This window comes from Aphelocoma coerulescens, chromosome 2 (assembly GCF_041296385.1).
Source record: "Aphelocoma coerulescens isolate FSJ_1873_10779 chromosome 2, UR_Acoe_1.0, whole genome shotgun sequence".
NCBI lineage: Eukaryota > Metazoa > Chordata > Aves > Passeriformes > Corvidae > Aphelocoma > Aphelocoma coerulescens.
This window is the reverse complement of record NC_091015.1, coordinates 166617576-166689016: the sequence shown is the minus strand read 5'-3', so window position 1 is coordinate 166689016 and position 71441 is coordinate 166617576. Positions and strand designations below refer to the sequence as shown.

Here is a 71441-nt window from a genome sequence, read left to right as displayed (position 1 = left end):
AAGAAACCTGCAGTGGAATGACATTCCTGAGACTGGTGTGTGCCCAGTGAGATTTACAGAGCTCTTGGAAGCCCATCCAAGAGAGGAGGGATCAGCACTCGTTGTGGTTTCCTGCTTCAACCAGATGTCCAAAAAGCTGGAAAAAATATGAGTGGAGAAAATTGGTTTTTAACTCGATTCCTTACATTCCCATGTGGCTGTTGCACATGAACATGGCCAGAAAATAATGGAATCATAGAATGGTTTGGGTTGGGAAGGACGTTAAAGAAGACTCCATCCACCCTGCCATGGGACACCTTCCACTATCCCAGGTTGCTCCAAGACATATCCAGCCTGGTCTTGGACACATCCAGGGATGGGGCAGCCACAGCTTCTCTGGGACACCTGTGCCAGGGCCTCACCACCTTCACAGGGAAGAATTTCTTCCCATTATCCCATCTACATTTACTTTCTTTCATTTTGAACCCGCTTCCCCTTGTCCTGTCACTCCAGGTCCTTGTAAATAGTCTCTCTCCATCTTTCTTGTTGCCTCCTTCAGGTGCCGGAAGGCCACAGTTAGATCATCCCAAAGCTTCTCTTTTCCAGGCTGAACATTCCCAACACTCCCAATTTTTCCTCAAAGGAAAGGTGCTCCATCCCTCTAATCTTGATTGGTGGCACTGTGCCATTGCTGAGCTTCCCAGCACATGAATTCCCTCAACAACTTGCGAAGAGCTTGATGCCACTAGAAATTATAAAGCAAAAACTGAGTTCAGTTCTTCATCATTCTTTTTAACATCCCAAAGTCTCTGTCACATTTTTTTTCTGTGGGCCTGAGGGGTGGTTTTAACTCATGAAAAATTCTTACAGCTCATCAAAAACATTCTGGGCCATCACAGGCATTATGCTGCAGTTGAAAAAGTACTTATTTATGAGCCTCGCATGTTGTTAACAAAATAACATCTTTCATTTTGCTTTCATATCCCATAATTCAGGGTGTTTACAGAATAAGCTGAATCTCATTAAATTTCTAACCAAGAGCTGGCAAAAACCCAGCTTGGCTGAGGTTCCACTCTGTACAAAAGCTGGAAATGCACCTCAGAGGTGAACAACAGGCCTTGACTTCAGAAAAAGAATGGAAAAATTGAATGGTCGTTGCTTTTAGGGGTTACAGATTTCAGCTGAACTCAACAAAGTTCAGTTTTACCCATTTGTGATGTTTTTTAATGACTGCTACAACAGACACAGATTCAGGAGATCTGGATTTTATTCCTAAACTTGTTTGAGATACCCTGCACTTCCTCTCAGTTTGCCCAGCCATTAACTGGGGGTAACAACCCTGATTTTAATAAGGCCTTCAAAAAACTGCTGCCAGGCAGCCTGGCACTGGGATCCTCCCTGCTGGAATAACTGCTTGGAAAAATAACAGCACCAGGCTCATTTGCATAAAACAGGCTGAAAGCTTTTATCCCAGTGCCTGAGCCAGGAAATCAATCAGGAACTGATTTCCATCGGGCTGCACTGAACAGGGGAGTTTACAGATCTGCCACCTGTATGGAAAAGTCCCAGGGATAAAGCTATTCACAACTCTTAGAATCATGGAATTATTTATGTTGGAAAAGGCCTTTAGGATCATTAAGTCCTGCTGTTAGCCCTGCATTACTGAGTCCAGCACTAAACCACATCCCTAAGTGCCAAGTTTTTGACACCTCCAAAGGTTGTGACTCCACCACACCCCTGGGGAGTCTGTGCCGGGGCTTAACAAGCATTTGAGGTCAAGAAATTTTTCCTAATATTTGACTTAAACTTCCCCTGGTGCAACTTGAGGCCATTTCCTCTCGTCCAAATGCTTGTTACTTGGGAAAAGAGCCTGACCCCACCTGGCTGCACCCTCCTGTCAGGGAATTGTGGAGACCCAGAAGGTTCCCCCTGAGACTCCTTTTCTCCCAGCTCCCTCATCCTCTCCTGGTGCTCCAGACCCCTCCCCAACTCTGTTTCCTTCCCAGGATGTGCTCCAGCCCCTCAATGTCTTTCTTTTCTTGAGGAACCCAGAACTGATCCCAGGATTTGAGGTGTGGCCTCACCAGTGTCAAGTACAGAGGGACAATCCCTGCCCTGGTCCTGCTGGCCACACTTTTTCTGTCACAGGCCAGGATGTCATTGGTGTTTTGGATGTCTCCTTCATGTCTGGGTTATCCAGTGCTCAGTCCTCAGGTGTCTCTACCTGAGCCAATGGATTGGAATCACAGCACAAGGGGTCTGAAATTTGCACACCTCGTTCACCCCAGGTTGAAAAGGAGATCTGACTGCCTCAACATGATCAGGATCAGTTTGGAAATGGACTTTGGAAAGGGCTGGAGAGAAAATGAAGTGGGTGGGATGTACAAGGAAGAAAGAGGAGGAAAAGGAGGAGAAAGAGAAGAAGATGGAAGAGAAGAAGTAGGCAAAGAAGAAGAAGGAGAAGAAGAAGAAGAAGGATTAGCAGTGACAAAATAGGGAAATGGAAAAAAATGAAAAATAGCAGTGAAGGAAAGAAAACACCGGGGGATCAAAAGGATTTGCAGAGCAAAGTGGAACAGATCAAAGGAAAGAAAAGGTTTGAGTGAAGTTATGAGAAAAAGTGGAGACCAATGGGTACAGGTGAAAGCAAACCAAAACCAAGCAGAGCAACCTTGACCAAATGAGGGGGGAAAAAAGGCTGGTGTCAGTCTAAAGGACTTTATTTCATCCCCAAATTATTGCTGTGCTTTAATTAGGGCTTTTTATCCCCTCTCTTTAACCTCTCCACCTTTTTCTTCACAGTAACATTTAAAGGACCAGTATAATCAGAAATCAAAAATGCACTGAAAGTTCAAACACATTGAAAGGATCCAAGTGAAATTTTTCAGCATTTCTGAACCTGAAGTTTTCATCTGCAATATATTGCAATTGAATACATTGAAACTGAAACACTTTATTCATTGCTCCAACATTCACCCATCTGCATTTTCTTACGTTGCTTTGTGGAGGAAACCATTGATCCATGAAGGCTTTATTACTCATTTAATTACGTCCATCCTGAGCATCCTGTTTTAAACCAAATTTCTATAAATTTATTATAAATTTATTTATTTAAAATAGAAATATTGATGTCTTTACAGACACCCTCCATCCAAAGGGTTGGACTGGTCCTGTTTTAAGAGGGAGAAATGGGATGTTTCCAAACGGCTCTGTCAGGACCGTGCTGTGGGATGCAGGGATTGATGGGTGTTACCTTGGCTGGTGTTAATTGCAGGGCAGAGCAAAATCCAGGCTTAGTAAAATCCCCTGAACAGTGGATAAATGGGATGTAACTGGATTAAACGTCTGTATTGACACAGCCAAGTAAACAGGACCATGGAATGGGATAAAAAAACCAAACCAACAAAACCAGCTGTAGCTTGGGCGTTAAAACCAGTTGTAAACCTTTTGTGAAAGATGGTTGGGATTAATCCACTCTGCTTTATGGGGAAAGGTTAGGATTAAGCCACTCTGCTTTATGGGGAAGGGTTAGGATTAAGCCACTCTGCTTTATGGGAACATGGAGCCCGACTGTGTCATCCCAGTTGGAGTTTGCGCTGGAGAAGAGCTCCAGTCCTTTAAATTTTCTTGTGCTGAATAATTCACAGAGCACAGCTAAGAACAGGAATCCTTCAGTGGGGAGGATGTGCCTTTTTTTTAACCTGAGGACTTTTTGTTCTAAGTTTCTACTGCAGTCCTAGCCCAGACTGGGCATTTTGACCACATCCTGATACCGTTTCCGAAAAAAACTGAGGGGAATGCGCCCCCTCCCTAATATCCTATGCCCTGCTTTGCTTAGGCAGGGAAATACGGATATACACCCTGGAAATCCTGGTGTGGACAACTGCAAGTGAGGCTGGGCTACCCTGTGGAATAATCTGATGCTGCTGATGTTGAAACAGAACCCCTGGAGATGCTCTTAACGTGAGAACAGCAAAATACTTTGGGAAGAAGTCTTGGTGGAGAGCCAGGATCCGGACTCCAAACTCTGAGTGTTGCTCTTGCAGGAGGAGATGTACAACAAAAAGCCTTCCTTGAGGAATCGCTGCCTGTTTTCCTGTGGGTTTTAGTTTGATATTTACTTTTAGTCCTTTGTTTTCAATCCTCACTTGTCCAAGCAAGTGCTGGCTTCGCTGGTCCCTAGGATTTCTGGGGAAGATGAATTTCACCAGGATCACGTTTTCTATCTCTTCAGGGAGCATTGAGTGCAGGCCAGCAATGGGAGGCTAAATTCCTGGTGGTAGTGAAGAAGTGACCTCAATTATGCCAATTTATAGCCTTGGAAAAGCTACTTCAGGATATGTGGCCCCATCTGGGCTGTGCAAGGTTTGCAGAGTTAGGAGGCTGCACAATTGATTCTCCTCCATCCAAACCCACACCCAGATTCCACACACTTCCCAGGCACAATAAAATCAAAGCATGAATGTTCTGCTCTACTCAATCACTGTGTTTTAATTCTTTTTCAGTGCTTTATGGGTTTCAGATATAATTCTGTGCAAGAACTTGTTTAGGAGGCATCATCAGAAACTGAACTCACATGGAATTGTGACTTGGAAGTTTATAAACATATTAAACAAGCAAATGGAGACGTCCTTATTCGGACGGAATTCTGACCTGATTTATTTTAATTCTCTTTCAGATTGAATTAATCAGGCTTGAGTTGAACTCACTAAACTTGTGAACATGAGCTGGTAGTCACAAAAACAATAAAAATAGTCATAGGTCCAGACCTAAGATCTGAGCTGTGCAGCCTATGGAAGGTATTCCCAAGGTCTGGACTCCAGTGGGTTAATGTATCCATTGTTTCCCACATTTAAGCACCCAAAATACAAAATCCATGCAGAGAGACTGAAATCTGGGTCATTTATTCTGGGTGCTTATTCAAATTTTACCTAGAAGTAATAATGATTAATAGATTGTTTAATACATATTTCACCAGTGGTTCCTGAATTAAATCAACTTCTTATAACCACAGAGAATAATTGAATACCCTTGTTACTCATGTGTTCACAATCCCCCCGTTGTTGTAATTGGGTCACTCCAGTGCTCAGATGAAATCAGGTTTTAAAATAAGCTGTATTCAAATGGGTAAAAGGGAAATCGTGACATCAAACCTCAGCAGAAAGTGCTTGTTAACAATTCAATAAAAAGCCTACGTGTCATGCTGTTACTCAGTACTTGGATAAGGGTGTAAGAAATTAATTTTGGGGTCAGAATTCTGTTCTTTCAGCACAAGATTCCCTGTCCAGCATGGAAATCTAGAATTAGGGGGGCAAAAAATATCATCCCCTCTCTGCAGTTTATTCCCATGCACCTACAGCTGTTGTATGAGAGGAGGTAGAGGGAACAGTTCTGCCAATTCCACTTTGTGTCTCTTTTGAGTAACTTTTGTCCTTAAATTTTGTTGTCGGACTCCAGTGCCATGGACAGCAGTGAGTCCCATGTTCTGTCTGTTGGATTAAGAAGTAATTTGGTCTTTTTTTCTGCTCTTAATCTTGTTGAAAACAAGTCCCCATTTGGTTATCCCACCCTCTTAATGATTTTGTAATCCTCAGCCTCATCCTCCTCTTCCCCAGATTTCTTCTCTCCAGACTGAAGAGTCTCCGCAGCCTCTTCAGTCTCTCCTGTAAAGGCAGATGCTCCATATTCCTGATTATTTTACTTTATCTGGACTTTCTCTTGTCTCAACTGGGTCTGTTTTGAGAGAGAAAAAAACCGCACAAACAACTCAGTATGAGAGGGCATCAAAATTCCGTGTAACAACAAAATCCCTCCCTCTGTTTGGTGTCCAAAAACATCCATGGTGATTCCCAGCTTTTTGCCAGCATTTTTGGCTGTAGGGGCACACAAAGCCAGGGATTTCAGGGTATTCCCAGTGGTAAGTCCAGGATGTCTTTCCTGAGTTTTCACTTTGGAGCACAGCAGAGTGCAGGAGTGGTTTAGATTGCATTTCCATAGACAAATAAATTTATTTTTCCTCATCTAGACCAGGTTATTTAGGGATCCATCTAATCTGGGCTCAAGCAGACACTTTCCTGTTCACTTAATTCAAATCCTTGTGAGGTTCCTCTGGAGCTCCAGTTGGAATTTCATCCCTTTCTTCTGTACCTGACAAGTGACCATTCAGTCCTAGTTTTCCTTTTAACTTCTCTGGAGAAGGACTGGAATCTCTTCTCCAATCCTGTAGCATATTATATTTTTAAATGTTCCTTTTTGAAGGAATTTTTGAAGGGATTTTGGCTTTTTGAAAGTCCAGACGTACTTTTCCACTGGATTTCCAGCAGAGTCTTGCACTTCCTGGACTGCTGCTCATCTGCCTTTACAGAGCCACGTTGGCTCTTTACCGACAATCCATATTTGCCATAAACTCATTCTTTCCTATAGAATACTGATTTTCCAGGGAGCTATGCAGTATTTCCAAGACATAAAGAGTGTTATCCTTATTATCCCATCTTTTTTAGATGGGAATTAGATCAGTTGTTTCAACCTCTGGCAACTGTGGCCATTTGTAATGTGAGGCTTTATATCTCGGACAAAATTTTATGTGTGAGTTCCTTTAAGATTCTAGTCCAGGAGATTTGTTTAATTTGGTGTATCAGGAATTAACAGGTAATTATAGAGGAGAGAGTGGGATTGATACAGATATTTTTGGTGTGAAGGCAAGAAGTTATTTAAGGGCAGGTTTAGGTTGGATATTAGGAAAAGGTTTTTCAGCCAGAGGGTGACTGGGCACTGGAACAGGATCCCAGGGAATGGTCACAGCACCACACCAGAGCTCCAGGAGAATTTGGACAATGCTCTCAGGCAGAAGGTGGGATAGTTAGGATGTCCTGTACAGGGCCAGGAGTCGGACTCTGATCTTTGTGAGTCCCTTCCAACTCAGGATATTCCATTTTTCCATGATTTTTCAATATTCCATGATTCTACGTTTTTTAATACTTTCTGGCTGCTCAGCCAGCTTGAATGCAGCAGGGCCCTCTGTTCTTAAACTGAGTTTCAGTGCATCAAACCTTTGGTAGAAAATCATAAAGCTAATTATAAATACATTTAGAGCAAATTTCTATTTTTCATTTCAGCACCCAGCTCTTCCAAATAAAAATAAATTCTTACAGGCATGAAAATCTTTACAGAATTAGGCTGAATTTAGCTTGTGTTTCTACCCCAAATTGCAAACCATTAATGTGGGAATATGTTTTAAATGTCAGGGTATTTCCCCTTTATATTTTCTAAATGAAAAGTTTCACTTTGGAAATGCCAAATCCCTTTGTTTTGACATTTTTCTGAGTTAAACCTTTTCACCCTTAATTTCAAAATAGTAGTTTTTAATTTTGAAAAACTGACTTCAGTATAAAATAAATGGTTGATATTTTTATAGGCGGACTAACTTGAAGAAATCACTTCTGCATCAAAAGAAAGATTTTAGCTCAATCTCAGGTGCTGTTTTACCATATTTTTCCCCCTTGGGAGGGAGCAGATGGGGAATTTTTTTTCCACACTGATTTTTGTTTCTGTTGTCAGCTGCATCTGTTCTATCTGCAACATCCAGGTAGCAGATTTTGAGAGAAATCCCTCTGGAAAACTCATGTAATGTAATAATCACGGAATCCCAGAATAGTTTGTGCTTGAAGGGACCTAAAAACCATCCAGTTCCACGCCCCTGCCATGGGCAGGCACACCTTCCACTACTCCAGGTTACTCCAAGCCCCGTCCAACCTGGCCTTGGACACTTCCAGGGATGGGGCAGCCACAGCTTCTCTGGACAGCCTGGGTCAGAGGTGACCTAATTCTGCTTAATGTAACTCTTGCTCCTCTCCAAGAGGACAATTATACCTAAAAGCCTAATTAGTGTCTCATTATGGCTCCAGGCTTTAGACAACAATTAGCAGGGCCGGAGGAGCTGCCAGAATCTTCCCTCCTCACCTACACCCATTTCTGGTCCTCTGTCAGTGCAGAGGAACTGCTGGAGCTGAGCAGTTCCCATTGTGAAGCTGGATGACCCTCTCAGTTTCCTCCTTCTGAATCATTCGTCTGATGATTGTTAATTACCAGCTTAATTGCCTGTTGAAGTGCACAGGTAGCAACAACAGCTCCTGTTACATCATCCGTCAAAACCGTTTCCTGCTTCTCTGCTCCCGTCAGCTCCTGGCAGAGTGGGGCACCTACTAATTGGCAGCGTCTCTCTAATTGTATTTTAACAATCACATGCCTTTTGCTCCCACCTCACTTCCAAAGGCATCCTCCATCTGCTCCACCTCCATTTCCGAGGGGATGGATCCTGATTCCAAACCTTCTCCATGGTGGTGAGTCAGAGAACAAGAAGGGCGGGAAGAAGAAAGGGCTGATTTGCTTCTCTTTGCCTTCAGTGAAGGGATGAAACAGTAAAGGAATTGCTGAAAGATGTAATTACAGGAATGTGTTCGGCAGGGAGAGGTGGTTTTGTTTGGATGTTTTGCTGGAAAGCACAGGCTTTGGAAGTACAAACCTCTGGTAATCCCTGAGGGAATAAACTTCCTGTGATGCCTTCAAAAGGGAAGCAACAAAACAGTTGGAAAGGCAGGCAAACGAGCCCAGGGCTGGGTTTCTGTTGCCTGATTTCAGATCTCAGCTCGCTACACTGATCTCCTTTATTTTAATAATTAAAGAGAGCTGGTCTGTTCAGCCTGGAGAAGAAAAGGCTCCAGGGAGAACTTAAAGCCCCCTCCAATGTCTAAAGGGGCTCCAAGAGAGCTGGAGAGGGAGTTTGGGCAACGATCTGGAGTGCCAGGACACAGGGAATGGTTTCCCACTGCCAGAGGTCAGGGTTAGAGGAGATATGAAGGATAAATCCTTCTCTGTGACAGGAATTGGACACTGGCACGGGTTTCCCAGAAAAGCTGTGGCTGTCCCTGGAAGTGTCCAAGGTCAGGTTGGATGGAGCTTGGAGCAACCTGGAATAGTGGAAGGTGTCCCTGGCCATGGAACTGGATGAGCTTTAAGGTTCCTTTCAATCCAAAGCATTCTGGGATTAAATGAAGAACCTCCAGAGAGCCTCATCTGAGTGTAGGACATTGTTTGTCTCACCTTGTGCAGGTGTAGAGTGCAGATTACATCCCAAATGCCAACAATCCCATTGCCTTGCTCTCCAGAGGTGGAGCAAGGAGACTCCAGTGGTTTTTCCCAGCTGGAATCATGTTAGTCAGAAACACCCACCCGAAATCAGACAATCATAGAAACACAGAATCACAGAATTACGGAATATCCTGAGCTGAGAGGGACCCACAAGGATCATCAAATTCCCATTCCTTTTTCTGAGCAGCACCAGACAAACCCACTGTTGGTTTCCTGGGAAAATCTACCTGGACCTCAGGACCAATGTGGATCATCTGACATCAAATCGGGGTTGTGAAGGCATTTCTCACCATCTCACACCTCTTTCTATTCTCCTTTCAAGCCACAGGTTTCACTGAAATTAGGAGTATTTGAATAAATCTTCCTCCTGACAAATGATATTGAAATCATCTGCTGGCTGTATAATTAATTAAGGAAGAACACAGGAAAAGGAAGAAAGAACAAATGGAATACGAGGCAGTAAAACCACGTCAGGTGATAATGAATAGTTTAGGTTTAGTTTTGTTTGGATTTCATAAAGAAAAAGCAAACAGAGAAAGGTTTTCTTTGAAGTGCCTGATAATTCTGCTTTTTCAGAGGGATTTAATTCAAAGTTAGGCCATTAATGTTGTCTTAATTTTTAAATTAGCCCATGTCCTTTCCCTTGAAAAATGAATGGAACCGAAAGGAGTAGCATTGGCGAAGCGTCATGAAAATCACTTCCATTCCACTTCTTTTCTCTTGTGTTTCCACAGTAAAAAGACGGGAAGTGTGAAGTTAAAATGTGAGAAATTCAACCTCTCAAAGAGAAGTGAAAATGTTCATCTTTTTAAAAAGTCAAAACAAGCTGCAAAACTCTTCATTAAATTGCTGGTTGGAATGTTTTTCATAACAATATCGAAAATGTCACTGAAACGGGTGTGATTTGTCTGAATGTTTACATTTTAGTGGAATTTGCTTTTTTTTACAGTGAAAAAATTCATTCTTTTGGTTTTCCATTAGCAAGTGTAATAATAAAGACTAAACTCTCCTGAAATCCAGGAGTGGGAGTGGGACAGTCTGCTCTGGAGAAGATTTTACACTTTGAAGGGGGAATTATGAGGCATTCCTCAATTTACACCATCTGTAGAATGTGGTTGCTTCTCATACTTTGCTGACAAAATAAGACTTGTTATAAATCTGGAAGAAGATAAAATGGTATATAAAAAAAATTACCTTTTTTATTTTTTTTTTGTCCTACGGGAAATTGGAAGGCAGAAACGCAGCCAAAACCAGACATGTGTTAGACAAAAAATAGTTATTTCACTCAGAAGATGTTGAGGAAAAACAAGTCTGTCAGCAGGGTTATGTCACCTCAACGTTGTGTGATACCAAATACCTGAACCTGGATTTAGTCTAAGGTTCTCAAAGAGGCCAAAGTAAATAAGAGTCTAAACATTTTTTTAAAATATTTTTTAATTATTTGTTCTTTTCATTTTGTTGCTGAGATAGAAATGAAGATGGAGTGAAGAGAGAAGTAACATTCGTGTTACCCACCCAAGCTCCATCTGACAGTAACTGAAAGGATTTCAGCTACTGGAAATCAGGAGGAATTTCTTCATTCGGAGGAATTTCTCTGTGGAAAGGGTTATCAAGCATTGGAATGGGCTGCCCAGGGAGGTGGTGGAGTCCCCATCCCTGGAGGTTTCCAAGGAACCGCTGGACATAGCACTCAGTGCTCTGGGCTGGTGACAAGGTGGGCACTGGGCACAGGTTGGACTTGATGGTCTTGGAGGCATTTCCAAACCTAAATGGTTCCTAATTCTGTGCATTTCCACGTTATCCAAAGAAAGAGGTGTTTAGCAGGGAGGTTAATTCAGCTGAGGAGGCAGTTTAGCATTAAATGCATCATTAATAATTTAGTTTTGTGTTCTACATTTTTTGTAACACGTCCCCATGATGCGAACCATTGACTCCCTGAGAAACAACTGTGAGACTTGGAAATCACTCTCCAAGGGGCTGGAGTGATGGGAAAAGGGGGAATAGCTTCTCACTGACAGTAGGTTTAGATTGGATATTGGGAAGAAATTCTTCCCTGTGAGGGTAGGGAGGCCCTGGAATGGAATTCCCAGAGAAGCTGTGGCTGCCCATCCCTGGCAGTGTTCCAGGCCAGGCTGGACAGGGCTTGGAGCAACCTGGGGTAGTGGAAAGTGTCCCTGCTCCTGTTAGGGGTTGGAACTGGATGATCTTTAAGGTTTCTTCCAACCATTTTAGGATTCTACATCTCCCGAGTGCTAAAGCTGGTTTGAGTCACCTGACACACAAGGAATCCCTCACGAAAGTTTGTGGGTGATCACAAACACAGTCCAGAGGTGCTGCCTTTCCCCTCCTGATTCTTGAGGTCTCCTCCTTCAGTTCTCTGCTCCAGTTCTAAAGGCTGAAAAGCAGCATAATTGTGATTTTTCTTTCTTCCTCTCTGGGAAAACTCCAGCTTCCAGACCTGCTCCAGATTGCCACTGTAATGTTAATGCTGAAAAAAACCTATTTGGCATTTTTAATTGATAAGAGCTTATCTGACAGAGCCTTTTGGGTGGAATATTTATTAGAGACACGGACTGTCCATGCTGCAAATTATCAACTGTCGCTCCACAGGGATAAATTGGGATAAACAGGGATAAACTGGGATAAGCAGGGATAAACCGGGCATCTGAGCCAAGGGATTTGCTGGGGTAGAGAATCACAGAATCATGGAGTTGTTTAGGTTGGGAAAGGCCTCCAAGATCATCAAGCCCAACCATTCCCCAGCCCCGCTAGCTCCACCACTTAATCCATGTCCCGAGGTGTCACATCGACACTGCTGTAAACACATCCAGGACGATGATTTTCCCTGGGCTCAATCCCAATCCGTTCAAATCCAAGCATTACTAGCAGACCTGGGATTGAACTGGTGTCCCTGGAAGCTGTTTGGGACATCCTTTTCCTACAAACCCTGAGGGCAGAAAATGCTCAATTCCAGTACCTTTGGAACACAAAAATGGAATTCTGCTGCTCTCTGTGCTTTGATTTCTTCTTGGCATTAAGTTCCTGGAGTCTTCAGCTCAAACCTCCACAGAAATGGAAACGAAGGGAAGGGAAAAGGGAAAAGGTTTTTTTTCCCCTTCTCTCTCATGTTTCAGAAGCTGCTAAGGGTACCTGTTTCTTCAAAACATCGAACCACATTTTGGTGTTTTATGGAAACGTGTTGGCTGGAGCTGTAATGCATTCAGAGAAATCCGTTTGCAATGGAAAATAAGATCCATAAGTGACAAAAAAATTCTCCTGCTTTATCCTGGTTGTTAGGAAATTTCAGGAGAGTTGCTGTGTTCTTTATTGACTGTCAGGGCATAACCTTGGAAAAAATCACAAAATAGTTCTGCATCTTTGCTGCCTATTACTAAAATAGGGATAAAAACCTTCTTTTTCTCATATGTTTTATCTGACTTCTTTTCCTCATTTGTAAATGCTTGGACATGCTGGAAGTCTTTGATTAAATATATATAAATAAATGGACAGTGTTCATAATTTTTAATTTTCCTTGCAGTGTTCCAGCTGGTTTTTAATTTTGTTTTGGTCAATTATCAGCACTGCAGCGATTTCCAGTTCAGTTTTGAATCAACACAAAGGATTGTGATGATCACTGATCTCTAAGAAGGGTGGTGAACACTCAGAAACAACTTTTACAGTGGAAGAAATCAATATAACGTGGAAATTTTGCCTCCTCGACAGATGCAGGTGACAACTGAGCAAACGGAAATTCGTATCTTTGCTCACATGTGCAAAAAACTTGCCCAAGTTCATTTCCTGAGGAAATCAGGTTGGAAGAGCATCTCTGGAAGTTTCATTTAGCCTTCAGTCACTGACCTTGAGATTTCAGGAGACAGGAGTTTAACTGGAGAATCACTGAGATGATGCTGCCTAAAGTTCATTATTGGGGATTTTTTTGTCGTTGACCAGGTTGTAGAAAGAGGTCTTGTATATATTGGTATTGATGGTGGGGATTAGAAATAAGCTAAAGTTAAAAGAAAGAAAGAACTAATCCAAAGAAACCTGTGCTGGATATGAAATATCCCATCAGCTCTGTAAATGAGATCCATTAAAACAATAAAAATACCAAATCTTTATATTCTGAGGGGCCCAGAGCAATCAGGAAATCCATCAGAGAAGCTGCTCCCTCATCTCCTGCTGTCTTTTTCCACATAAAAACTCATATTTCTCTTGGCTGGGGTTGCATCCTGCCCAGCTGCCCTATGCCAGGAATGAAAGTTCCGAATATTTTCTCTTCTCTCTGCTAATGAATTGCAGTTTGGCTAATTGGTCTTGTTTGTTGGATGGTATGGGTTGGTTGTTTGAAGATTTTGTTGGATAGATCCTTTTAAATAGTTGTTTTCCAGGGTTTTGGATGTGATTCTGTGTCTAGTTCTTTTTTTTTTTTTGGCTATTATTCAGGCTCTGGCATTTCCTTCTCACGTGGATTTAGTGTCTGCCATCAATAAACTCACCCTCTCATGAGATATTTTCCAGTTATATTGCTTAGGAAACCAAGGACTGGGGGATAGAATGTAGGAAAATACATAAAAAAAAATTCAGAATTTTACATGAATAAACATAACTCCACAGCTACAGCTGAGAAAAAGAAATTCAAGTACAACTGCAGCCTCAGTTGGGAGAAAGCAGAAATATCACCCTGTGACTAAGGAAACCCTTGGATGTCCAGACAATTTGAACATTTATATTGGATATTGGGAAGAAATTCTTCTCTGGGAGGGTGGGGAGGCCCTGGAATGGAATTCCCAGAGAAGTTGTGGCTGCACTTAGCATATATTTCTACTAAAAGTAAAAAATCTGTGTTTCTGTTTCACTTTGGTGTGGCTTCATGTGTCTCAGCTTATCCAAAGGTTTTAATTCAACCCCTGTGCTTTGGCTTTCCTCTGGGCCTGGGTCCAGAGAAGCTTTCACTCCAACACCAGCATAAGAAGGGAGGGGGGAATAAATGGGGAATTAATTCTGGATGGGGAATTTCACTGTCCACTCCCATCTCAAGTCAGGAAATATTCAGTCCATAACAATCCCAGCCCAGCATTTTAAGTAACACTTATTTACTTTCAAAAGGATTTGTGCATTTGTTGCCTTATCACTGACGTTAACACCCAACCTGATGTGATCCATGGAAATCTGCAGGCAGAGGGATCCTTCCACAAGGCTGCCATTGCTGGAAGGTTTTTTCCCTTCAGCGCTGATTTTCTTCATCCCAATCCAGTGCCAGAGCTTTGCCAGGCATCTTCAGAACACCTCAGAACAGTTGTTTACTGCTGAAATGAAAGTTCCTGTCATGGCATTTTTCCTGGGAGCACCCTGGGAGGCAGCTGGCTGCCCACAGTAACAAAACAACAACAAAAAACCTTCTACTAAGAACCAAATGAGTGAAAAACCTTGAGCCTGTTCTCCAGGAGCTGAGATTGTTCTCTGTTAGTAAAAGGAGCTGATGTTGTCCTCAGGAAAGTTTTGTCACATTGTCCTCAGGATAAGGAAGTGTGGTAGAAAATTATCTGAGCTGGCTTTAATAGCAGGCCTCATCAGCTCAGCAAGTGGGACCTGGTTCAGGATGCAGCTGAACTTGAACTGGTGACAAAGAAAATCCCTCTTTTTTCCTCATCCTAAAGTAAAGGTGTGAATTGTGTGAATTTAATGTAAACACATTAAAGTAATCCAAACCTCCACTTATACACAGACATTGCGTCTTAATTCCTCTTGGCTTTTGTCCTTGGAATTCAGCAATAACTTGGGAATGAGTCAGAACTCTCAGGAGGCTTCAGTGAGGAGAATTCACCTGACATCTCTCTGTATCAACCCTTCTTTGTGGGTGTGTGGGAACATTTCACACAATCCCCTGACCTTCAGGGCATGCTGAAAAGGGCAACGAGGAAGGGTCCCCAGCACAGGAAGGACATGGAGCTGCTGGAGCGAGTCCAGAGGAGGCCACCAGGATGACCAGAGGGATGGAGCAGCTCTGCCATGAGGAAAGGCTGAGAGAGCTGGGATTGTTCAGCCTAGAAGAAGAAAAGGTTTTGGGGTGACCCAATTGTGGCCTTCCAGTGCCTGAAGGCAGCCTGCAAGAAACAAGGAGAGAAATGTTTGGCAAAGGCCTGGAGTGACAGAACAAGGGGGAATGGGCTCAAACTGACAGAGGGCAGGGCTAGATTGAATATTAGGCAGGAATTCTTTACTGTGAAGGTGGTAAGGCTCTGGCACAGGTTGCCCAGAGAAGCTGTGGCTGCCCCATCCCTGGAAATGTTCCAGGCCAGGCTCGATGGGGTTTGGAACAACCTCATCCAGTGGAAGGTATCCCTGCCCATGGCAAGGGGGTGGAACAAGATGAGCTTTAAAGTCCCACCCAGCTCAAACCATTCTGTGATTTTATGGAACTAGGGAGGAAGAGATTAATTAGAAGGAACACAGACCACAGAATAATGGAAAGGCTTGGTTGAAAGGGACCTTAAAAATGATCTAATTCCAACACCCCCACCATGAGCAGATCCACCCACTAGACCTGGATATTCGTGCTCTGACCACTGGGCTTCAGCAAAATGCTGTTTTTACGAGGCAGTTCATTCTTTAGGAACTATTTCCAGTCCTTTAAACTTCAGATCAGAAATCTGGTTCAAGTCGCCACAGAGAAAAAGAGGACGTGGATGGCTGGATGCAATAAATTCATCAATTCCTGAGGGGTTTTTTGCCAAGGTTTTGTGTTACTGCCAGAACAGGTGAGTTGTAAATTGATGTTCAGGGAAACTTTCTTTGCTGCTACTTGAAACCAATATGGGATGTTGATAATAAGAACCATCACTTGATGGTGTTGGGTGTCTCTCAGCTGTTTTCCTCCAAGGAAAAAGAGGAGGTTGAGATATAGGATGAATTTAAGGCCAGAGTCTCCACAGAGATCTGTAACAGGCCACTCTGGGGACAGAGTCTCCTTGCTGATGGTGTATTCTCACCCCTCATCATAAATTCCAGCTGCTTTAGAGGATGATATTTTCCTTTCTCTGGCTCACCTCACTTTCTCTCATCCCTGATGTGTTTACAATCAGCTTTAAATCCTCCTGGAGTTCATCAAAGGACACTTGCCTCACATGGATCCTCCACGAGAGGGAACTCTCAGATGGTTTTGTAGACATTCTTGCTAAGAAACAACCTCTCCCTACCCTTCCCGTGGTGCTTCTGTTCACATTTGAGCATTCCCAGGAGTGGATTGATTCATAAAAGTGTACTGGGAGGGAACAAAGGAGGGACCGAGGCCTGTTGCTGAGGAGTGGGACCCATTGTGTTTTTCCTGGGGTTTTAGAGGTTGAGCATAAGATTATTCCTGGAAATTGTTCTGTACTGAGGGATCGAGTTGTTGTGTAGAAGTTAAAAGAAGACTTATTGGCTGTTAGGATCAAAATTCAGAGGATTTTTTACCTCAGGAGAGTGCTACACCCTTCACTTGTGCTGGCTCTAGGACGTCTCCAGAACACACTTTCACCATCCTTTGTGTGACAGACTAAAACCTGATACTGCCTGGGCATGGGAACTGTGCAGGGATAAAAACTAGCCAATTCAGTAATTTTTAAAGAATCCAGAGGTAAGTTTTGCAACTCAAAATGTGCATTAATATGCAGACTTTTTGTGCATAGTAATACGTGCAAGCAAGGCCTCTTGGAAACATCATCAGCAGAGCCATCACCTTTGTGCTCCACAGTGCAAGAAACTCCCAGATCTAATCAGTGTTCATCTCCTTGGGAAGCAAAGAGAAGGAAGAGAAAAGGATGGATTAATGTGACAAAGATTTGTCCAGTGTCTCAGACAGCAGCTTGAGCTTTAAACCAGCCAAACTCAATTTCTTGCTGGAAGAAGTTTGTGTAGGCAGAACCAATATGTATTAATTCAGGGTTCACCATACAATCCCAATCCATTGATCAGACACATTTTTACAACTCTAATGAGTTGAAGTGGTCTGCTGGCACTGGGCCTGAGCAGGGCTTGACTTGGGGCCAACCTCCCTACTTGCTTTGGAATATTTTCTATTTACTGGACCACATGAGTAAAACTCTGGTTTTTTGGAAGCAAGATGAGTTAACTCTGCCATTCAAGCTAGAAATAAACCAACAAGTTTGGGTTTCTTGTGTTTTGCTTTTTTAATTTTTTTTTTTAATCAGTGAAGGAACCGTGAGCATGGTAATTATTACCAGAAATCCTGTGTGGAATGACACGAAACCCATCTGGTCAGCTTTATGGATTAACCAATTCACCTAATCTTGTACAACATTCCTGTTAGAGAAGCATGGATGGGAGGGCAAAATACATTGGCAATTCTCTGTCAAAATTGCTCCAAAGGCATTTCTGCAGAAGGCACTGAAGTCTTTTAAAAATCCTGAGTGTCACAGTCAGATTTTGTCCCATGGATTTATTAGACAAGGGGAAAAAATGGGAACAAGTTAATTCATAATTAAACACATAAATCCCTAGGATGATTCCAAAGCCTAAACAAACAGTCAATGTTTTTATCTTGCTACATCATCCTTACCAAGTGTTTCCATGGGATACTGCCAAGGACAAAACAAAAGGAAAAAAGGAATGGACTGGGTGGAATAAAATGGGTGATTGACACTGGAAAATCTTGCAGAATTAATAATACTTCCCCTCAGCTCCTGAAAAACAGAGGAAAACACAAGCAGACATCAGCTAAAGTTAGCTGGTCTTCCTTCCTCTGGTCAGGAACTGGTACTCAGCACATCCATCTGCTTCGGTGGTCGTGGTATTCCTGATATTCCTAAACTTTCCTGATATTTTTCCACAATAAGTCCTACAGGTTTAATAATTCCTCATTATTTTTGCATTGAGCTGTCACGTTGTGGAATTGCTGCTGAGAAATTCCAGGTTTCAAGCCAAAAGGAACTCCAGTCTCAAACTTCTGTCCCGACACAGGTCTCAGGTCTATCCCTGCTCTCCTGGATTCGTCACAAATTACTGTAAATCAACTATTTCTTTCTATCAATCAACTATTTAATTACTATAAATCAACTATATAAATCAACCCTTGGCAATGGACGCAAGGGTAAGAGCAATGCTTTCCTAAGTAATTCAGGAGACCACTCAGATGTTAACAGTGATGTTCATTAGCATAGGACTAACGAGTAGGACTTATTTAATTGCTTTGCAGCACTTTTGGAATAAAGAAAGGAGAAATCTAAGACTGAATTCCCAACCTCATTTAATTTCCTGCTCCTCTTCCCAAAAGAGTTCTATGAGATCCAAGCTGCTCAGGGTGGAGTAACTGCTTGCAAACAAATGTTGGGAATTACTTGAAAGATCCCACAGCCATCCCTCTAGGCTGCTCTTCCTCTGGGAAGGACCCATGCACTGAAGGAGTTGAAGGATGCCTTAAATCTGGACAGATTTTTCAGGATCTGATGTTTTCCTCAGGCCGTCTTAAATGACAATTCAGTAAGATTTCATTTCATTCTGTACAAAAAGCAGAGCAAGAGGAGGAGATTCCTTTTCAAGCAAACACGGATAAAAGTACAACAACCCTCCAACACTGTAGATATTCCATGACCATCATGATGCTAAGGAATAAACTCCGGTGGTGCTTTGAAAAGATCTGGGTTAAGATAACACCATTTCGGGCAATGCATTTATGCTGGAGGCAACTCTCACATAAAGGAGTGGAATTCTGAACTGGAGAGAGCTGCACAAAGATTCATCTCAGCTCCCAAAGAGGAGCTTTTCAGACACTTCCACACAAGCAAAAAAAATATCTTGGAAACTTCTTCAAATTTTGTGTAGTGGCACAGGACGATCCCGAGGGATGTCACAGATGTATGGCTGAAAGGTGATGTCAACAATCTGCCTTCTCACATTTTCTTTCCTCGGATATCTGGGGATAAATTTCCATTGTTTTTGCCTTTGCTGTTACAGCCATGTATCAACTGTGGTCAAAATAATTGGGATAAGGATGTCTTCAAAATGCCTCACTTTATTAGAATATTTAATCACTTAAATTCATATGTTTGAAATGACCATGTTTATGGCAGAATTCCCTAAAGCATTGTGCACCTGTGAGTGTGGGATGTAGGGAAAATCAGGAAGGATCTTGCTGTTAGGTACAGTGGGACCCAGGAGAGTGAAAAGAAATGGCCTGAAATTAAAAATATGCTCACTTGAATAATTTTCTAACAAACTACTTATGCTGTTAAGTCCTTATCCAATCAATACATCACTGACTTCACTTTAAATGATGACATTTTTTTTCTTATATGTTGTTAAGTCTAATTAAAAGGAATTAGTCACGAGAGTGACAAATTGAAGCTCGCTACAAAATTGCTTTATGTGGCATTTATTAGATGTCAAACACGGGAAGAATTTGAACCAAACTGGCAAATTCAGCAAAAGTTGTGTCTTGGCATCAAAATTCTTTCTTAAAATTAAGTTATTTGTTATTAAGGGGACCCTTTTTTTTTTTCCTCAAATAACTTCTTTTTCTGTACTTTCTTTTTGTTAGGACTGGAGAACGCAGAAATTGTATAATAGTGAGTAATAAAATCCGTCATTCTCGTGAGTAATGCTTTGTAATTAGATGAAATAAAAGTAAAGTAAGTTGAATTGTGTGGAGCGCAGGGCTGGGGGTGGAGTGCTGCACTCAAAGGGTTTTGTATTGATAATGATGCTGAACTTTCAATGCTGGAAGGTTCTGTTGGAATTAACATCAAAAGCCGTAGTGGTTTATCTGTACTTTGGGTTCCCAACACTGCCACAGTGACAGAAATTTGTCACAAAGGGAAGATCGGGATGAACACTGATCTTTCATCACTGCAAGCCACAGGTGTGAAAGTTTTGGGAAGGAAACCCCTGAAAGTCTGACTGGTTTTGCAATCCAGCCACTCCATGGCGGAATTCCCTTCTCAAAGGAACACCAGGGCCTGCTCTGCCCCAGGCAGCCATGGAAGTATTATTTCCCTCCTCCCAGAATCAACCTGGCTGCTCCCATTATGATCCTTTTGCCACAAAAACACATGAAAATGACAAATCATTTAAATAAAAGATTTTATTAAAAATTTTCTTCAGGTTCACAGAATCACTGAGTTTGGAAAAGGCCACCAAGACCATCAAGTCCAACCTCCAGTTGAATTTCCACCACATCCACTAAATCACATCACAAAGTGTCAGATCAGCCTGGTCTTTGAACACTTCCAGGGCTGGTGACCCCACGCCTTCCCTGGGCAGCCTGCTCCAATGTTTAGTCACTCTTTCAGTGGAAAAAGTTTTCCAAATGTCAAACCTGAGCCTTCCCCGGTGCAACTTGAGACCATTTCTCCTTGTCCCATCACTTGTTGCCTGGGAGAAGAGGTTGACACCACAACCTCTTTTCAGGGAATTAGAGAGACCAAGAAGGTCCCCCTGAGCCTCCTTTCCTCCAGGATGAGCCCTCCCAACTCCTTCAGCTGCTCCTGGTGCTCCAGACCCTTCCCAGCTCTGTTCCCTACTCTGGACACGCTCCAGCCCCTCAATGTCCTTCTTGTCATGAGGGCCCCAAAACTGACCCCAGGACTGGAGGCGCCTCACCAGTGCCCAGTATTGGGATTCCATAATCTTTGGTCAGTTCCAGAGCTGTGTTTCTCAAAGCCAGGCTCACTTTTCCTCACATTATGTTGGTGCTTTGCTGGATTAATTCAGCTCTGGGTGTTTTATCTGTTGTGCCCTCTCCAGCTCTGGAGCGGATGCTCTGATAGGGCTGTTCCAGAGCTGGGGATTTGGGGAGATGGATATTTCCCAGCTTTGGGCAGTGAGATGGAGGATCTGCCCTGGAACTGGGAGTGCTGGGAGCCACCTGCAGCTGCTCAGTGCAATTAGCATTCTCATTAACTAGCATTTAATGCACTTGCTAATTGCCAGCTAGTAATGAAGTGTACAGGAGCATCAGATTTACTGAGCAACTTCTGGAATCTGGGAACTTCCAGTTTCATGGAAATATGGATGATTTTTGCTTTTTTTCCTTGTTTAGAAGACAAGCAAATGGTAAATCCTGATTTTCAGCAAACTCTCCCATTTCTGTCTCAGAGATTCCAGGGAATTCTGAGTCCGCTTCCTCCAGTTTTAAACTCCCAGTGAATATAATTATTGCCACTTTTTAGAAATACTGCCTTATTTCAATCAGGCTAAATTCAACTAAATTAAATTTCCAACTCTTTGATTCATGCAACTTTCTCTTGCACAATTCCAAATGATAAAGTTTTTTCTCCTTGATATCTCAGGTATTCTGTTAAACGCTGAAAAACTACACAAGAAATCTACTCTTTATCCAATTTCATGAACTGATGAGATTTTGCACCTTAAAGCTCATACAGGATCATGAAATCATGGAGTTGTTTGGGTTGGAAGGGTCCTCACAGACCATCCAGCTCTACCCCCTGCCATGGGCAGGGATACCTTTTGCTATCCCAGGGTGCTCCAAGCTCTGTCCAACCTCGTCTTGGACACTTCCAGGGACGGGGCAGCCACAGCTTCTGTGGGAAACCTTTGCCAGGGCCTTACTACATTCAGAGTAAGGAATTCCTGCCCCAAATCCCATCTAAATCCACTCTTTTTCAATCCATTTTTCCTTGTGATAAAAATATTGAACAATATTTGCTCAGAATCTTCTCTTAAAGTGATTGCAGTGAAGATAAAATTTACTGCAAATCCTTTGCTCCTCTTTCAAATCAGAATTTGCTGGACTGAGACAGGTTTTAATTGATGTTGGATGTGTCTTTTTGTTCCTTTATTTGGCAGCAACTTCAAACCTGGTTACCAGCAGAACCAAAGTAGGTTTTATCATCATGACTTTCTTTATCACTCAGACATGAAATCTCCTTGAAGAGATAACAGGTTTCTTCGACAAGCCCTACTTTCCAGAGAACAAAGTCATCTGGTGCTGGAGAAATATTTTTAACTTTGAATTTTCTATTTTGGTGAACTTCTGAGTTAACAGGGATTTTACTTGTTGAGGATGAGACTTTACAGTCCAGCATTTACCACATGGAATCACAGAATATCCTGAGTTGGAAGGAGCACACAAGCACTTGATGAAATGTCCACAGGCCCTCATTCCTTTGGAAGGTCTCCAGATTTTGAAAATGTGTTAAGAGGAATTCGATCCCAAAACAGCTTCTAAAACTTTTAAAATTTTTTAAGAAGTTGAAATATCAACTTCTCTACTGCTGAAATTCTCCAGTATTTCATTGCAACACCTGTGGCCTCAGCTGGTAAAAAATTCAAGTGGAGTAACCTGGTCTAGGAAAGTGTCCCTGCCCATGGCATAGGGTTGGAATGAGATGATCTTGAAGGTCCCTTCCAACCCAAATCATTCCATGATTCCATAAATGTTTAAAGGTTAAATCTATTGGATACTTACTGCCATAATGAGATGCACTAATCCAGGTGCACTGGGAATATTGCAAGACTCAGCCGATGGATTTTGATTACAAACCTGGGGTTCACAAATGATGGGAGAATTTTGGTGCCTCCAAACATATGCCTTCTACATAAAGGAATTTAAAGCTCTGTTTTTTCAGCCCAAATGTGTTTTTAGGTGGTGCTCTCAAACAGTGGCTCCCCCATCACGCCTAATAAAATGTAAAAGATAAAAAACCACTGTTATTTCCATGATATGTTCTCTGCAGCCAGAACACTGCAATGTTCTCTGAAAATTCAGGAGAAAGATGTTATTTTCTGCTTCTTTGTCCCCACGATCCAGAAGGCAGAGCGAAGGTTGACTGCTGTGCCACTTCCAGCCCCGTTTCCTCTCCATGTGCAGAGAGAGATGCAATTTTCTTATTGGCACAGCAAAGTGCTGAATTCCTTAATCTGTTTGTCCTTTCTGCAGCAGCACCTCCAGTTGCTAAATAACCTGGGGATGGCAGCAATCAGAGTAATGAGGCAAAGCAAGGTTATTATGAATTTGTTGAAATGTATGAGGGATGTAAAATGTGAGACGGAGAGGAAGAGGAAAAAAGAATATCCCAGGGGCACATTTCATCGCTCAGGAGGCATCAGGTTGAGCAAGTTACAAATCAGCTGTCATCTTAAAAGGTACCAGACACTGACACAAGTGGAAAGCTAAAACAACAGCTCTTTGAGTATTGCAGGCAGCAGCTTTTGGTGTTTTAGTGCAGTCCTGAAAATTGAATTGTGCATTGTGCATTAGCAGCAACTTCACTGCTGGACAGCTCATATTTTGCTTTTCTTTGGGCTTTTTTAGCTCTTGCTGGTCTCTGTTCTGACTAAACTGGGGATACTGGTTGGAATTAATCTCCAGAACATTGGTGATGGTAGATTTGTGGCCTAGGAAGGTCAGCTTAGCATTTATCAGCTTGCGGTGACCATCCCACTGTTTGCACACGAGCAAATATGGATTAATTCCAAGCTTTGAAAAGAGAGAGTTGAACCACAGGTTGCAGGAGTATTTGTTGCTCCATCCCTGGAATTGTTCAAGGGCTTGGATGTGGTTTGGAACAACCTGGTCTAGTGGAAGGTGTCCCTGCCCATGCAGGAGTTGGAACTGGATGATCTTTCAAGTACCTTCCAACCCAAACCATTTTCTGATTCTTTGATTCTCTGTTTCTACTCTGAACCCTGTTTTAACACCTTTCTCTATACGACAATTTTTCCAAATTTCCATAACTTCCAGTCTTCAGCAAAAGCACCCCCTAGATAAATAAGTTCCTCCTAAACAAATCAGCCATAGATCAGATTTAATCTAAAGCTTTTAAAAGCTGACCTCTCTCAGCTCTCTTCAGGATTTGGCCAAGGGCTGAAGTTCATCTTGGCTCACTCAATGTGCTCCAATCCCTTAAGCTCTAATCCTTAACACCAGAGAGTTTGTCGGTGTAGGAGAACCCTTGCTCAAGTTCAGAACAAGTTTTGGAACCTGAATTTGGATGTAGAGGGACTGTGGCTTTCATGGTTCCAAGGTTCTCTTCATTGAATGCAGAATTACCAAACCCTGGAGCGGGAAAAATGGAAGAGATGGGATTATTTCTAGACCTATAATGTGTGATCAGAAGGTTGAGGGACCCCACCTGGAACACTGTCTCCATCTCTGGAGATTCTGACATAAGAAGGATGTGGAGCTTCTGGAGCAAGTCCAGAGGAGGCCACGGAGATGCTCCAAGGGCTGGAACCCCTCAGCCATGGAGCCAGGCTGGGAGAGCTGGGAATGTCCAGCCTGGGGAAGAGAAGGCTCCAGGGGGACCTCAGAGCCCCTTCCAGTGCCTAAAGGGGCTCCAGGAGAGCTGGAGAGGGACTTGGGACAAGGAATGGAGGGACAGATCAAGCAGGAATGGCTTTTAACTCACAGGGGGCTATTTAGATTGGATATTAGGAAGAAATTCCTTCTTGTGAGAGTGGTGAGGCCCTGGCCTCTGGTTTTCCAGAGAAGCTCTGGTTGCCCCATCCCTGGAAGTGTCCAAGGCCAGGCTGGATGGGGCTTGGAGCAGCCTGGGATAGTGGGAGGTGTCCCTGCCCATGGCACGGGGATGGAATTCCATGATCTTTAAGGTCCCTTCCAACCCAAACCATTCCATGGTTCTGTGACTGTGAAGGGTACCACAAGAAGCCACAAGTTTGCCCTGCAGAAGAAAGCTGTGAAGAAACTTCGTAATGCTGAGGTGAGTCTAATGGTGGTGTAGATTTCCCAGGAATTTCAGCCTCTTTGAATAGAATTCTTTAAAATCAGCTTAGACTGATTTTTCCAGGAATGAGGAAGCCTTATAAACAAGACAGAAGAGACAAACACCTTCATAAATTTAGGCTCTCAGGTTTAGGCTCCATTCAGATGAAAACTGCTCTGGAAAATAGAGTCACATCTCTCTTGTTATTTATTGGGGCTGAGCAAAGAGACCAGATCAGTACCAAATAAAACCCTCAAGGTGAAGTTGAATGTGCCAGGCACCACTGAGTACAAAAAGATTATTTTTCCATTGTTCTGTAATTCACAAATTTGATTTCCTGGTCTGCAGCACAGAGCAGAAGTTGCCCTGTTTGGCTATAAAATCCCCTTACCCAAGTCAGGAAAAGAAAAAAAGGATTCTTCCCCCCAAATTCTACCCTCAGGCTCATAAACACCAATCTGGGCAGCCCTCAGGAATCTGCTTTCCATTTCTGCAGTGAATACCTATTCTTAGCTATTTTCCCATGCATTTTAATATGCAAACAGCACCTTTCTCATCTCCTCAGCCGACACTCTGACATTCCCTACTTTCCCTGTGAACTGGGGATGTGTTTTTTCCCTCATGTGGTGCATGGATGGCTCGTGCTCTACTTTAGCAGTGAGGCAGAAATAGAGGTGTCCACACGCCTGTAAATCCCCTTTTAGAAGGCAGAAAATCCCAGTTCCTCCAGCACCTCCGAGTCCACTCCATAAATCTCAAGTGGGAATTTTGTCTCGGCAGAGCCCAGCTTTGGAAATCATGCACATATTGAGGAACTTTGCTGGAAAAGTGGGGTAACCCAGTGTTATTTTTAAATGATGTCTTCATAACTTGTTGACTTTCTGTGATATTTTCTGCAGCTTCCACATCTTGCTGGCTGACCAATTTATTAAGGATTGTGTGTGGAATACTGAAAGGAATTTCTAACCACTCTGAATATTGCTGTTCTAGGGAGAGATAAGCTTCCAAATATTTTTTGGAAGTGGGAAACTTTATCAGGACATTTATAAAAGTATCATGATGTCCCTCCAGATCCTGCATCTTCATTTCTGATAAACACATTTCCCAACCCAGAAATGAACCCCCTTAGTAGGAGACCTTGTGGAAAAGGGATTTACTATTTTCCTTGTGGTCTGCAGCCTAAAGAAAAAGCCCAGTAGCCTATTTTGCATAGAGTCTGATCCAGTTTTCCTTTGGTAAACTGAAAAGTTGATAATGCTTTCACTCAAAGAGAGTGTTTCACTTCAGTGCTCAGATTTTGATTTATGTTCAAAAGTGCTTCTGATGGAATAAATGTCATTTCCAATCAGAAAATCAAAATATTTTTTAAATGAGAGGCTGCATCTCCTACACATTTTCTGCTTCCTGCTGTTTTTTGTTTGTCTATCTGAGACCGAATAATTTGTGAAACTAAGACAAACTCTGGAATAATTCTGAATTTACAAACCAGGCAATTTTCATCTGTTTTTAACATGAGAATTTAGGTTTAGTGGAAATTTTTAGTGGCAAGAGTGACTCAGGGCTGGAGCTTTACACTAAATACTCTTCAGAGCTGTGACCTCACATCAATGTGTCCGGCACATAATATTGGGACTTTCAGAGCTGCTACATTATCAATTAAAAACCCCATAACACTCTTAATTACCATTTAAATATGCCTTAGTTAAATTTCTTACCATGTTTAATTGCAATGACAGATGAAAATCTTCAATCTAAGCTCTCTTTTTAGTAAATTCCAGCAGGTCTCTGATTTCTACACAAGAACTCTGGCTAAATGTGGCCTTCACTCTCTCTGTGGCAAATGAGCTGATGCCAAAAACAGGAGCAATTTAGAGTTGCTTCTAAATGCAAATTATGCCCAATTCCAGCTTTAATAAAGATCTTGTCACCTGAATTAGTGGTAGATTGAATTAAACAGATCAGACTCAAATCCACTGCCCTTTTACCAAACCATCCCAAGAAACCAGACAAGAAGCAGCCTTCAAGTTGCCTTTGAAAACCATGGAATTCTTGCTTTTTAAACCCCTGGAATATGTCCCTGAGAGAAACAGTGGTTATTGCTATTTCCCGGGAGGTTTTAGTGTGTCCTCTGGACAGAGAGGACTTCTCCAGAGACAGAATCATTTCCCCATGATCTTGGTGTCCTGAAATGTGTCTGGATTTTCCAGGCAAGCACACAGGGAAAAAAGGTGGTTACGGAGTCATAGAATAGAATTGTACAATGGTTTGGTTGGAAGGCACCATCAAGACCATTTCATTCCAACCAGGTTGATCCAAGCCCCATCCAACCTGGCCTCGAACACTTCCAGGGATGAGGCAGCCACAGCTTCTCTGGGAAAACTGTGCCAGGGCCTCATCACCTTCTGAGTACAGAACTTCCTCCTAACATCTGATCTAGATCTCTCCTTCTTTAGTTTGCTGGCACCTTCCTGGATGGAGCTGGGCACCTTGAAAAAGTGGGGTGAAGGTGTCTTTTAGTTATTTCCAGAAGCACTTGTGATGCCATGATGATTTTTTGCCTTTTCTTTTATACCCCTTTTATATAACTTTTTATAGCTTTTGTATTCTTAGTGGCTTTTAGCCTACATTCTTAGACTTATTTTGTCAAGCTAGGAGACTAAACTTCTTAGAAGCTTCGTAGTTAGGGATCAGAAAGGCCCAGACATCAAGGTCCTCTCCAGGACACATTTTGTAAATGAAGACAGAACCATCCAGGGGAAGGTTCCTTGGGGAGGGGGGCTCACTCGAGCCTCTCATTGGGGAATCTTTGATAGATCTGCTAATTAGTAACACCTATAGTGTTATACCCGATCTATGGTGGGTGTGCATTGAGATGCATTCCACCTGGATGTGGTGCACCTAAAGATCCTTAAAATAAATACAGAAGTATAGGAGAAGTGTTCACTAAGGATGTCTGGACTTCAGGCAGCTCTCTGGAAAGCTGTTTCTTGCCTAGGCGAAGTTACAGCATTTCAGGGAGTGGGTATCCAGAGCCAGCCCTACAGCTGCCAGCTCCAGCTGTAGGCATACCTGAAGCCACTTTCTGTTCAAGTTACAAAGCATTTTATACTTTTCTTTGCAGAGTATCTTAATACATAACAACCAATAAGCACCATACACAATACCTTTACATTTGCCTATAGCCTATCAGCTACTACCATCACCATATTATAGTCATTATTATCCAATCACAGAGTAAGTAGGTTACAATTTAAGCTTACAATGGAAAATTCTCAGGCCTTTCTTCTACCTGCCACACTGACATTTCTTGTTTGCCTGCGATATCTCTCTTTTTGGTAAAAACATGTTTTCTATTTACTTATGCTCTTCTTGAGACTTACTTACTTGGTGAAAAACATGTCTTTGTTTGTAGTCACATACCTTTGTCCTAATCATAAAAATCTCCTTCCAACTCATCTCCAACCTTTGCCTTCTCAGTTATTCAGTGACCACTGGTTCAGCAAAACATCTTTTACTCTATATCAAAACTTGCTTTCATTTCTATCTCATCCTCAGTTTCTACGTTCAGAGATCTTTCTGCCAAGCCTACATATCTGTGAAACTTTTTTAACAAACTTTCATCCTTCCCAACACAGAAGTAAAATCCCTTTTTCCCCTTCTAACCGTGTTTGATTCTTGATTTTAAAACCAGGAAAAGGCATCACTTGAAGTTGGACACCCAAATCACTGACTAGAATTTATCCATCATGGATGGGCTAAGGCTTGCCACGTTTCCTTGTGCCTGAGGATTCCCACCAACTCCATACTTGGGTGGTCCTTGGGATGGGACAGGGATTTCCATAAGGAAACAAAAAAAACTAGGAGAGGTCAGGACCTGGATGGAGTAGGCAGATGGGAAAGACCTAGAAACAAAACCAGAAGTGTGATTCAAGGTGCCATCAACCAAGATATGCCCCTTTTATTGTTATTTTTATTACTATTATTATTGTTTTTATTAGTAGCATTATGATCTATAAATTCGGAAAGTTTCTCATTCAGTAATGAACTCTTTTTTTCAAGGAGTTTATTATTTATTATCCTGTTTTAGAGCTGTGTGTCCAACACTGTCTGATCTGGGCTGTGGCAGATAAGAGAAACAAAGATGTCCATGGGCAAAAGGTCACATCCAGCATTTCACATCCTTAATTTCATAGCCAAGTTATCAAACCCACCAGAAGGATGGGACACTGCAGACTTTGCCCTTTGGAAAAGAGTTTTAAGCAGTCTGGACCTGTGGGGGTTTGTGACATCCAGCTCAAAGTTCTTAGGCCAGGCAGGGTTTAACCCACCTCAGTTCTGCCTCAGGTTGCAGCAACCAAAAAAAGTTAAAAGCAAAATTTCTGGTCCTGTGAAAGAAATGGGGAGTGGGGGCACTTTTCTATCTTTAGGGAGGACCATGACTAGGCTGCTTTCTTGGCAATCTAATGCAAGAACCAGGATGGACTGTGTCCCTGGAATTGCTGATTTAGAGGAATTTGGGTTGGGATCCACCCTAGAGAATTCCATCTGAGCTGGTCACATTCAGTCCCCTTTTTAATAGAATTATAAAATGGTTTGGGTTGGAAAGGACCTTTAAAGGTCTTCTAGTCCAACGCCCTGCGGTGACCAGGGACATCTTCAACCAGATCATGTTGCTCAGAGCTCCATCCAACCTGACCTTGAATGTTTCCTGGGATGGAAACTTCTCTGGATAACCTCATCTGGTGTTTAACCACTCCCAACACGAAAGATTTCTTCCTTAGAGCCAGTCTAAATCTCCCCTCTTTCAGTTTAAAACCATCACCTCTTGTCCTGTCCCTACACACCCTATGAAAAAGTCTGTTTCCATCTTTCTTATAAACCCCCTTCAAATATTGAAAAGCTTTAGTAAGTTTTTCTCCAACCCTTTGTCCTTGGTTGCAGTGTATTCTATTACCATCCTTATGAGCTGTGGAAATCAGGTGGGGCAGTGTTTCCTTGCCTCCTCCCCCCAGACTATCTTGCTGTTAATGGCCCATCATTGTCCTGCTGCATGACTCAGAGATAACTCCCTCCGGAATATCTTCTGTTAATGAGCCTAATCAACACTTGGCCTCATGACTCATTACCCCATTGTGAGATGCTCCACCCAGAGGGAGGAACCAAGCATCCCATCGTGGATATAATCTGGGACTCTGAGCACCAAAGACACTGGCTCCACTGGATTTCCAGAGGACAGGAGCTACACAGCCACCGCTGGACTTTCTGAGGAAGAGCAGACCCCTTCTACTACAGGATCACCACTTCAGAGGATTGCAGCCACCATTCTACCAGACTGCTACCACCACCCTGCCTAATAGGGACTCAGGTTGTATCTTGACTCTGTCAGTGTTTTACTTTCTTTTCCTTTTCTTTAATTTCCATTAAATTGTTATTCTGACTTGGTGCCTCCCACTGGTTTGTTTTCAAACTAGCACACCCTTATATTTTCTGTGATAAATAATTGTTACAGTGGGGATACTGCAACACGTGTATCAGACAACGAGGCCCGTGGAAAAGAGATATATATGGACCGATTCTTGATAGATATTTTCAGAGATATTTATTTTCTCCAGTTGTTTTCAATGTTAAGTTTTAAATCTCTTTCTGTTAAAAATAAATGGGTGAAATGTTGGGGTCCCTCCCCCTGCCATGTGGTCCTGGGAGAGGAGCCCTGGGGGGGAGGCACGGAGTTTCCCTGCCCCTGGTCAGCCTTGTTCCCCATGGGTTGTTTTGTGTTCCCCTGTGTGGGGAAGGGCCCTCAGCTCCCGGGATTGCAGCAGCTCCTCGGCAGAGCCCCGGCCACGCGGCTGGAGAAATAAACATTTCTGAAAATATCTACCAAGAATCAGTCCATATATATCTCTTTTCCACAGGCCTCGTTGTCTGATACACGTGTTGCAGTGTCCGCACTGTAACAAATAATCCCAACTCTCTCAGCTTTTCCTCACAAGGGCAGTGCTCCACCCCTCTAAAGGAATCAGACGAGTGAAACTTTTAGGATTCCTCTGGCATTAGAGCCTTTTCCAATGCACATACAGAAAAGGTTCAGGCTGTTGGCATGCTGGGAATCGCAGGATCACAGGATCTTTTAGGTGGAAAAGACCTCTGAGATCACTGAGCCCAACCTTTGACTGATCCCCACCCTGTCACCCAGCACGTGGCACCAAGTGCCACCTCCAGGTGTTTCTTGAGCACCTCCAGGGATGGTGACTCCTCCACATCCTGACCCTGCAATGTTCTTGCCCCAGAACGAGCTGAAAAAAACTCGTTCAGGTATGAACTATTCACCTTGCTCCAATTTCTCTCCCTCAGCTCTGAGTTTTACAGACTCAACTCTTCTTTTTTTGTCGTAAAATCCTCGGTTTCATCAGACAGCCCTGGAGGTGATAGTGTCTGCCAGACTTGCTGGGGCTGCAGAGGGACACACTTGTCACTCACCCAGCAGGAAGGTGGCCCTCACAAAATAGAGCTTTTTGCCGTGACCTACATTGCAAACACCCACCCACCCCACGTGTGGGCTGTGTCTCCTCCTGGGGGAAGCCCAGCAGCTGCGTGGGGGTTTTATCCCAATTAGTTTTCACATTGTCAATTGTGATAAGGAGATATCCTGGCATGTCCTCCATGACAGAATCCTGCCAGCAATAGAGACTCCCACTGCTGCTGGGAAAATATCCTTTATTGGCAAGGTTTGCCACAGTTTTACAGATATTTGTGCTATTTGGTGGAAAGAATAATTTTTATTTTAAGAATGTATATCTGCCTCTAAGCCTGGGTACCTATAATCCCTCTCTACATACAATACTTGGCTGGCATTTCTCAAACTCAGCCATTTAATTAACAGAAGTTTGGAGGTTTTTTTAATCCCTATGTGTTATCACTTACCAGCCTGTTCTCTTCCATTTTAGGAACGAAAAAGCTCTCAGATGAAGCCTCAGGCCCCTTCTCAGAGGTTTAATCATCAGGAGGTTGGATTCCACATCCCTGGAAGTGTTCAAGGCCAGGCTGGATGGGATTTGGAGCAACCTGGTTTAGTGGAAGGTGTCCCTGCCCATGGTAGGGGATTGGAATGAGAGGATCTTTAAGGTCCCTTCCAACCCAAAAAATTCTGAGTCTATTGCTGTTATTTCTGTGTTGCTGGAACCAAGTGAAGGGGGAGAGTGGACTTGCACCTCCCACATGACCCAGAAGGAAAGGAGAATATCCCAAAATCCACAACATCCTCCCTACGTGTGGTGGGTCATACCCAGAGCTCCAAAAACACCACCTGTGTGAGGATGTGGCCTGGAATCCCCCCAAAAATAGTTCAGGTTTCACTTTTAGGCTTCACCACCCATGGGAAATGCCAACTGCTGCTCCTCCACCTTCTCTGTGGACAAATCTTCCTGTCCTCTCCTAATGGACACAACAACTCCGTGCCACCCACTTCTGCCTGCATTAGGAAGGTGGGAAAATGATGGCCTTTCTACATCCTGGAGAGATGCTGGGAAAAAAGAAAAAAAGTTGGCTAAAAGCAACCAGGCTGTGGATTTGCAGGCAAAACTGTGCAATTAGTTGGGCTCTGTTACTCAAAATTGTGAGAACAGAGTGAAATGCAGCAGATGGGGGAAGACTCAGCAAACACAGAGTTTGCTTGTTTTCAAAACTTTCCAACAACATTTTTTTTTTCCATTTTTTTTTCTCCTTTTCCCTCTGGCTGTTGCTTGCTGATCATAGTTATATGTTTGGAACAAACCTAAAGCGTGACAAATGCACAGTTTAGCAGCTATTGAGAGTTTTTAGGGGTGGTTATCTTCCCTCTACCTCGTTAAACATCAGTAGAACCTTTATTTGGGTATAACTGAACTTCACCCTTTAATTTGGGGAAAAAAAATGCTAAAGGTGGGTAGATTAGATCAGGTATTAGGAAGAAATTCCTCCTTGTGAGGGTGGTGAGGGCCTGGAATGGAATTCCCAGAGAAGCTGTGGCTGCCCCATCCCTGGAAATGTCCAATGCCAGGTTGGACGGGCCTTGGAGCAACCTGGGATAGCAGAAGGTGTCCCGGCCCATGGCGGGGGAGTTGGAACTGGATGATCTTCTAGGTCCCTTCCAAACTTACCCATTCCATGATTATCTGATGAAATTAAAATCCTTTACTAACAGAAATATAGGGTTTGGTGCTGAAACAATTTAAAAATTCACTGAGGGCCAAACGTTTTCCCCCTTCAATTTCCTCTGTATTAAATAAAAAAGAAACCCTTTCCTTCATAACCTTGTATTTAGACTTGTCTTCCTTTAAATGGGAACCCTCAGTTGAAGGATTTTCCATTTCTTAGGGAAGGGATGAGGCTTTGATTTCCTAAGAAATACAAAAACCACCCTTTGCCACCAGCTCTAGGACATTTAAATTGGGGTTGGTCTCAGTGACAGGGATTAAAGAAGACATAAAATAATCCAGGGAGCCATAATGAAGGATAAAGATTATTCACAGATTTAATTATGCGCATTTGCATAATTGCTCTCAGTGACACGGGTTTACAGGTAAATCCCTGGAATCTCCCCCTCATGCTGCTCTTGGGTTGATCATTGATCCTGAAGGAATTCTTTCATAGGGAAAAGCTGTTGATGGGGCAGAAGGTCTGACCACCCTCCTGAAAACCTGAGGTGGCCCCGATTTTCAGCCAGCCCCAAAAGGATTGGGCATCACAGACTTCCCAGAGCAATGAGGAGACTGATGGAGCCTTCTCCCCCAGTTCCACCCCTCTGAAACCATGCTGGGATAAAATACCCTTTAAATGTCAGATGAGAAGGAGCTCGCAAGTGGCTTTACCTCCCTCCCTGGGGATATTTCTGACTCCGCAGGGTCTCCTGACTCACAGGCAGTGCCCGGGGGGCTGCATCAGCCACCTCCTCAGCGGGGGAAGGCAGGTGGGCCAGGCAGAGCCCCGGCCCCACGGGGAGAGAGATGCTTTTAGCTCTGACTCATCCCTGAGCTGCCTTTGGAGGGAGAGGCAGCAGCTTCGGAGAGTGGGAGTTGCTCTGCTATTTTCTGTTTACCGGCTCTGCTCGCTGTCATTTCCCACCTGGGGCACAAGAGGTTTGAAAGCCAGAGTGCAGCATTTTGTGGCTGTAATGTTTTTTTTTCTCCTCTCCCGATGAAGGGTGAAAGTTTGGTGCCGGCAAGAGAAGCTGGAAAATGGAGAAGGGGAGAGGGGGAAGGAAAATCTTGTTTTGGGCAGGGAGGGCATATCATTATTATTTTACATCCGGGCTGTCCAGAGGGTTTATTGGCAGCTGTTAACTTGAGAAATAGGGGGGGAAGGGGAAAAAGGAGCCTTCCTTGCCTCCAGATCCTGGCTGGATGTTTGATCCTGGACACCAATGTCAGTCCTGCCACACAGGGCCCGGATAAGCCACCAAAAGTCCCTTTAGGTCAATGTTTCTACGCCTCAAAGCTGTCAATCTTCCCATCAAACTCGATGTCACTCGGGTCCATTTCCCGCTGGATGCATTACCCGTGGAGAATCAATTGCACGGCTTGGGGCTGGGTTATTGATGCCATTATCTTGTTTATGGCTTGTGGACATTTCTGGCTTAAAGCAGTGCCCTTCTAACAACCGAGTCAAAGAGAAGTCCAATTATACCCATATTTCAGATGTCAAAATGGAGATGGAGCCACTCAGGTTGCTCCACCAGGCTTGTGTTATTTGCAGGGCTTGATCCTGTCTCTGTTCGCTGGGAATGGCATAAAATGGTTTTACGTGGAAGGGACCTTAAAGATGAACCTGTTTTAACTCTCCTGCCATGGGCAGGGACACCTTCCACTATCCGAGGTTGCTCCAAGCTCCGTCCAACCTGGCCTTGAACACTTCCAGGGATGGGGCAGCCACAGCAACAGGGAAGAATTTCTTCTTACTATCCCATCTAAATCTACCCTCTCGCAGCTTAAAACCATCTACCTTTTCCTGTCACAGTTTGCCATTGCAAAAAGCTCCTTTCCAGCTTTCCTGTATCCCCTTTTTGGGTACTGGAAGGCCACGATAGAGTCTCCAGGATTCCTGGTGAGCAGGTTCTGAAAGTTCTTCTCAGACAGGCTGAGGACTTGAACCTCATCTCCTGTCTAACTCCAAGAGCAAGACCCAATTTATTTCTCACATGTCTCCAGCAACAAACTTTTATGCGAGTAGGTTGGCTTAGCCAGGAGAGATTTCCAGGCCTGGATCCTAAGTGGAGACCTCTCAACTACCTGACTTCCAAACAGATTTGGAGGCTCATGTTTCCCCTTTCCCAACAAATCCCGTGAAATCCCTCCAGCTGGCACTCGCAGTCTCAGATCTTGGCAATGAATGTCTGTCTACCCAGGAAAGCTCATCGTGCATGGCAGGAGCTGCCAAATTCACAGCTGGGGCTTAGCCATGAGAAATAGTGGAATTTTGGAGGAGAAACCATGGGAAGTTGCAGCACACACCTCATATGTAAAAGGGGTGAGTACCTGGAGGAGTCTCCCAGGGTTGGAAAAGAAATTCCCAGTGCTGAGACACAGCTGCACGTCAGGATTGGATCAGAGCTGTGATATCCATGAAAATGCAGAAATTCCCATCCTCCACACATTTCATTGCCACATGCCATAGTCCTTTTCCATCTCTTACATTCAGGTTTTTCTCCTTGTCAGAGATTACCTGTTTTTTTAAGGACAAAGAATGAAGCTGAATCATTCATCCAGACTTTAGACAGAGTAAAGCTTTGGATCCCACCCTTGAAGCAGCCAGATCTAATGTGAGGAGGGATTCTTCAGTACTGCATCCAGTTCTGGGGTCCCCAGCACAGGAGGGACATGGAGCTGTTGGAGAGAGTCCAGAGGAGGCACCAGGATGATAAGAAGGATGGAGCAGTTCTGTTGTGAGGAAAGACTGAGAGAATTTGGATTTTTCAGCCTGGAAAAAGAGAAGGCTTGGGGTGACCAAATTGTGGCCTTCCAGTACCTGAAGGGGCTGAATAGGAACATGGAGAAGGATTATTGACTAGAGCATGGAGTGACAGGACAAGGGGGAATGGCTTCAAACTGAGCGTAGACTTGGATTGGATATTAGGAAGAAATTTCTTCCCTGTGAGGGTGGGGAGGCCCTGGCACAGGTTGCCCAGAAAAAGCTGTGGCTGCCCCATCCCTGGAAGTGTCCAAGGCCAGGTTGGACAGGGCTTGCAGCAACTTGGGATAGTGGAAGGTGTCCCTGTCAATGGCAGGGGGTGGAACATTATGGTCTTTGAGGTCCTTTCCAATCCAAATTGTTCCATGTTTCTAAGATTCCATGGTTCTTCCACAGGAATGAAGCACATGAGTGAACTGATCACTGAGCGAATTGATGATGTCAAAGATACTTCAGCTTTTTCCTCCACCTCCACATGTTCTGGAGCTTTTCAGGATCCTGGTGTAAATTTAGGGAAACTTTGTGGTTTCTCTGCTTTCCTTCTGAGCTGAGGGAAGCCAGAGGGTGTCACCTCTTGAAGGTGTCCATTGTTTACATTCCCAGATCTATCCTCACTCTACGCACAGATTTTAGAGTGCTTTGGATGAGGGCCCTCTCCAGGTTCCCTCTGAAATCCCTGGCACAAGGAATGCTCAGGAATGTTCAGGAAGCTGGAGTTGGATTCCCAAGCAGCAGCACAACCAAACAACACATTCCTTGTTCTTTGCAGCTTTGGGGAGTTTGATTAAAAATCAGGTTGTTAAACAATAACATTTAGAACATTTAAATGGGCAAATTTATCTTATTTTTTGATCCCAAACCCTTTACATTTAAGCACAAATTTCCACCCCAATCATTTCCAAATGCCTTTCTTTTTAAAACAATTGAAGACGAGGAAAATAAGGTGTTACTGGATGCATACTGGGGAACATAACACTTATTTATTGGAGAGGCAGCGATGAACTACATATGCTACATAATTATATAGAAGATAGCAAGATTGCTGTGTTCTGAAACAAAAAAAGTGCCAGCATTTGGAAAGAAGAGGGATCATTGGAGGCAATTTATGTAGTTTAGAGTGATTTAAGTGTAGTTAAACAATTGCACATTTTGGTGCAATATATGACATAATAGCCCAAGAGAACTGAAAAGTTTTAAAGTCTGTTTTCCATGTCAGCTTCCCAGCTGATGGTCCATCAAGGAAATCTCTTATTTGTGGGAAGAGGCTGCTCCTGGCCTGGGTTTTCTTGAGATTTGTTCTCTCTTTCTTTGCTGTGTGGTCAGTCACACCATTCACAGTCAGTGTTGAGGGGAATAGGTTTCTCAGAGAAGCTCTGACTGCCCCATCCCTGGAAGTGTTCAAGGCCAGGCTGGATGGGGCTTGGAGCAACCTGGGATAGTGGGAGGTGTCCCTGCCCATGACAAGGGGTGGAACTGGAAGATCTTAAAGCTCCCTCCCAATCCAAACCATTCCATGGTTCTTCTTGGAGGGGTACTGGGCAAGCTGGTTTGAATGGTAAAAATTTGAAAGCTCATTGTATTTCAACAGGTTTTGGGAAAAGCTGGGCCTCAGCAGAGCTGAAGTAGCTCAGCTGGGAGAGCGTTAGACTGAAGATCTAAAGGTCCCTGGTTCAATCCCGGGCTTCAGCAGACTTTTCCTGCAGTTTTGTGGGCCCCGGGCTGGGCTCTCCAGCACAAGAGAGAGACCTGGACATCCCAAAGAGAGCCAGCCAAGGGCCAGCAGGACTGGAAGGGACTGGAGGGGACTGGAGCATCTCTGGTGTGGGGAAAGGATGAGGAGCTGGGACTGCTGGCCTTGAGAGAGTGTGGAATTCCCCTTCTTGACATATTCCCAAGTGACCTGGAAGTGGTCCTGGACAAGTGGCTGTAGGTTCTGCTTGAGCAGGGCTTTGGAGAAGGGATCTCCATGAGGTCCCTTTGGCCCTCAACCAGTCTGAGCCTGTGACACAGCGCTTTTTTTTTTTTTTTGCAGCGCTTCAGCAAAAATAGATAAAGGGATTTTTGTTCCTTCCACTGCCTGTTCCCAGTCCTATGTCATGGACTGCCCTATAAACTGGTGGTAATGTTGAGTCAACGCAGTTTGGGGCTGTTTAGCCTGGAGAGATTCCAGAGGAAACCACAAAGGTTAGTAGAGATGGAACTTCTCTTTTATGAGGAAAGGCTGAGGGAACTGGGAATGTTCAGCCTGGAGAAGAGAAGCCTCCAGGGAGACCTCAGAGCCCCTTCCAGTGCTTAAAGGGCCTTCAGGAGAGCTGGAGAGGGACTTGGGACAAGGGATGGAGGGACAGGACAAGGGGGAATGGCTTCCCACTGTCAGAGGGCAGGGCTAGATGGGATATAGGGAAGAAATTTTTCCTTGTGAGGGTGGTGAGGCCCTGGCACAGGTTTCCCAGAGAAGCTGTGGCTGCCCCATCCTTGGGAGTGTTCAAGGCCAGGCTGGGTGGGGCTTGGAGCAACCTGGGACAGTGGGAGGTGTCCCTGCCCATGGTAGGGGGATGGAGCTCAATGATCTTGAAGGCCCCTTCCATCCCAAACCACTCCATGATTTTATGATGCTTTGAGGACAATCACTCATGCTTGACCACCTCTGCCAGGCAGCGTTCCAGGCTTTGAGCAGCACCAGGCACAGCTGCACTGTCATCATTACCAGCAGAGCTCAGCTCCTTGCTAGAATTAATTGAGTCTGCTTAATTAAAAGTTTCTCCCCTTTGCCCTAATTGTTAATCTCATCTCCAGCCATGGAATTGCACAGGGGCTCTGTGAGTTGACTTCCTGCCTGTAGTGGGGACATTTTGGGTCAGCGAGGCACTGAAAGAGGGACTGGATCCTCCTCTCCTGTCACTCTTGCCCTCTCCCCAGAACAGCAGAAACAATGCTTCGACACCACATTACATAATTTTCTTCTTATGAGCCCTTGCAAACATCTTGATCCCAGGAAAAATTGCAAGAATCTTGGAAATAACTTTTGAACTTCAGAGAAAAGGAAATAAAGAAAGCCTGTCTGAGACAGATTAAAACTTATCATTCATTAATGGTAGAACTGAGGTGAGACATGAGGAAGACCTGCTCTAAACCCTGTAACATATTCCTGAAAAATAAAAGTGTCAGGGATGCAGTGGTGAGTGAGACTGTAATGGAAAAATAGCTGTAGGTGCTGGGAAGACAACACAGTCAGGGAATACAATAAACCCTGGAGACCAGGATAGGCTTGGCAGCTCATGGTTATCCATGGTTTGGAATGGCTGCAGGGGGTTGCCAGGTGGGAACTTTTGAGATATTTGAGACATTATCCCTTCTTTTGCAGAGCCACAGTGTGGTTCCAGATGGATCTGAGTGTGGATGTTGCAATGCAGAGAACTTGTCTTGCTCCTCATTTGCAAAATCTGCAGCTAAGAAAACCCCCAGGGTCCTGGTCTCTCTCACAGCAGCCCCTCATTCCATCTTGTTTTCTGCTTGGCTCTCCATAATCCCAAAATCTGGGATCATTTCCTCTCCAGACAGACTGAGCGTCATGAAGGACGAAAACACTTCAGGAGCCGCAGGGATTGCTGAGATTGGATTTAAGCAGGAAATAGAACGAATTTCCCAGGGCAGTCTCCGGTTTGTGGCTCGGATGCCTGGGAAAAGGGAGTGGATTGACAGAGGAATGATCGTAAGGCAGCAGAAAAGAGGGACTGACGTCAGAGCTCCTCATTTCCATTTCTACGTCACCTAGCAACACTCCAGTTAAGGACTGAACTTCCGAGTCATGGATTCCCTGGGAATTTTCCCATTAGGTGGCACCACTGGCCTTGGGAAGGCTTTCATCTGCTCTGACTCCATCCAGCCAGGTAGACCGAAATCCAAATGCATTGATCTCCCTCTCAAAAACTCAGGAAGAGCTGAAAATGAATCAAATTTGTGAAGACCTAAAAGTGCTGTGGGTTATTTATTGTAATTAATTTGGAAAGAACTTCTGATAGGACCCGGCCTATCTCTGCACTGGCTTAATACAGATTCTGGAAAACCCCATGGAGAGACGAAACCTGGTTGCTCTGGGCATGAATGAAATGATCCTGAAGGTCCTTTCCAACCCAAACAATTCTGTGATTGGGTCAGGAGTAGAGATTTGCCTTTTTGGCCTCTGAGAAGTCAGGTGAGATGAATCCCACCCCAGAAACCTTTTCAAAATTGCTGAGTTTTACAGAAAAAATGTCCCGTCAGATCTTCTCTTGTGGTCTTTGCTCCCTGTCACACGAATGTGCCCACCTGGTCTTCCAGGAATTTGGAAATTGTCTTTGCTGGTACAGCTGGTCAGCGCTCACATCTCTTCAGGGAAGAACAAACCAGAACTATTTCACAGAATTAGAGGCAGTGATGTTTCAAAATAGACATTGGTCTGTTTTGATTTGCCTTCAAAGACAGAATCTTTGAAGAAAAATTAAGCCTGGAGCAAGTCCACACTCCAGACATTAAAAACCCTTCAAAGCAAAGCTTTACATGCAAGTAAACACTTAGGATAGATTCCAAAATAATCAGCTAAGAAATCATCTGTCTGTGCAATTCTCACTTTCCTTCAGCATCCAAGTGTGGAAAAATACACGAGGAAGAGTGTTCTGTTCCTAAAATCTGATCCAAGCTGTACTTGTAAGATCCACAGTCACTGAGCTCAAGAAATTGCTCCTTTTAAAACCTTCTGCAGATAAAAATAACCAGCCCTGCTCTGAACACACAGCCTGGGTTTGGGGATGATTTTGTAGAGGACACAGTGTAAGATTTTTTCCTCATCCTCCTTCATGGGCAATAGGAAAAACTTACTGGGGCCAATCCCCAACTTCCTTCTTCTTACGGATTCTGAGGTCCAGGTGGAGATGAAAGAGACAAGGATGGCTCATTCCCATTTCAGGGCTGAGGCCTAATCACCCTCCTGTGGCTCCAAATTCCTGGACAGTATTGCAGATTCCTCTCATATCAGCAGCTCTACCAGACACAAAATGGAATTGGTTTTTGGGAATTGGTTTTGGGGTTATGGTGCCTGTTGGTCATGGTCTTTAGCCATGCCCTGGATTTGTTATGTGCACCTTTTTTTTTTTGGCACTACAGAGATTTCAAAAGCTGGATCTGGAATGTTTTAGGTCACATAGAGGAGATAATTTATAAGTCAAGAAGCAGAAATTCTGTAGCACTGCTCAGCTGTCCAAAAATTCTCCACCTGACAAGCACAAAGATGCTGAGACCCTCAGCCACCCATGACCAATTCCTCAGTGACCATGGGTGGGATCACCATCGGGATCCAGTGCTAGAAGTGGTCTTGGAGGAAGAAAACCCACTTAGGGAATCATCCTGATGCCTGGATATTTCAAGAGCTTGCATAGCCTAGTTTGGGAGCCCGAGATATCAGGAACTGTTATCTAATAAATCTCACTGAGGAAATATCAGCTGCTGTCAAGATGAACATTCAAACCCAGATTAAATATATTTCTGACACCTTTCACTACCAGATTTTTAACAGACATGGAAAATTTACTGTGCTTTTCACATATGTATTTTGGGAAGATGTGAATTTGGAGCTGGTGAAAGATGGGAGATTGTCCTGGGAGTGAATTATTTGCAGGATAAGCTGGTGGGCCGGCCAAACATCTCCCATATCACTGCATGAAGATGCCTGGTTCCTGTTCCTTGGGTGGAGAGAGACAGATTGATGTGAAAAGATTGGCCAGGCTCCATGGATAATTCCAGATCCTCCCGTGGGCTCTGTGAAAAGGTGTCAGGAAATTCTGTCTAATGCTACTGCTCCCGGCTGGTTCCCACATCAAGGCTGCTGTTTAATTCCAGATTCTGTGTTTTATCACAGAATCCCAACATGTTTTGGGCTGGGAAGGATCTTAAAGATCATCTCTTTCCAAACCCCCTGCCATGGGCAGGGACAACTTCCACTATCCCAGGTTGCTCCAAGGTCCGTCCAACCTGGCCTTGAACACTTCCAGGTGTCTTGAGCCATTCTCTCTCCTGTTCCCTGAAACAAATCTTTGATTCCCAAGCTAAAGTCAACTAAAATCTGTCTGAAAAGGCTGAACGATCCTTGTGTTCCAATAGGTTTTGGGAAAAGCTGGGCCTCAGCAGAGCTGAAGTAGCTCAGCTGGGAGAGCGTTAGACTGAAGATCTAAAGGTTCCTGGTTCAATCCCGGGCTTCAGCAGACTTTTCCTGCAGTTTTGTGGGCCCCGGGCTGGGCTCTCCAGCACAAGAGAGAGACCTGGACATCCCGGAGAGATCCAGCCAAGGGCCAGGAAGGTAATCACAGAATGGGTCAGGTTGGAAGGGACAACAGTGAGGTCATCTGGTGCCACCCCCTGCTCCAGCAGGGCCATCCCAGAGCACATGGTGCAGGATTGTGTCCAGACAGTTCTGGACTATCTCCAGGAAGGGGGAATCCACACCTTCTCTGGTCTCTGTTCAGGGCTTGATCACTGCACAGGGATGTTTTTTCTGATGTTCAAGTGGAACTTCCTGGGCATCAGTTCTCGTCTGTTCCTCTTGTGCCATTGCTGGGCCCCTTGGAGCCGAGCCTGGTCCATGCTCTGAGCCCTCCCTGCGGACAGGGACAGACAGGGATGAGGTTTCTTCTCAGTTGTCTCTTCTCAAGGCTGAACAGGCCTGACTCAAGGTGATGAAAGGACTGGAGCCCCTCTCTTATGAGGAGACCATGAGATGGATTAGTTGCCCTGAGAGGTTGTGGAGTTTCCATTCTGAGAAATTTTTAAAAGTCAGGCTGTGGTCCTGGATGACTGGCTCTGGGTGGCCCTGCTGGAGCAGAGCGTTGCACAAGATGTCCAGAAATACCTTCCAACTCTTCAGTGAGTAGAGGACAAAGACAAAATTTTATGTGTAGGGCAGGGAAGAGCCAGGCCAATGTCATCCTCAGTTTTTTCCATCAGCAGTGTCCACCTGGCCAATCCGTGCAACCATCCTGGCTGACCAAGCAGCCAACAAACAGGGATCAAGTTTAGGGTGTCAGAAGAACCAGACCAACACATGAAAAAAAGCAAATTTAAACACTCCTATCCTTAAAATATTATCAAGGTGAAGTTTTCCTCTTTTTTTTTTTCTCTTTTTTCCTTTTTTTTCAGTCAAACTAACAGCTCTAATAGTGTATAGAGACTCCTTCAAATTGAACTCCTCACCCGCTCTGAAATCCTGGTGCCTGTCATCTGCTGCAGGATCTGCAGTGCGACGTCACGCACAGAGCCCCCAAATAAACTTCCGCTCCCATTTCAGGCACCATCTGTGTCCCATTTCTGCAGCGCCTGGCAGAGACTGCTTCCCTTCTATGGAATGTTCCTTCCCCTCGCTGAGCTGCAGACTTCGGAGGTGGGGAAGTCGGCGGGTGGAACGGATCCCAGCTCCATGCAAACAGAGAGCACTGCGCCGCAACATCGTCTTTGGGTAGCACAATGATTTTGGGGCTCGTCCTTGGTCAGATGACCCCAAATCAGACTCCAGGGCAACCCAAAGAAGAGGTAAAGACAACACTTGGTCATCTGGCTGCAAGAAATGGGAGAGGTTTCACTGGGATGTTAATGAGGGTAGGAGCAGTGAGGTGAGGAAGAGCCAAGTTGGGATAAACATGGAGAGATCCAAATGCACTGGAACACGCAACTGCTCTGAGTCAGAGAGTCACAGAATGACAGAATGACAGAATGACAGAATGACAGAATGACAGAACTACAGAACCACAGAACCACAGAATAACCTGAGTTGGAACGGACCCCCAAAGATCATCGAGTCCAACTCCTGGCCCTGCTCAGGACACCCCAACAATTCCACCATGTGCCTGAGAGCGTTGTCCAAGCGCTCCTTGAGCTCTCTGAGGGTTGGGGCTGTGACCACTGCCCTGGGGAGCTGTTCCAGTGACCAACAACCCTCTGGGGGAAGAACCTTTTCCAAATATCCAACCTAAACCTCCCCTGACACAGCTTCAGTCAATTCCCTTGGGTTCCATCACAGGTCGCCACAGAGCAGAGATCAGTGTCCACCCCTCCTTTTCCCCTCATGTGGAAGTTTTAGACTGTGATGGGGTCTCCCCTCAGTCTCCTCTTCTCCAGCTGAACAAACCAAGTGCCTGCAGCTGTTCCTCACACGGCTTCCCCAGGATGGAGTTCGCAATTTTGTCTTCCTTTTATGCAAATAAATTGAACTTTAATGTATAATTCAGGCAGCTGCAACCCAAACAGATTATGAAGAGCCTTGCCTTAGGCTCTCCACCAAACCAGCTGAATTTCTGCCAATCCCTGTGCCTCAGTTTCCCTCGCTGTAGCACTGACACTTCCTTTTCCTTCCCAGAGAGTGGGAAGAGTCAGCTTGCAGGTGAAAGTACTCTGTGTTCCCAGCTTGTTTTCGTGTGTTATCCCAGCACGTGTCCCCAGGGATGATGCTGGATTACTCATACACCTCTTGAGTCCTCTGTTTCTCTAATTCCTTTTATTTGCAAGAATTAGGAACAGTCACGCTATCCAGGAAAACACAGACCTCACAATGCCGGCACCGGCGTCAGGGAGCTGTGCTCAGCAGGCTGTTCCTAAGAAACTCCTGGGACTTGCAGGTGGATTCACCTCAGAGTGGGGTGGAAATGGGGAGGAGGGAGTGATTAGAAAGGAGAGGACGGATCGTCTTGGAACACTGCAAGATGAGGTAAATAATGAGGAAACCATGTGGGAAAGCAGGCGATTGACGGGAGATCCAGAATCCTGGATCACCATTGATACAGGACATTTCAAATGGCTGGGAAAGGCTTTAGGATTCATCTGGAAAGGGAGAGATTATTGGAGATGAGAAAAACTTGGAATATTTTGCCTATCATGACAAAGGTTAGCGAGGTTGAGTGTTGATGGTATGGATCTGAAGGAGGTAAACACCAAGGATTAGGAATTTGTGGTCGAGCCAGAGGTCAGCATTGTAAGGAAGGGGTTTAAACTGGTTAAGGAAGAGAAAATTCTGAGGCTCCTACCATCAATATAGAGCAGCTGTCAGTGAGCACTTTCCTGTCCTCCAGAAAGGGCAACAGATGCCAGAAAAGGCTTGCAGTGCGATGTCTGGGAAAAGGGTTTTGCCATGTGTTGGCCAGGAACCACCTTCCCATCCCTAATTTTTGTTTTGCTGCACAACCCTCTCTGTTGCCACCGTGGCTGATCCCTCTGAGGATGCTCAGGTCTCATTAGACATAACAAAGTGGATAAAGAAGACGTGCTGAATCAAAACCTTCTCTTCCCCATTCTCCTTCCACTATTAGTATTTAAATGTGGATTTTTGGTTTTTTCCTTCTTCTTTTTAGTGGAATTCTGAGGCCTTGTATAAGCCACGAAACTCAGGGAAATACCTGGGGTTTTACCTTCTTTTGAAATTGTATTAGCCTTTGATTTTGAGGTGGTAGCCCAGAACTCTGATACAGGGAGCTATGGAACAATCTTTATTTTGGTTATCCCAGCTGCCAAAACTAGAGGTGCTCAGAGATCTGTTCCCTTGGTGCTACCATGTTTAATAACCTTGGTTATTGAATCGATAATCCTGTCCATGAAGATTTTGCCTAAAACTGTTAAAACACTTCCTTGGTCATTTTGATAACTTTTGGTTCATGGGCTCTACTTCTGGTTGTGGACACTTGCTCATTTTGGCAAGAGAAGTGGCCATCACACAGAACCAGGGAAAAGATAAAGGTGTCCCTAAATCAATCTGCATCAAGTTGAATTGATTGAAAGCCATCTTTGTTCCATTCCTGTATTCACATGGAGACCCCCATTCCCTCAAATCCCAGTTATAAGCAGGCTCACTGGAAAGTTTCATTATCAGATAGTTTAAATCATTATTAAATCATTTTATCAGGCATAGTGTGGCCAGCAGGACGAGGGCAGTGATCATCCCCCTGTACTCAGCACCTCAAACCTGGGTTCAGTTCTGGGTCCCTCATGACAAGAAACACATTGAGGGGCTGGGGTGTGTCCAGAGAAGGGAACAGAGCTGGGGAAGGCTCTGGAGCACCAGGAACAGCTGAGGGAGCTGGGGGGCCCAGCCTGGAGAAAAGGAGGATATGGGAGAAACTTCTGGCTCTGCACAAGTCCCTGACAGGAGGGTGGAGCCAGGTGGGTGTTGGTCTCTTCTCCCAAGTAATGAGGAATGGGATAAGAGATAATGGCCTCAAGCTGCACCAGGGGAAGAATTAGGTTGGATATTAGGAAAAATTTCTCTGAAAGGTTTGTCAAGTGCTGGCACAGGCAGCCCAGGGCAGTGATGGAGTCCCCATCCTTGAAGGTATTTAAAAGCCCTGTGGATGTGGCACTTGGGGACATGGTTTAGTGGTGGCCTCGGCAGTGCTGGGTTGATGGTTGGACTCAGTGATTCTGGAGGTCTTTTCCAACCTAAATTATTCCATGATTCGAAGCACCCAGTTTCATAGAAAGCCATGGCAGGGAAGGAAAAAGATCAGTAATCTCATTTTTCAGCCTATCCCAACTGTTCTTCTCCTATCCCCTCCAACAATAAAGTTCTTGGGAAAGACGGACATGGGAGGGATCTCGTGTCTCCTGGGAGTGACAGCAGAACCCTTCAAACAAGGAGTGGGAATAAGTAGTAACACATCCCAGAGCCCTGCCGTGCTCTGTCTGTGCCTCCCTCCCCCTCGCCAGAGCACACCCACCTGCCAGAGGGGGACAGCCTGAGCCTGGAGGGAAAAGTCCACCTGGAAGGGAAAACAAACTGTCCCTGGAAGAGTTGAGACCAGGAGGATCCTGTGAAATGCCACAGCTGCATTCTGAGAGGGACTTTCTGGATTGAACCTGGTCTGGGGGCACCAAAGGTGGGCAGGTGAGAGGGACAAAGGGTTCAAAGAGGCGTCTTGACATCTTCATCAATGTGATCTAGAAGTTTTGGCTCATTTGGATTAATGTATCTCTCGCATATTCCTCAGGAAATCTCTCCCTCACATTTTCAAACACTGTTTAATTTGCTGCAGTGTGTGAGACCGACTTTTAACAATTTATCTTGACAGCTGCCAGCCCTGGAACAGGACAAATTCCTCAGCGCTGCTGGAGGACTGATTCAGATGGATCTATGTTGCAGATGACTGTAGGCATATTTGCAGGTGTTTGTGGGGTTTTGGCTCCTTCTCCTGACATCTTCTATCTAATTTTTTATTTTTTTTTAATAGTTTATATTCCATCTCCTCCAAGAGAAGATGTTTGACCCACCTGGGAAGTCATAACTCACTTTCCACACCTGAGCTGAGGCTCTCACAGGTTGCCCTAGCCCCCTATTCACACAATCACAGAATCAGAGTTTGAGTTAGAAAGGACCTTAAAGGTCACCCAGTTCCAACACTCCATGGACAGGGACAACTTCCACTTGACCAGGTCACTCAGAACCCCATCCAGTCATTGTATTCCTCATTAGCACATGCACAAGCTGATAAATTGTATTTCTGGACATATTTTCTCTTGCTGACAGGTCCTGCTCCTCTGTAAAAACATCTTTAGGAAGGTCCTTGCATCAAGCTCCAGGCTCCTGTGTCACTGTGTTTCCAATGCAGGAACCCTCACAGGGCTGGCAGAACAAAGATTTTCTGTGTTATTTCTATTTTCTATATTATTTCTATTTTCTATGTTATTTCTGTTTTCGATATTACCCCTTCTCAGCCAACCACCACTGAGAAGACCTGAGACAAAAATCCCTGTACAGGCCATTCACTGGAGAGTTGGACTTGATGATCCTCTTGGGTTCCTCCCAACTCAAAATATTCTGTGAGTTTGTGAAACATCCAGAGCTGTCCAAGGCTTGGACATTTGAATGTCATCCATGAACTTGGGCTGAGGTTCTGTGTAGGTCCCTCACCTTTACTCCAAAATTACCAGGCAGCAGAGAGGTGTTATTCTATTTATTAGGGAAATCTGACCCCCGCTTCATACTCTGAGCTAACAGGTTTTTCCCCAGAAAAGGACTAAAATGGTAACGGAACTGAGTTTTAAATCTACTGTCTATATTGAGAGGCTGGAGAAAAAAAAAAGGAAAAGAGAAGCAGCTCTTAACTTAGAAACTTCATCTCCGAGTTTGAAGTTAGAGGTGATGATCTGAGACCTTAAGAGCTAAAAATCCTTGGGCTGAAAAAAAAAGTACCCTCGGTGGATTTTCAAGCATTCTACTCCAGGTTTTCTGTACATCTGCTCTTGGTTTTTATTTAAAGGATTGGCTCCAAGAGAAGGGAACTTGCAGGGCAAATCTGGAGCTGAGGGAAAGTCTGAACTTCACTTTTGGAGGCTTTCAGGTGCAAACCCAGCTTGCCTCCAGCACATCTGTGGATGCCCATGAGAATCTTTAATGGGGTCACTTCAAAACCAGCAGCTGATTAAGCCGAGTCTGAGGGAAAAAAAGCTGCCGCCGTTTTCTATGCAAATTTTATGGTTTTCCAAAGCCCATTTCACTTCTCCTCCTCCTCCTCCATAAAATTCTCCTTCTCTCGCTCCTCCTGTGGAGGTGCCAAAGCCTCCTCCATCAATTTGTGAGAACTTCTGCTTGAAAACTGGAGCAGAGAATCACCCACGGAACAAGGCTGGCATGAAAATACCGGAGGCAGAGGCACCAATGCGAAACGACTCAAGGAGTTTCCCCATGTCAATGTGAAAGAAATGGGAATGAGGAATCAACTCCACCAAAATCCCTGGGGGATGGAACACCTGCCCAGCATCTTCTGACCACAGACAGGGATATTGCTCATTATGAAGTAGTTTTTGAATTTCTTCCTACTGTCTTTTAATTCCTAATTTTATCCTTTTGCTGCTTGTCTGGGGCTTGAAGTGTTCTCAAATCTCCTTTTTTTTCTTTTTTCCCCATAAAAAAAAAACCAACTCAGCAGGTCAAGCTTTCTCCTAAATATTTCCAATTGCTTGGAATGAGGGATTAAAAGACAAAATTGAATTTCGAAAGCAAAAGAGAAGTTTCCAACCTGTGTGGCACAACTCAAGGAGCTTAAAGAGCTGATCTAAGTGTAGTTTAAAGCCTTACATGCTGTAGAGTAATTAAAATCACTTCTCTACTGGATCCTCATATATTTTTACATTAAGTACTTTCCTGAATTTGCAGCGTTTTGCCAAGGATGTTTTCTGTGCTGTAGATACTTGTTAGGAACCAAACTGAAATCCACCCACCTTTCTGCGTGGAATTTCAAACTCTCCCCAAGCTGTCACCTCCTGGATGCTCCCAGAAGCTGCCAGAAGAGTTTTTACTCCTGTCCCAGTCTGAATCCCACTCTGGGCAGGGGAATAAAAATCTCCGTATCTAATAAGCAACAGCAGGAAGCTCCACGATCCTATTTCTCTCTGCTTTTCTGAGCATAATTTGCATATTTAAATTGCCTACTTCCCCTTGGAATGAGCAGTACTTCACGTTCTCTCCTTTTCCTCCACTTGCACCCTGCAGTCGTAAGTAGAATTAGGTTTTGCTATTCAAACCTAAGAGAAAGAACCCATAGCCCCAAAAGTTAACAGCCTCACTAATTACCTCAATTTTATTTAATTAATCAGCCACAGATAGTAAAGCCAAGACCCTTTAAAGGTATTTTGACAGTCTGTTTACTTTAGTGCCTGTGAGAAACTGAGCTGGGTCTAAAAAGCATTTTTTTATTCTCCAGTTTTAGTGTTTGTTGTTCAGCGCAAGTCCTGAACAGTTGTTGCATTTGAATTTTTTGTCTTTTTTGTTTTTTGTTGGGATGGGGTTTTTTTATTTTTTGTTGTTTTGTTTTAGTTTTTTGTGTTTTGTTGATTTTTTTGTTGGTTTGGGTTTTTTGTTTGGTTTTCATTTGGTTTTGGTTTTTTTGTGGGTGTTTTTGTGTTTTGTTTGTTTGTTTTTAATTTGCGCTTTTTTTTTCATGGTATGTGTCCACATCCCATTTTAAGACACAGACAATGAGAGAAATCCTAAATCAGGGATTCCAGGCTTTGTTGGATGACCTGAGTGAAAGAACTGTTCTGATGCACATATAGAATAAATCATAGAATCCTAGAATGGTTTGGGTTGGAAGGGACCTCAAAGATCACCCAGTTCCACCTCCCTGCCATGGGCAGGGACACCTTCCACTATCCCAGGCTGCTCCAAGTTCCATCCAACCTGGCCTTGGACACTTCCAGGGATGAAGCAGCCACAGCTTCTCTGGGCAACCTGTGCCAGGGACTCACCACCCTCCCAGGGAAGAATTTCTTCCCAATATCCCATCTAGCCCTGCCCTCTATCAATTTAAAGACATTTCCCCTTTCCTGTCCCTCCATCCCTTGTTCCAAGTCCCTCTCCAGCTCTCCTGGAGCTACTTTAGGCACTGGAAGGGGCTCTGAGGTCTCCCTGGAGCCTTCCCTTCTCCAGGCTGGACATTCCCAGCTCTCCCAGCCTGGCTCCAGAGCAGAAGGGCTCCAAGTCATATTTGCTCTGCATAAGTCACCTGCAACATCATCTTCACCAGCTGAACTCAGACTCTGTGCTTTTCCAGAGATCCAGACAATTCCCACTGCTAAAGGCAGGCAGGGATGGATTTGCAGCCCTAAGCTCAGTTTTTGGAAAAGCCGAGCTCATAGGAGCAGCTGGACTCCCCTCTGGATGGTGCAGGGTGAGCTCCTAGGTCATGGAATTCTTCCTGAGGCTCCCTGGGGCAAAACTTCTCCTTAGTGGTAAAAACCTTGGTTATCCCAGGATCCCTCTAAAGTCATTCAGGATTTTTGGTGCCTCAGACCTCAACTCAGCCTTCAGCCACCAAAATGTTGGGGGCCAACCTGAGCTGCTCAGGTGGAACGAGAGAGGACAAAACTGAACCTAATCTGCTGTCAGAGGGTCTGGATGGCAGCTCCTGCCACCCACTGCTGGATCCTTCTCCTGATGTGAGCAGGACTGGGCTCCATCCCCCAACAATGAGAGTTCCCTTCCCAGCCCAACATGAGCTGCATGTTCCTGGCACGGCTCCGAGAGCTCCACGCTGCTGCACAAACCAACCCCTAATGTCTTTGTGTCTGGAGTGGTAATCACAGGATTATTGCTCCCAAGGCATGTGAATAATAATCCTCTCTTTTCCCTCATCTTGTAGCTGCCTTGTAATTTAGAAAATTAATCTTCAGGGCTGGCAGTGTCTTTTTTTGTCTGCATGTGCTGCCTCTGCCATGGCAAGATCCCTCTGGCAGATCCCAGAGTGCTTTCCCAAGGATTCTGGAGAACTTTGCCCAATTTTCTGAGGGGTGAAACTGAGACATGAACGAGGGAATTGACTTTTCCTTGTGCCAGCCATTGGCAGAGCAAGGCACAAAGCAGACGTGCAATTATCCCATATATTAAAGTAGATCTGAGCAACCTGGTCTAGTGGAAGGTGCCCCTGCCTGTGGCAGGGGGGGCTGGAATTATGTGATATTTATGGTCCCTTCCAACCCAAACCGTTCTATGATTTAATGAAAAAGAAAGCAAAAGCAAAATCACTCTGTGGGAATGCAAACTATCAGAAAAACAATCAGCAAAATCTGACTTTCCTGGTTTTTATTTTGTGCTTCTTTTTTTTTTTTTTTTTTTCCTTTTTTTTTTCTGGAGTAAAAGATTTTAATCTCCTGCTGAGGATTTCCCATACATTTATCTGCCTGGTCTTTCCATTCAGGCTTTTCATCTCATCAGCAGTGAGATGCAGCTCTGGTGCTGTGAGGTCAGGGTGGGTGAGTGAGGATCGATCCCTGCGTATGGATTGATCCATGCCCGTGCTCTTGGTGGGAAAGGTGAAGAGGGAAGCTCACGAGGATGGGGAAGAAGGACAGCAGCAGCAAACCAGGACTGAAAGCATTAAGAGAAAGAAGCAGAAATCACCGGAATAAAAGGCAGAGAATCAGAACCAAAGGGCACCGGCAGAGCTGTTTGTGGGGGAGAGCTGCGGGTTGGAGCAGGGGCTCGGGAAAAGATGGTTTTTGGGATCTGCCGTGCGCTGATTGATCGGTGTGGGGGCCCTGGAGGGGCCTGAGCGGGGGTGAGGGGAGGGAGCGGAGTGTGAGGGGGCTGGAGAAGGTGCTGGCAGGGCAGCCACCCCCGCGCTCCTACCACCCACCGCAGTTATTCATCCCGCTCCTTCCCTCGCAGCCTCCCCAGGAGCACGGGCAGGTTTTAACCCTTCTCTGAGCCAAATCCAGGGAAACTTGGCAACTTCTGGCACTGAGGTGTGAGTCAAAGCTGTTTTAGCCAGGAGGGGAACGAATTGTCAGGAGAAGTAAAAAAACTTCTCTCATCTCCTCTAACAGGAGGTCTCTGGGATTTCTGTGTGTCCTGCAGAGGCAACATGAATCCCGAGTGCTGGCACCAGCGGGGGCCTTTCCCTTGCCTTTGCACCAGCTATGGGTCAGGCTTGAAAACAATTTTGTTGGAGTTACCTCCATGTGCTGAACCTGTGTTTGAGGCGAACAAGCCCAGATGTCGCTGTCACCGCCATGGGCACAACGGTGCCGGCTCTGAGTGGGCATCCCCTGGTGCTGGCTGTGAGCAGAGACCCAGTGAGGAGTGGGAACAGGTCCCCTGCACGGGGTGTGACAGTGCCCAGAGGAAATAGAACTGGTCTGTCCTGTTTGTTAGCACTAAACCCATCTGGCAGGGCTAAAACCTTATCCCCTCTCCACCCCAACAGAAATCTCAGAATCACAGATTCATGGAATGGTTTGGCTTGGAAGGGACCTTAAAATCCTGTAGTTCCAACCCCCTGCTGATGCCATGAAGATTTTTGCCTTTTCTTTTATAGCCCTGTTATACCTTTTTACAACTTCTGTATTCCTAGTGCTTTTTGCCTACATTCTTGGACTTGCTTGTCAAGCTAAGAGACTCAACATTTTAGAAGCTTCGTAGCCAGGGATCAGTGTGTCCCAGACCCCAAGGTCCTCTCCAGAACACATTCTGTAAACCAAGATAGAACCATCCAGGGGAAGGTTCCTTGGGGAGGGGGGCTCACTTGAGCCTCTCATTGGGGAATCTTTGATAGATATGCTAATTAGTAAAACCTAGAATGTTATACCCGATGTTGGGGGGATATACTCAGTGGGGTGCATCTCGATGCACATGACCTGGACGTGTACACCTAAGGATCCTTAAAAATAAATACCAAGGTAAAATCCCTTTTCCCCTTCTAACCGTGTGTGACTCCTGATTTTAAGACCAGGAAAAGGCATCACTGCCATGGGCAGGGATTCCTTCCACTAGACCAAGTTGTTCAAAGCCTCAACCAGCTTGGCTAAACATTTCCAGGGATGAGGCAGCCACAGCTTCTCTGGGAAATATGTACCAGTGTCTTACCACCACCACCACAGGGAAGAATTTCTCCCCCATATCCCATCTAACCCTGCTCTCTGGCAGTGGGAAGCCATTCCTTGTGTCCTGTCACTCCATCCCTTGTCCCAAGTGCCTCTCCAGCTCTCTTGGAGCCCCTTCAGGCACTGAAAGGGTTTCTAGAGGTCTCTCCAAACCTTCTTTTCCCCAGTCTGAACAATCACAACTCTCAGCCTTTCTTCAAAAATAGACCTATTATGTCAAAACCGCTTCCTGGGAGTAGTTCCTGGCTCCTGCTATGCAGGGAACTGTGTCTGGGCATTGTCTGGGAGGACACAGATTGTCACATTTAAGCCATTAAGGTCACCATCAGATCAGTGTCTCTGGTATGGGATTTGCCTCTGCCCTTGGGGCTCAGGGCTGCCTTTCTCCAGGGGGCTAAAGCGGTCAGAGACCATCAGCACAACCACAGTGCGTGAACTGCTCTCAAATCTGGGGGCAATATTTGGGATGTTCATAACACCTGAGCTCTGTTTTCATAACAAAATGAGGCCCAAGACATGGACAAAATTTGATATAATTTAATCCTGCACATGGACTACACAGGGAGTTCTGACCTACTTTGATCCAGTTTAGGGACCAGGAGGCTCCTGCCTAAATTAAATCCAGGCAAAGACAGCTGGAGTAAAGGCTAATTTCCAGCTGGTGCATCCCTGAGCCAGATGATCCTGCCTGAGGGCACCAGGTCTTCAAAGGTCCACTGTGGGTGAGCAGCTGCTGCATTTGTGATGTCGTATTTGTGGTGTCGTGTTTGTGGTGTTACATTTGTGGTATCGTGTCTGTGGTGTCGTGTTTGCGGTGTTATATTTGGGTGGTGGCTCTTGGCAAAGCCATTTCCCCAGCAAGACCCCTGGTATCTCTTCAAGGCTTAAGCAGGTGATGATGTTTGCTATTTTAATCCCATCCTGGTCAGGAAAGTCATTTCCTGGATTGCTACAGGATCACACAGCCTGATGTCCACAGCTTTTAGAGCACAATGAGAAGGAAAAGGAGAAAGAAGAGTCCCTGTCCTGCTATGAAGAAGAGATTGGATGAGTGTTGGGGTTGATCTTGAGAAGGTCAGAGTTTGCTGTTTCTCACTTCTCTTTTTGGACAACTGGCATTTCATGTCCTGTCTTTGGTGTTTGCCTGAAGGGCTCCATGGAACAGGAATTAGAAAGGGACAGAGGAACAAACAGAAAGCAGAGTTACTCAGTTTGGTGGGGTGTCTGCACATTGAACACCATCATTTGATAGAGGTCAGGGTAAAAATAGGAAATGGTCCAGAAAGAGTGGAAAACTTCATTGGAGAGTCATGGAATACCTTGACCTGGAAGGGATCCATGAGGATAAAATCACAGAACCATTAAGATAGCAAAAGATTCCAAGATAGAGTCCAAACTTTGACCCATCACATCCTTGTCAACTGAGCCAGAGCATCCTTCCAGGGATGCATCATTGATTCCAACTCCTGAAACATTGCTGAAGCCCAGGATTGAACCAGGGACCTTTAGATCCTCAGTCTAATGCTCTCCCAGCTGAGATAATTCAGCTCTGATATTGGGATTTGTTTCCCTATAAACAACAGGTAAACACACTGGAACCCTTCAGCCTGGAAAATACAAATTTCAGGCAGAGGGGCTGCTTCAAGGTCAGTTGTGATTGATGCTAAAAATCACTCTCTTGGGTAGGGTGTTTTTTCTTTTTCCCAAAAAGAGTTTTGATTTCCTGCTTGCCATTACACCCTTGCCATTACACCCCAAAAAAAAGCACCAAATAAAAGCCAGGGTCAACCTTTCTACCTCTTCTCAGGGCAGTCCATGACATAGAACTGGGAACAGGCCGTGGAAGGAACAAAAATCCCTTTATCTATTTTTGCTGAAGCGCTGCAATTTTAAAACCCCATCCCTGTGTCACAGGCTCAGACTGGTTGAGGTCCAAAGGGACCTCATGGAGATCCCTTCTCCAAAGCCCTGCTCAAGCAGAACCTACAGCCACTTGTCCAGGACCACTTCCAGGTCACTTGGGAATATGTCAAGAAGGGGAATTCCACACTCTCTCAAGGCCAGCAGTCCCAGTTCCTCATCCTTTCCCCACACCAGAGATGCTCCAGTCCCCTCCAGTCCCTTCCAGTCCTGCTGGCCCTTGGCTGGATCTCTTTGGGACGTCCAGGTCTCTCTCTTGTGCTGGAGAGCCCAGCCCGGGGCCCACAAAACTGCAGGAAAAGTCTGCTGAAGCCCGGGATTGAACCAGGGACCTTTAGATCTTCAGTCTAACGCTCTCCCAGCTGAGCTACTTCAGCTCTGCTGAGGCCCAGCTTTTCCCAAAACCTGTTGGAACACAACAAGCTTTCAAACTTTTACCATTCAAACTGGCTCAGTGGACACTTGCCTCTTTTTAGTGTTAAAACACCTGGCCCAAACATCAACTATCAGACACCAAAAAGGTCAACAATTATCAAAGTTCTTTGAATGAGAATGGCTGTGGTGGATAAAAACCCAGGACTGGAATTATTCTTGCAGCCACATTTGCAGTGGTAACACCTGGCCAAGCTGCTCTTCATGGAAACATGGAATGGTTTGGGATGGAAAGGAGTTTAAAGGACCAGTTCCACCCCCTGGACACCTTCTGCTAGACCAGGTTGATCCAAGCCCCATCCAACCTGGCCTTGAACACTTCCATGTATGGAGCAGCCACAGCTTCTCTGGGCAACCTGTGCCAGGGCCTCAGCACCCTCAAAGCCAGGATTTTCTTCCTAATATTCAGTCCATCCCTGTCTTTTGTCAATTTAAAGCCATTCCCCTTTTCCTGTCACTTTATCCCTTGTCCCAAGTACCTCTTCAACTCTCTTGGAGCCTCTTTAGGCACTGGAAGGGGCTCTAAGGTCTCCCTGGAGCCTTCTCCAAGTTGAACATCCCCAGCTCTCCCAGCCCAGCTCCAGAGCAGAGGGACTCCAGCCCTTGGAACATCTCCATGGTCTCCTCTGGATTCACTCCAGAATCCAGAGGAAGAGGAACTTTTGAAGTTGGAGACTTCAGAGTTTTCTCAGAGGCTGAACTATGCTGTCACCCCATAGAGGTGACATCACCCTCTCAGTGGGTGACAAGGATCCATGTGCAGGTTCTCCCTAGGAAAGGGAAGATGTGGAAGCCTGGCTCACTTGGGACTTAGCTCTGCCCTTCCAGCTGTCCCATTTTTGCTTCACCAGCTTTCTTCTTGCCAAGGAAAGTGGCTTCCCACCAGCTTTCCTCAGACAGGAAGAAATGATCCCAACATGGAAACTGTGGTATTTGACAGCCCACTCTGCCTTGCTGGAAATACTCGAGCTTCAGCTGGGTACAAAATTCCTGTGGAAAGCTGAGCTACGCTGCTGCATTGCAAATGCTCAGCAGTGTTGGTGGAAAGGATGAAGTGAAGGATCTGATAGAGAACAAGCCTTGAAGGAAGTGCTACATTGCAGTTAAATTAGAAAGTTGAGGAGCTGACTCGCTGGGAACTTGGCTTTTTTCAGCTGGTGAAACATCAGAACTGAAGGTCTGTGGGCAAAGTCATCAGAAGTCAGACTTGTGGTGCCAGTTTGACGTGTCACATGGAAGAAGTTGGAAGATCAGACTTTTCCTTATTGAAGAGGAAGAAATTAAACCTGTTTTTACAGCTCAGTTCAGATCTTGGGGCTGCAGCTCCACAGGGAGAGAATGAAGTGGAAAGAGGACTGAAGTTGGGATATCTCCTGCTGTCCTCTCTCCCCTGCCCTCATTCCCCCTGGAAAATCTCCTGTTTCATTCACATCTTGATTACTCTTTGGGGTGATTTTTGGTGCCTTCATCCCATGAAGGATGTGAAACAAAACCAACAACAAACTAAACAGTGGAAGGGGTTAGTAAAGTCCCTTCTGCACAGGGAATTGCTGTGTAAACCTTGTTTAACCAGTCAAGGAAAAGAAACCGTAAAGGGAAGGATATTATAGGATCTAGAGAATGAAAAGGTATTTTAGGATCTAGAGAGGAATCATTAGAGGTTGATGGCTTATTGATTCTTCTGATGCAGGAACTAAAGGTTATCATTGGAAAAGAGCAAGTGCCAAGCTTGGAACAAAGAAAAAGAAGGAGTTTCCTCACACAGTGTCTGGTTATCTGTGCAACTCCATGCTATAGGATTTTATAGATCCCCAAATTGTAAAAATGTTTAAAAGATGACTGGGAAGATTTATGGAGGGAAAAAACTCCATGAAGAGCATGCAAATATGGAACTTCTGGCTTTGGTTCATGCAGGGCCTGGGCCACAAATCTCTGGAGATCAGGAGAGCATCTGGTGATATAACACCATGCTGTTTTTTCTTTTTTAGGCACTAACTCATGGAAAATATTGCAGACTGGGTTTTGAGCTGGATGTTCCTCTGTACATCTCCTCTGGCACCTCCTTGTCCTCATGCTCCGGCTTCTGGAGGCATCAGGATGGTGTCAGCCTGTGAAACCCTGCTGGCACGTTGGGCAGAGATGTGCTGGAGGTGTCATTTCATGCCACCAGCCAAGTGTTTAATCACCACTCCCACGCGGGCGTCTCAGGCTCTGGCCATGACAGATGACAGGCGATCCCTCTGTCCCTGCTTTCCCTCCTCCCATCTTTTCCAGTTTTCCTACCACTCCAGGCCGATCTGCCCGTACTTTCTCAAATATCCATCTGCCACCAGCCAGAAACAGCTTTCAAAGGTTATGGAATTACATCCATGCAACCCAGAAAGCCAACTGTGTCCTGGGCTGCATCCAAAGAACTGTGGGCAGCAGGTGAGGGAAGGAATTCTGTCCCTCTGCTCCAGCCTGGAGGGATCCCACCTGGAATGTTGTATCCAGCACTGGGGTCCCAGCATAGGAAGGACATGGACCTGTTGGAGCGAGTCCAGAGGAGGCACCAGAATGGTCAGAGGGATGCAGCAGCTCTGCTGTGAGTCAAAAATGAGAGAATTGTGATTGTTCAGCCTGGAGAAGAGGAGGCTCCTGAGTGATCTAATTGTGGCCTTCCAGTGACTGATGGGAGCCAACAAAAAATCGGAGAGACACAATTTACAAGGGCCTGGAGTGACAGAAAAGGGGGAATGGCTCTAAGATGGAGAAGAGTAGGTTTAGATTGGAGATTAGGAAGAAATTCTTCATGTGAGAGTGGTGAGGCTCTGGCACAGGCTGCCCAGAGAAGCTGTGGCTGCCCCATCCCTGGAAGTGTCCAAGGCCAGGTTGGATGAGACTTGGAGCAACCTGAGATAGTGGAAGGTGTCTCTGCCCAGGCACAAGGGTTGGAATTGGATGATCCTTAAGGTCCTTTACAACCCATTTCCAAGCCATTCTGTGATTCTGTGATTAGTTACCACCAAATTATCCCAACATTCCTGTCCCTGTCCAGAGCTGTGCTGGCCTTTCTGTGCCAGCATGGATTCACCACCTCTTGTGGAATTCACTCTTTTTTAATTGGGGTCAGGGCATCACCCACAGGGAGGCACAGAGAGGTGATATTTTCCACGCAACTCAGCACATCAAATTTGTTACGGATGTTAGTTTCTCTTGGAGACATCCTGGCACCAAACTCTGCCCCTGATGGGATTTTGTCCCATTTCCCCACTCTTTCCCCATCTCTGCACCACGGGAGTGACATCCAGCTGCAGGGTTGAGATGTGATTGCTTTTCACACCCTGACTTGGCTCTGATGTGTAAAACAAAACGCATGCTCTTCCTTTAGGCTTCTTGAAATTTTTCTGTCTCATTACACCAAGAGGGCTCCTGGTTTAGTTGAAAAGCATTTTTAGTGATTATCTCTATTTTGCTGTCACTATTTTCTCTTTCTGCTCTTTCCGCAGGCTTTTATGAAAATGATCTCATTAAGAACATGGAGCTCCTGCTTCTGAGAAAGGTTCCTTAAGGTTTGTAAAGGTCTCTCAGCAGGAAGTTTGCTCGGCTCCATTTTCCCCTCCAGTTGAACAGACCCCCAAGTGAGCCCACTAGGAAAAAATGGACTGCTTGAAAATGAAATTGTACAAAATATGCAGCAGCAGCAGCAGCAGCACCTCTGAAATGTAAGGCGCCAATAGGCAACAAACCATGTTTGCAAAACTCCTCTTTGATGGCAGTTTAATGCGTTAGGGAAAGAAAGAGATAATGGCACACAGGGCACAATGGCTGTGAGAGGATGGAATACGAGGCCTGGGATGACTTCATTGTTATTCTGGAGACACAAATGCAGCTTTGAAAAACAGAGTTAATGAAGCCCAGCTGCCAAACTCTGCCTGTCACACAGCCTTCCCTCTCCCTCCTGAAGCCTGATGTCTAAAAGATGCTGAGATTGTCAGTCTGTCATTCGGGGTGGGATGTGGCACTAGGGGTTCTTTACATTTTTTTTTTAATTTAGCAATTCAGGCTATGAACAACAGCTCTGCTGTCCTGAGGTGCAGTATCCCTGCACTGCAAACACAGACCTTGGGTGGAGGAACGCAGAAATAATCTGGGTCTGGGTGAATATTTGCAATCTGCCCTGTGGTGAAATACCCACAAACCCACTGGTAGGGAGGCCCAGTGAGAACAAACCCCAGATGTGGAATTTAAGTTCTCCCCAAGTTTAAATCACTCTTTTCTGAGAAAACCCATGTTTTAGTGTTTTGTAGTGACTCTGTTATCAAAGAGAGAGACCTGAGAGATCTTAGAACCCTGGAATGGTTTGGGCCTTAAAAATCATCTCATTCCCATCTCCCTGCCATGGATTTTCTGCTAGACCAGGTTGCTCCAAGCGCAGTCCAACCTGTCCTTGAACACTTCCAGGGATGGGGCAGCCACAGCTTCTCTGGGCAACATCCTGGATGCATTTTGCTTGGAGTGGCAGAGCAATTTTGGAAAAGCAGAGGTCTGTGTTCACCAAATAGTAGTTTCCAACCAGAAAAAAAGGAATTTCTTAAAGGCAGAACTTTCTGTGCTTGGTAAGAGCACCTCAGCTCTGTGTGGAAAAGAGAGGGCAACGTCCATGTCCGTGGTTGTGTCCTGCATGGACACAGCTGACCAGGCAGCAGGAGAAACCTCATCTGAGAGTCTTGGAGCAAGCAGTGAGAGACACAAGTCTTGTCCTAAATTCGTTTTGTGCCAATTCCTGGGTATGGCAATGCTGCAGTTCAGCTCAAGTCCTGCTGCTTTTCCCAGCCTTAATAACATTGGCAGCTCCTGCTCTGCCCCCACAAACTTGCAGTGCCTGTGCTTTCCCCAGATCTTCCTTCCAATATAGATCACCCACCGCTATTTCAACCCAGCAAAACTTCATTTTCCACAGAATAAACCAAACACATTCAGGAACCACTTATTTAATAACTGTCAATAGACCAGAGGAACGAAATAGGTGCTAAAAAGACAGAAGAGCAGCACCAAGAAAATACTTGTAAAAATAACAGGTGCTTTAAAATGTGTAGGGGTGTGTAAATAGATTTATAAGATATTAATACACCAACCAGGTGGCCCAGAACCTCATTAGCAAACCAATTGTTCTTGCCAAACATTCTTTGGTGTGGTTCCCTGAGAGATTTCCCAGAAACTCCTAAAATTAATAGTAAATAACAATCTTTGGAGGCTGGGAAATATTTTCTCCTTCTGCTTAACCTCCCAGCCCCCTTCTGAAGTTTTTTTCATTGTTTTGCAAAACATCCAGAAGGTACAGGGAAAACAACAACAACAACAACAACAAAACAATGGAAGAAAAGAGGGGGGAAAAGATGAATATAAACAGAATCTACAAATAATGGGCCTCACATTGAAAAGCACAGAATGATTGCTTGGACAGTGATGGTGTCTTGATGCATAAATGGGTTTGTTACTTAACTCTGGTGATTCATGCTTCAGGCAGAGGGATGAGGCAGCTGCCAAATTTCATGCTGGGAAGGAATTTGCTCTCCCAGAACAGATTGGCAGGGAGTTTGTAAAGATGAGAGGTCAGCTGACAGGGTCAGGTGTTGTCACCATGAACATGTGGGCAAGAGGGGGGACATCACAGAGGCCAACAACGCCTTTTTTCATCTCATGGTACCAAGTATCCCCCAAAAATCAGTGCACAACTCTTCTTCCCTTTCTCCCACACCTCCACAGAGCTGCAACTCGCAAAGGAATGACTTTACTGGGCAGGGTGAGGCCACTCTCCTGTCTCCTGTGGGTGAATCCTGGAGCAACATAAAATATTCTTCACAACATTGATTTCAACTGTGTTTCTAAATAAAGCTGAGCTGAAGCTATGTGAGTTTTAGCTGTTCGGTGTTTGGGGTAGGGAGGGTTTTTTTTCCCTTTTGTCTTTAAAGAGTGTCTAAAGAACATGTTCCAGCTGTCTGGAAGGAAGGAACTAGAAAGGGAAAGAGAACAAAAGGAAACCAGTGGAGATATTTAATTGAGATAATTTTAGCTGCTCTAAATGTCACAGGCAATCTTGTACAAGTACTTGGGGAGAGGAGAGGAGGAAAAAAGTTCTGTGCTGGCCATTCAGTGCCCAAATTAAGGAGAGGGGGTTGTCCTTTCAGAGATCAGGCAGGACCCTACCTGGAAGTTCTTGGGTAATTGCTTTTTGAGCCTCAGGAGTCTCCCCTAAACCCACAAGACTTCAATGCAAACCACAAATTCATCCAGACCCAACAGCCTGAGGGGAAACCCTCTGTTTTTGGGGCTGAGAAAGGAAATAAGGTGCTTTTAGGGTGGGTGAGCAGGGCTGGCCAGCCTGGATGATGTGAGTTAAGATCCCTTCTTGGATTGGACACCTGATGAGGCACTTCTGGGTCAGAATGAGACATGGTCACTCCTTGTGGGAACTCTGCGTGTTCTGTGTGACCAAATGTGCACAGTCAGGGAGATGGATGTTGGAGCAGGCTGCCTGTGGCAATGATGGAGTCCCCACCCCTGGAGGCTTTAACAGATGTGTAGATGTGGCACTTGGGGACACTGGCAGAGGTGATTTAATGCTTGGACTTCATGATCTTACAGGTCTTTTCCCACCTAAACAATTCTCTGGTGTTGGCTTTCCCATGACATACATGATGCACAGCATGGGGAATGTATTCCAAGATTTAAGACAGGTTGAGACCTTGGTCTGGCCTGATGGATGTTTATATTATCCAAATTGCAAAGCTCTTGAAGAAGTTGTGTAGTTGGTGATGTGGGGGTCAGAACTCTTCAGCTGTGAAGAAATCACAATTCAGGTCCCAGTTAAAAGAGAGGTGCTCTGAATATGGTTTTCCACATTTCCTGGGAAGGGAACCCTATCCCATGTTTATTTTGGGCAAAACCAGACTAATTTTTAATGATTTTTTAATGAGGACATGTTTTAGTGGTGAACACAGTGGTGGTGCTGGGTTCATAGCTGGACTTGATGATCATTGAATTATAGAATGGTTTGAGTTGGAAGGGACTTTAAAGATTGAGTTCCGCCCCAAACTGTGGGCAGGGACACCTCCCACTATCCCAGGTTGCTCCAAGCCCTGTCCAACCTGGCCTTGAGCACTTCCAGGGGTGGGGCAGCCACAGCTTCTCTGGGCAATCTGTGCCAGTGGTCTTAGAGGTCTTTTCCAACAGTGACAATTATGTGATTCTATGTAAGTGATAAACATGATTTTAAGACAACCTTCACCTCCTCATCCCCACCTAAACTCGAGCTTTGGGTAGAGATTCAATGTTCAGTCAACTTCCTGCACAACCACTGACAGAAACCTGGAGGTACCCTAAGGAGAATTTGTTGCCCTCACAAAACCTGGGGAGGGAATTGAAGGATTTTGGAGGATCAGCAGTGGATGGGAAGGAAGAATCTGCCTGTGTGCAATTGTGGGGGCCATAAAACTCCAGATCTTGGGGTTTCCCCTCCATTACAAACTCCTCAAGCATCGTGCTGAGCAGCCCGGTCTAGTGGAAGGTGTCCCTGCCCATGGCAGGGGGGTTGGAACGGGATTATCCTTTAGGTCCATTCCAACCCAAATCCTAGGATTCTAAGATTGTATGATCCCTTCAGAGAGCCTTCCTGGCTCTGAGCAAAGCAGCACTGCAGGGACTCTCTCCCCCTCCCTGAAGCAACTCCTAAAGAGGAGGAAACCTGGCTCTAATTCCCCCAGAGTAGGCACCACATTCTGGGAGCCATGTCCACAGCATCCCTATTTTAGCAATGCCTTGGGGGTGCTGCCGTGGCTCATTTTCACCCTCCGGAAAGCTCACCCGGCACCTGCCTCCCTTCCCTGTTCGCAGGCAGGTGGAAGAAAGGCAGGAGCGTGCGGCAGATCCCCCGGCACTCGCACACACACATGCACACACACCACTCATCCCTTTTGTCTGCCCCTCTCCCTGCTCCCACTCCCCCTTCTCCCCCGCACTCCCGCCCACCTCGGTGTCTCACTCCAGGATGGCTCATGGCTCTCCAGGTACCTGCAGGGATGGATGCTACGCTCGGCTTCTCCTCAAGGAGCCCATTAGCACGGAGCTGCTGCTTTGCCTTTCCCTCCCCTCCCTCCCCGCAGCCAAAGGCGGCTGCTGGAAAACAGAAAACGGGGGAGCGCGGTGGGAAATGCAGGGCAGCGCATCCTCCCCCGCAGCGGGGGCTGAGGTTCCACTGGGGAGGTCGGCGGGGAGATCCCGCTCTAGGGGAGAGGGGAGAGAGGGCAGCGATGGGCAGGGATGTGTTGGCAGGGTTGGACAAATGCCCCGGCACCAACCCCCCGCCCCCAAAATCCTTCCCATTCTCTGCTGCAGCATTCCTGCGGGGATCCATGGAGAGCTCAATCCCATTGTGCTGGGAGCGATGCTGCCGCCGCCTCCCCAGCATCCGCCAGGCTGGGATCAGGAGCCCAGCAACAGGGAGGTGCTGCCCATCCCATCCCATCCCATCCCATCCCATCCCATCCCATCCCATCCCATCCCATCCCATCCCATCCCATCCCATCCCGAATGCCCTACAGTGGGATCATCCCGGCCCACGTCATGTCTGAGGGACACAGACAAAAAATTCTGCAATCCTTAGGGATCTTTCACTAAAATCAGGCACGAGTAACTCCGGCTGTCACTGTAATGTCTGATTTTTCTGTTTTCCTTTTTATTTTCTATTTTCCTTTTATTTCTTTTTATTCCCGTCCATTTTTTTCCTCTCTTTTTTTTTTCCTTCTCCCCCCCTGTTTTCTTTTATAATTGCCTCCCTCTTTTGGTCTTGCTAAGGTTCAATAGACCTATGGGGACAAAAAATTTCGTTGTCAGCAGCTTTTTTTTTTCCAGATAGGACCAGACCTTTTGAGAGACAACCTGAGGAGAAGGGAGATGGAATAAAGTCCCATGGTCTTGTGGGGGGCAAGGAAAAAACTGGTGTCAGGATCACTCCTGTCCCACATCGATGCTTCTAATCCTGTGGATATCCCATCTCTGGAAGTGTTCAAGGCCAGGTTGGGTGGGGCTCGGAGCAACCAGGACTAGTGGAAAGTGTCCATGGCAGGGGGCTGGGACAAGATGACCTTCCAAAGTCCTTTCCAACCCAAACTTTTCTAGGATTTTATGACCTCCAGCCTGAGACCACCAAGGAGTTTTGTTCAGTGTGGGGAAACTGATGTACTGAGGAGTTCTGATGGGTTTTTGGAGCAAGGAAAACTCCTGAAAATCTTTCCACAGCAATTCGCTCCCCAGCTCCTCCTAACCCTGCTTTAATAAGGCTTTTAGTGACGACTGGGGCCTCCTAGATTTGGAAAGAAGAAATTAGCACAGTCTGCTGCTTGTTTCTCACGTTCTTCTGTTTCCCCCGAGCTTCCCTGCTGGCCCTAATTATCCATCCCTCATTTACAGGTACTTAAATAAAGGAAATGGGAACGCTGGTGGAATCGGGCTGGGATGAGGATGTGCTGCATGAGTCTCCCTTTATCCCAGAAGAGACCTCGCATCACCCCTGCTGTTCTTAGTGATGCAGGAGCCCCTTTGCCACGTGAGGCAGCTGCTCTGTTGTTTTCCTGGGACAAGGGGACACAATTCCTGCAGTGGCTTCAGCTGTGGATCCCTATGGATAGGCGAGATTAGCAAGGATGCTTAGAGGAAATCCTTTGTTAACAACAATGCTTGGTGGGGACAAAAATAAGAGAAATCGCTTAGAAGAGGGAGAAGCAATATGGAAAAGTGGGAAAAAAAAGGTAAATTGAGTCACAACTTGGTGATAGAACTGCTAAAAATAGGTGGGCAGTGGCCTAGTTTGTGTCTCACGGTGGTGATGGCTGTGAGAGCAGGGAGCTGAGAACTGACAGAACTCCAGAGGCACAGATTGGGCTGGGAACAGCAGCCTCGTGTCCTGCTGGGATCATGGAAAGGCTCTGTGTCCCCCTGGTGTCCTTTGGAATGCCCCAGTGGAGCCCAGTGCAAAGAGCCAGATGCACATCCCTATTTAGAGAGAGAAAACCATGCCCACAAAGTGACTTGTAGTAAAGTATTTAGGTTTTCCCTTCACTTTTAGGAATGTCCCAGCACTGAGGAGACCTGGGTTGAAACCCTGGTGACAAATTAGGCAGAGCCTAATTAAACCTGGCTGAGGTGCTGTCCAAAGACACCTCTGTGGCCAAATCCTGGATAGGCTTGGAAATGCTTTGGGATTTCATCCTGAATGAGGGAACATAAAGTGTTTAGGGGGTGAGGGGTTAGGTGTTCCTGAAGAGAGAAAAACTATCCATCCTTTCAGTGAGGCATGGCAGGATCTGCCTGATCCATGGTTCAGGCAGAGGAAAATGTTTGGATGATATCTTGGAGGACACCTGCAGTACCACATGCAAAGCCTTTCCTGAGCATTCCTTAGCTTCCTCTGGCATATTCCCTCATGGAAACAGAGGTGTTGTCACTCACAGGAGAGGCAGGACTCTGTGATTTGATGGTGGATTCTCCATGGAATTGGCTCTGGCTGTTCACCACCACAAGGCAGGATTTTCTCTTCTGGCCACAGGGCAATCCCATTTCTCTGCATTCCCCACAGCCCATAGCAGGGAGCCTGAAGTTGGAAATCTTCCTATGAGCCAGTCTCACTTCACTGATGGAAAACGAGGCTCCTACCACCCCTAAAGTCCTTCCCACGTTCTCTAGTCCAGGAGCAAAAATCCATGTAGGCGCTGAGAAAAGTGAAAGAGAGGCCTAACACAGATTCATCCATGGGAACAGCAGGATGAGCAGAAAAGAGGAGCAGGAAAGGTCTGGAGCAGTCTGAGCCCCTCTGTCCTCCTCATCTGAGTTGCTGGTATTGCCAAAAACTTGTGGCTGCACAGCGTTCCTTGGATCACCACAGGAATCATCATCAAAGGTAGGATTTGATGCCACCATGTCCCATTTTCCCTGTGTGGCTGTGACATCCCAGGGCTCCACCACCACCACCACTCCTCTCACATGGCCTTGGGGGTGCCAGTGTGAAACCCTGATGGAAATGGGATGCAGGAGAGGAGGGAACTGGCTCCACGGGCCGCAAATGATCCGTGGATCTCCACGGGAACATCATCCTGGCAGATGATGAGGAGCAGAGCTCTCCTGGCCTGGTGGGACTCTGTCAGCCCAGCCACACCAGCAGAGGAACCGGGTCTGTTCTTCACAGCCACCCCACCACTCTCCCTTTTTTTAGCAGACCTGTGATTTGCAGTGTTTGCTGCTGAGGAGGAGTAAAAAAACCCATCAGAATCAGAAACTTTTACTAGAACACTTAGAGGGACACCCTGAAGGGGTGCAGGTGGGCGAGGAGTCAAGTGTGAGGCCCAAAGTGGGCCAAACTCAGCTGTAAAACGTGACAGAAGAAATGTCACGAACCACATGTGAACCAGGCCCTTTGACATGACGACAAATGTGTTTTTCCAGCTCATCAGGGCTGTGCAGGGGAGGAAAATGAAGTTCATTTGGAGATGTCTTTCTGTTTGTGTTGACCTCATGAGGGTCATAACAGCCAACGCCAGAGTGTGAAAAATGCTGACACCTCCTTTGACTTTCTTGCTTTAGCCTTGGGCAGGCTTGAGGAGGCAAAAAAGCAGCACAACGAGAGACTCATTAATGTTTCCTCTGCCCAGCGAGGAAACCAAAATAACAAACATCTCATTAAATAAGGAGAGGGGAGAATTACAAAACACGGGAGATATTTTTAGTTGGAAAACAAAGCACTTTATCTTCCGCTCAAAGTAGGGCTTTCCAGATGAAAAGGAATACGGAGAGAACTCTGCACCAGAAGGAGTGGCACTGACAACAGTCATCATTAGGGGTAATATTGACAGCAGGATGCCCTCAGACTCCCAACTGCTTCCACACCCCCCCAGTAAGTGTGGGCCCCAGGCCTGGGGGACCATGGGTAGCCAGGAACAAAAGAGCCACTGACGTGTGAGCTGTGTTTTGAATGCAAAGCTCTGCGTTGTGAGTGCCAGCTCCAGTGCAATAAAGTGTTCCAGGGCTGGAGATGGATGAATAGAGACGTATGGTGCAAATTAAATGTGTTATTCTTTTCCCTCTTTTGCTCCTTGCGAGTTTAAAAGCCCAACACCTTGGTTTCTTCTTAATTTTATTTCCTTCCGAGGGTTTTGCTACCAAACAAATGACTGGGCAGCTTTGTCTGGTGAGCTACAGGAGCATCAATAGGGAATAAAAGGATGTGGAGGCAGGAGGGGGGAAAAATGTGGTTTCTTATTTTCTTCTTTTTTCTTCTAGAAAGAGGAAGCAATTATGGAAGGGAAAGGGAAAATTCTAGCACAGGGAATGCAGGATAATGCAGAAAATCCCTTGTTCACCACTAGAACACATTAGTTCCTGCAAGAATATGGGATGAATTGCCCACAAGGCTTCAGGCTTCTAATTTTAGGTGCTTCAAAGAGTCCTGGGTGAAAGACAGGTTCCTCCAGATGGCGATTCTGAGGAGGAACACAATGCACATCTCAGTGCACAACTGGGGAGGGACCCTGGCAGCACAGGAGGGCACTTCAGCATCCGCCAGAGCCCTTCAGAGAGTATGCAGCACAAAATCAGCTGCACCAGAAACTTTCCCAAGTTTCCCTCGGGATCTCCCCCTTCTCACTCACCCACCAGGTTCATCTGGCTCACAGCTCAGGCTGCTCTCCAAGGAGTGACATCTCTTGCCGTAAGGTGCCTCTGAGCAGAACACTCATCCAGATGAGGTGGCGAAGGCCTGTCAACCCCAAAACAACCCCAAACCCAACACTTTTGCTGTAAGGCGAGGTGCAGTGAGAGCCCACAGCTTGAGCTGATGCCAAGGGGTGAGTGCCACCAAGCTCTGGATGCATTGTGTCCTCAGCAAACAGTGACAGCACCAGGGAAGGTGCCAGTGCTTCTGTGACTCAGTGTCCCCCTCCCCTCAGGGGAAAACTCAGTCGCTGCTCACTGCCACACGTTCCTTTCTCTGCCTTTAACTGGTCTGTTGGCTTTTCCCTCTTTCGCTCTTAATTTTTTTTTTTTTTTTTGGATCTGATCCTCATCTCTGGTGCTTTAAAACTCTTCAGGAAGCTCTGGGGAGACAACCCACGTTGGCACCATCCCTGCTGAGCTATGAGATGTGTCTTTTTGCTATTTTCTCTCCTTCCCTTGCTTCAGCTGAGCTCTTTTAGAGCAAACTGCTCACCCTCATCCTCACTTCCCAATTTCCTTTCTGCTCTTCTTGTCCCTCTCTTGTCTTAGACATCCTGTGGTCACCCAGAGGACTTCTGCCTCCTTCCCATCCTATCCCAATCCATGAATCTTGTCCCTCTGTGCCTGTCTGCCTCTCTGTGCCCGGAATCTGCCTGTCTGCCTCAAATTGCCTCTCTCCATCACCTCGCTCCACATCTCCCTCCTCCCTTGGCTTCCGGCTCCCCTCTCTCCTCCTCCTCTTCCCACTCACTTTGCTTTAATTAGAAATACAAAGAAAATGCTTATCACACATGTCTTAATCAGCAACTCATTCCCCAGCACGTCCAGAAGGAAAACCCCCATTTGTCCTCACTTCTCCCACTTCCCCCACCACCTCCACAGAATTAGGAGGAGAGTGATTAGGGGGAGATCTCTGTGAAAGGAGGCTGAATGAGATTAACCCAGAGACCTGGAAAAGCTGGAGGGAAGAGCCAAGAGAAACATGGTGATGTTTATCAAGGGCTAATTCTGGAATTTTTGGGGAAGAAAGAGTCCCTGGCAGAAAGTGACTGGGAGAACTGGACCTGGGAGTGCTCAGCAGGCCGAGGATGATCCAGCAGTGTGTCCTGGCAGCAAAAAAATCTATCCTGGATTGTGGGAGCATAGATATAGCCAGGAGATCATGGAAGTGATTGTCCCCCTCCAGTCAGAGCATTTTAGATCATATTTAGCTGCTGCAACCTGGTTTGGGAGTTTTAGTACAGGACACTGATCACTGGGAATGAGTTCAGGCCACTGGGATGGTCGGAGATGGTGCCTGGTGTGGGATTAGGGCTTGGCCAGTCTGGAGAAGTGATGGCTTTGGGGGACCTAAAAGCAGTGTCCTGTACCTGTGGGGAGGTTATCAAGGAGATAGAACCAGGATCTTCTTAGAAGAACAAGAGGCATCAGGTCCAAATTCCAACAGGACACTTTGGGTACAAGGAGAAAGGTTTTCCCTCCAAGCAAAAAAGGTTTTCCCACCTAGGAATCCCCATGCCTGGGGTTTTCAGTACCTGAAACCATCTCAGCTGACCCAGCAGCTGACTCAGCGTGGAGTAGGAGGCTGCGCTAGAAACCTCCTGAGTCCCTTTCATCCTTAATAATCCCGCGATCCTGCGACAAGAGCCAAGTGTCAAATGAGGCCATTCCAATCCAGGATTCCACCCCAGCTGAAAATGGAGAAGAAAAGAGAGGTAGCAGGGCCTGGAAAGGGACTCATTTATTGAAGCAGGTTTAGGAGCCATTTCATCCCAGACTCTGGCATTTGCTGGGACAAGGAGAGACTGAGTGCAGGTCATCTTGCAGAATTCATGCCACTTTATATTGTCCTCATCCTATGGGTCATTTCTGGGGTTCCTGGGTGAAAAGATCTCCGGAGAATACCCGAAGATATTATATATGCAGAGTCTCTCCCAATCCATGTTATCTTTTCCTGGCAGAGCAGGTTTGAGGGAGACTCTGGGGTGCTGAGAACGCAGCATAAAAAGGCTCCAGATCTGTCCCAACCCCTCAGGTGATTCACATTTGACTTTTTCTGAACACAGCTGCCCCAAAATCTTTTGCTTAGAAAAACTGGATGAAATGGGAGAAATAAGCAAGGCAGAGGGCAGTCATCGGGGAAGGAGTGACATTGGGAGGGGCTGCTGGATTAGGAATTCTGTGTTACACCCTCAGGATTTTGTCCCCTTCCCCACTCACTGTCCTTCCCTCTCTTCAACCAAAACATGCAGCCCTTCTAGGTCAGCTGCTGCTGCCCTAAATAACCTTTTGGTTCCCTGACAACCATCACCTGGTAGGGAACAGACACGGGGCCTCCTGCACCACATGGATATGGGGCAAAAAAAGGGAATCCTGACCCTTGCCCCTCATTTAACCACCTTCAATTTAACCCTCAATTGCCCCTTCAATTTAACCACCACCAGTTTGTAATTCTGCTTTAACCAAATGCCTGGGTTCACTGGGACCTCCTTCCAGCAGGACTTCACCAAAAGACCCTTTGCCTCCTCCTTTTTTTTGCTCCTCTGGGATGGCTGAATTCCCACAAGGAAACACGCAGTCAGGAGTTTTGGGTATGAGGACACATCCTACGCCTCCCTGGCACACTGCCCGCCATCCTGAGCAGAAGCAGGGCACCCCCCCACCAGCACCACCCCACTGCCAACAGGCTCAAACCCCTTTTTTAGATTATCCTGATGAATCAGCATCCCACTGCCTCCGGCCGCTTGCACTGGGAAGGGACGAGAAGGCCCAGATGTCCTCAGCACCTCTCTGAGGGTGTTCTGGCGGGGAAACTCTCTCGGATTAGGGAATCCTTTATCTCTGGCTTATGTAAGACCCGGAGACTCCTTTTATGGTTGGCTTTTCCTGCCTTGTCAAGAGCGAAGAACAAATGTAGCTTCATCTGCGCTGGTGGGTTGGCTCACTGATTAAGCATCTGATTCAAAGCTAAGTACAGAACAGGCTTTTGATGGGCGGATTTAATTCGGTGTAAAAACCAGGATGTCGTCCCCCTCCCTCACCCAATATTCCCAAGATAGTGGTCGGTCTGGTGCAATTAAGCCACGGGGATGACTCCCACCTACCAATGCCTGAGAAAGTCCAGAGCGCTCCAATTTGTGCTGAAGTGGCTCCTTTGAGCATTTCCCCCTCTGCTTCCCCCCTCCTCTTTGCTTTTCTTTTCTCTTCTCTCCC

General features: G+C 45.5%; 4 non-coding genes across 4 annotated transcripts; 2 read left to right on the top strand and 2 right to left on the bottom strand.

Annotated features, from left to right (window-relative positions):
- The first annotated feature begins 37363 nt into the window (after positions 1-37363).
- Positions 37364-37436, top strand: TRNAF-GAA (transfer RNA phenylalanine (anticodon GAA)). The gene has a single exon. It is a non-coding gene; the product is annotated as a tRNA-Phe (tRNA).
- A 4474-nt stretch (positions 37437-41910) lies between these two features.
- Positions 41911-41983, top strand: TRNAF-GAA (transfer RNA phenylalanine (anticodon GAA)). Its single transcript has one exon. It is a non-coding gene; the product is annotated as a tRNA-Phe (tRNA).
- Positions 41984-54607: 12624 nt separating this feature from the next.
- Positions 54608-54680, bottom strand: TRNAL-GAG (transfer RNA leucine (anticodon GAG)). The gene has a single exon. It is a non-coding gene; the product is annotated as a tRNA-Leu (tRNA).
- Positions 54681-55356: 676 nt separating this feature from the next.
- Positions 55357-55429, bottom strand: TRNAF-GAA (transfer RNA phenylalanine (anticodon GAA)). The gene has a single exon. It is a non-coding gene; the product is annotated as a tRNA-Phe (tRNA).
- Positions 55430-71441: the final 16012 nt, after the last annotated feature.